At 34.9% G+C, this 72,089-nt stretch overlaps 1 protein-coding gene and 1 pseudogene across 1 annotated transcript; one reads left to right on the top strand and one right to left on the bottom strand.

Moving 5' to 3' along the window:
- Nucleotides 1–20,446: 20,446 nt before the first annotated feature.
- On the bottom strand, nucleotides 20,447–23,062 carry LOC131050521 (protein JINGUBANG). The gene is made up of 2 exons (XM_057984722.2): nucleotides 22,221–23,062; nucleotides 20,447–21,338 (listed from the first exon to the last, which is right to left on the bottom strand). Exons 1-2 carry the CDS (start codon nucleotides 22,846–22,848, stop codon nucleotides 20,659–20,661), a joined length of 1,308 nt encoding a protein of 435 aa, XP_057840705.1. The 5' UTR covers nucleotides 22,849–23,062; the 3' UTR covers nucleotides 20,447–20,658.
- A 1,061-nt stretch (nucleotides 23,063–24,123) lies between these two features.
- Nucleotides 24,124–25,247, top strand: LOC131050519 (ribulose bisphosphate carboxylase large chain-like; annotated as a pseudogene).
- Nucleotides 25,248–72,089: the final 46,842 nt, after the last annotated feature.

Genomic DNA, 72,089 nt, shown 5'->3' with positions numbered 1-72,089 from the left:
TAATATTTCTTAGCAAAAAAGAAAGAATATTCACAAGGTTATGATTTCCATAACATCTATTTAATCAAAGCTCCCTAAAATTTACCTTTACAATATAACTATAGAGATTAATATCCATATTTACTACTAGAAGGAAACAATATATTACTATAATAATACATAGTTAGATAATTTGCACATCTATATCATCCAAGTTTATAATATAAATTAAGGTCCAAAGTATATATTTATCATCATAGGAATCATACAAAAATAAAACATTCAACTCAAATTTTATTATAGAAGGAAAGACATCTTAATTTATTGATAATAAAAGTGTTATTACATAATACATCACTCTTCTGGTGGAGTCATGGGAGTATATCCTTCGGACTCACTAGAACTCAATGGGGTATAACCTTCAGACTCATCATCACTGAGTGGGGTATATCCCTTAGATTCATCATCACTGAGTGAAGAATATTCCTCTGACTCACCAAAGCTAATCACAATTGGCCTAATGGGAGAATATTCTAACTCAGGCTCCTCTTCCTCTATAGGGATAATCTTTTCATGGAGGGATTCAGTAGGGACTACTCCTATCTCAACATTTTCTTTTTCTTTTGTTTCATCAGTAACTTGTTTCTCTACGGAAGGACCATTTTCCTCCTCACTGATCCATCCTCCACTTGGATGGTTATCCATAATAGGCATGACAGGAGATATTGGATCCTTCTTGACCCTTAGATAGTGAGCATACCCTGCTACTGACTTATGAGTTGTCTGTTTTATTCGCACCATCTCTGTAAGTTTCAACACAAAACTACTATTCTCAATACTCAACTTGCAAAGTGACTCATAGGTCCTAGTGTTATACAACCTAAGAGCTCTGATACCAAAATGTAAAGACGTAAATTACTCTATATGACATAATATACTCTTTATTAATAAATAAACTCATAAATCAGTTAATAAGTCTATTTCATACATAATATAAACCAAGTTTAATAAATTGCTATAAAAATCATAGATATCAAGGAGTTAAATAAAATTTTCATATACAATGGAAGGTACAAATTTCTCATTACATATCATTATACCATACTTAGGCTTTATAATGCCTTAAGTTTTAATCAAACATAAATAAAGTGAGATACATTCATCGATCTCCAATCTAAGTCGCTTTCTTTCAGTCCATCGAATGAAGACGAGAACAAGATTCAGGCACTTTTTCCGCCCAACCTTGAAGCTTATGCTTCCTCGAAATTCTCGGTCAATCAAGAATACCTGACCCTGCATGAATTGGTTTAGCAAAAGAATTCGAAAGACAAGATGGAATCTAGTGCGTGCCTAGATGATACAAGCATTTTCATTTTTCTAATTCTTTTAAGAAACAAGCAATATCAATCAAGGATATGGTAGAGAGCATAAATAAAAGAATTTCATCTATTTCAATGGTTAATTTAATTCATTACTCAACCCAGTATAATGCCATGCATAGAAAAAATAGATAGTTTGGAAAAAACAACTATTCTCTCTAGGATTCCATATTCGGCACCCGTCTTGGAAGGTAACTTTCCATACACAAGCTTATCTAGCTTGGTTCTCATAAAACAAGAATACATTTCCATAAAGAATACAATCTTTTGACTAAAAGGATTAACATCTTTCCTAATACTTTTATAAATAAAGCACTATTTCATTACTTTCACCTATTTGAAAACAATCTTTCGCAGAATAACAATTTCACAATTTTGATAAGCAAACATATTTCATCAAATAAATCAACTAAGTACAAAAATAAGAAGAAGGTGTAATGCAAGTATGATTCTTTTCATATAAATGAGTTAAATTTGAGTACACATTCTTTAAATGAATATCTATCCTAACCCATTAGTATTATTTACCATTCTTAAACAATATAAATGCATTTCTTAGCTATTTCATTCCATATACCACCTAATGTTTTCCCTCTATGACCATTTAAAGAATAATAAAAAACAAATTCAATATAAACATGGAATATCATAAAATAAATCTTATGCTACAACCATAGCACTATTTCATGATCATTTTTTAATGCAAATTAACCAAAATGAAATGAAGATCCTACATCCTTACGCTTTGATACTGGCTTGGAGTGAACTCTTGCGTGCCTCCTCTAGATCAACCTACTTCTTTTTGATTGATGGTTCAAAATTTCTCTATCGGATCTTCCTCTAATCACCTCTCTATTTTTCCTTCTATCTCTACTCTAGATGGATCTCTCTCTATTTCTCTCTGCTCCAACTTCCTATCTTTCTCTATATCTTTTCTGCACTTTCTCTATTGAGCATGTGCCTCTATGTATAGTATTTTTCTCCTACGTAATCTGCTATATCTATGGCTCAGTTATTGTTATGATTTTGTCATCTTGGATGCATTATAGGTAGGTCTAATACTTAACTACTCCACGTCTTCTCCTTCCCAAGGTATTTCTAGTCTATCTGTCTCTCTTATCGACACGTTTTGGAGTGGTGGGAGGCCAAGTGATGTTTCCTAAAGTGATCGGCCTTGGATTGTGGAAGAGGTGGTTGGTCTTCTCCACCAACATCGTGGAGACTGTAGTCTTCCAACTGCCTCCATGGTTAATGGAGAGATTTGGAATTTCTTAACGCCATGGTAGTACGTGCCAATTTACTCCCTCCCCCATCGGTCACGAGCCATTAAGATATGGTCATTCTACAGTTCGGTGGAGTGATCTGCAACTCATGGGGAGTAATTGCCATTTGGTGGGGAAGTGTTGACTTCTACTAGTCGACCTATAAACCGCCACCGCCACCTTTGGTGAAACAAACATTAATGTTAACTTAACATAAACGATAACATATTTATAATTAACACTTGCATTTTAATCATTAAAAGTTAAATAGAATTAAATTCTAATTTGATCTTCTATGATATTAATAAACTAATAATATATATATATATATATATATATATATATATATTGATCGATTTCATTAAATTAAATATGAAATTTATACTCATAAACTATTACTTAAATCGACGAGACCATTATTCTCATTTTCAAACAAAAAATAACTTATAAAACAATAATCAACTTCATATGATTGCAATCACGTCAACATAAAATTTCCATTCTAAATCATATTTAATAGGAATGTTAAGTCACTAATTTATTAACTCTAATTTTTCAACTAATAGTCATTTTTATATATGAAATCAACGTAATGACTACTTTTTACTCAAATCATTTCAATTTAAAATAACGCATCGATGAAGTCATAATACAAAAAAAATTTCTATTATGGTGTGTGAGATTCCTCTAGTCTACTGAAGTCATAAGCTAAAAACAACTCTACCTGAGTCATGTTCTCGCTTTCATCTTCGTTCACCTGTCCCTGCTTCACTTGCACTCAATAGTTCATCAGTAATGACGATCCCCAATTAAGATAGTAATAGCTATCTAATTTCATATTGCATGAGTAAAATGCATACATCATATCTTATTATTTGCATACAAACTGCATTATCATCAAAATGAATGTTCATATTTGTTTCAATTTCAATTCATAAAATAAAAACCTACATTATTTCTCCTAATAACTCATTATCAAAAATACGGTTCATGACAATTCATCATGTTAGGTTAATGCATTCGCCCTATCAGTTTAACACATTTGGCCAGTCATCATTACACAATCGTTTAGATATCATTATACATTCGGTCTGTTAGGATCACACATTCATTTAATAGGTAGTTTGGTTTTCTTTTTTTTTTTTTTGTTTTCTAGTTACTGATTCCCTGTTTGCAGCGTGTGGTGAAATTACAAAGAAGGCTTGATCATCCCAGATTATTTTGGAAACCACTAACAATTTCATTGCAGGATCCTTTAGGGTTAAATCACTTTTGGATTTTGGGTTTAAAATTGACATGCACGATCTCACACTTCAACTTGGTGCTTAAAATTGATCTTGGGATTAAATTGATATGCATGATCTCACACTTTAGCTTGGTGCTTAGAATTAATCTTGGATTAAAATATACATGCATGATATCACACTTTAGCTTGGTGCTTAAAATTGATCTTGGGATTAAAATTGACATGCATGATCTCACACTTCACTTTGGTGTTTAAAATAGACATGCACATGCATATCTCACACCTCAGTTTGGGCTTTGAAATTTACGCGAATTTGGCTTATGAATAGAATAAATCACACATTATGATATTTAAGGGAAAAACAACTTCTTTTTTTGTCTTGGGTGGACCTATTGTTGCATTATGTACCTTCCCACCCGCCTTCAGGGTCTCGGGAGAGAGGGAAAGGTGATAACGACACCCACTTTTGATTTTTAGTAGTGAGGGGTATCTTTGACTTTGGATTTCATCACCCCATAGAGGTATTTCAAATTGGGATGCGTTGGGGATATCATCTCTCCCAGCGTACTCTCGAGCGGGTTTTTTGAGCCGCTATATAAACATACTGGTTAGGTGGCTAGAGTGTTGAGTGAATTCGATGTATGTGGGGGCCTTCCCTGCACCGATAAGCTTAACTAAAGCCTTTAGTGGATTGCTATAAGAATTCATCATTGGATCATGATTCCTTGAAACTTACAATAAGAACCAACTTAGTAGCCCAAATCCCACATTCATTGATTACGGGAGTGTGGATCGTACCCCATAGATACCCTTCATGCACCTTGCATTATGAGACAAAAATCCCTTGGTGATAAGATCTTCGGATCTTCGGGGTAAGGGAGACTGGCATGCCTGAGAAGTGTGTGCCATGGAGTGGAGCCAATGTTGCCAGACTCTCTAGCTATTCATCTTGTTTCGGTATTTTATTGTAAGGGCCTCTTTGAATGTTTTCCACTTTCTAGCCTAAGATTGTCTTCTATGTTTTTATGTGTATTGTCATGCTAGACTAGTATTGAGTCAGTATTTTTGGGCTATTTAGGCCCTACCTTGCATATGTCTGAATTCTCAGAGTTTGTCAGAACACACTTCATCTAGCTATACTTATCTTCAGATAGTGTTCTCAGAATTGAAAAGTAGACTTGTCCTAGAAACAAAGTTATTTGAAACAATGTCTATCTTGAAACATCAAACGATCCAACAAAGTCCAAATTTTACATACTTGTGACAATAGGTTTTCTTAGTCCTTAGGGTTTGCATAAGTCCTTGCATCTTCTTCATTATCATCCTCATTATAGTCCTCATTTACGTCCTTACTTTGCATCAATCCTTGCATTATAGTCCTTACATAGTCCTCATTATCATCCTCATTTATGTCCTTACTTTGCATATAGTCCTTGTACAATTGGCGTAATCTTCACATAACTCCTTGCATAGTCATCATAATATTCACATAACTCCTTGCATAGTCATCATAATCTTTGTATAAGTCCTTGCACAATCTTCATAATCCCTGTTTTAGTCCTTGCATAGTCTTCATCCTCATAAGACATAGGGTCAAATCATTATCTCCCTTTTGCATTATCTTCAAAATTAGGGTGTTCCCTAGTCCAAGTCCAAATTTGCATTGTCATTCTTTAGGATTTCATCTTGTCATTCCTTGATCCAATTTGTCAAAAAATTTCAAAAACATAGGTTGCATTTGTAATCCTTAGTTGCATTTGTCTATATTCAAAGTTTTCAAAATCCAAAAAAAAATAGGGTTGCACTTTCATCCTTTAGTTGCATTGCATTTCATTCATAAACTTAAAAAATCCAAAAAAAATGGCATATAGTACAATGGTTGAAACAAGCTCTTAAACTTCTACGAGAAAACATTACCCTTATCAAACTTCCAACTTTCATGGGACCATGTCATTGCAACCAAACAATCAATTATCTCAATCCACCATATACATGTCCCAAAATGTGCATCAAACTTATCAGGACAAACAAATGTCATACCTACTTCTCCATCACTTGAAGAGAAACTAGCTCGAGAAATAGATATCTTGGAACAAAAGGTTAAAAAAAGTGAAAAGAGTAGATCCCAAATGTTCAAACTATTTCAAAAATTTGGATATCCCAATACAAACTTAGAGCCAGTTGATGTGCGAGCTCTTATTATGCAATCAGACATACTAGCTATTCTCACACAAATAAACATGAGAAACCAATATCAACAACAAACACATCCAACAATGCAAGTACAAAAACCAATACAACAAATGACACAACTCTCAACACCACAAATTGTGCAAACAAGTCAACCACTACCAAGGTCACACAAAATTACACAATCAATTTTGCCTTCAGTCACATCACATGTCTATGAATATCTTCCTGTGTCTTCAAATACACCACCAAGGGTGTCCCAAATGAATGCAAGTATATTTATAGACATGTCACCCTTTGGACATCAATCAAACATGGTCAATGTGTCATGTATCATGCAACAAGGTCATTTGCCCATGTTTAGCATTGGCTCTTCCCATCAAGACTTTGCACCTCAAGTAGCCTCCATATCTTCCACCATTTCCTCATACCCCAAAGTCACACAACAAAAGTCCACACCATCTCTATCCAATAACACAACCTCCTAAGGACTATAGACAATAAGTTTCCAAGCTAATACAATTCATGATGCTAGTCCCTTCCATACATTAGAAATTCAAGACCAAATCACATCATATACTCCTATTATAGAGAGTCCCATTCAAAATCCTTTCTCATCAGGCCTAAGTGTTGAAATCTTCTAAGATTCTCCCATGCATATCCAAACTCTTACCCTGTGTCAAGAGGATGATCCAAAATCAGAAGAAATGAGTCCTAAAACAAATAAAGATCAAGAACAAACCCTTCCATCCTACCCAATTTTTGATCAAGATCCCACCAACCAAGAATCTTATGATGATCCCCTCGCTCTTTTTTATTCCATTCATAATGATACCCTTTTATCTTAAGAACAAAGTTTCCTTTCAAGTACCATCCAACATCCACCTCCTAAGCATGATCAATACACCCCTTCCATCCTTCCTAATAATCTCTTTCCAAGTCAAGATCAAATTATTCCTTCACCTTCATGTCCTAAGCAAGATCCCATTATTTCTCCAAATCCTAATTAAGATCCCTCCATCCCTTCATCTCCAGGTCATAATCCTCCATGTTCCTCACTAGATTCCCTCTCAAATGAACTTACCATTTCTCCTAGTCCCCCTCATGATCCCAGTCCCTCTACACAAGTTTTTTGTGAACTCCTTATCAATGAAATCACCAATCTTGATCATACCACAGAGAACAATTTATTAATGATTGTATGTATGCCATTTTCACATGCCAATATGGCGACAGAAACAAGCATGGCAATGGCTAATGAAATCAACACCCAAATTATTCCATCAAGCACAAGCATAACACCAACTAATGAGATCAACACCTGGTTGGCTTCATCATCCTCTTCAAGTGCATCAATAGAAACAGGAATAGCACTTGCTCATGTCACAACTTCAGAACCATAATTTATTTGCCTCATACACCCAAAATTGATAGATTGGGGGCAATATGATCTACCACCATTGGATTGCTTTGAAAATGATAAGTCTATAGCTGAATTCATGGGTGCCAGAGCTGGATTTCCCTCTAATGATCTACAAAATCCAAAAACTAAGGAAATCAACATTGGAGATGTCGAACATGTACACTCAGTTGAGTCCTTATATCCTATTGGAAAAGACATCTTTATTTGACTCTTCAAACAAAGACTAATGAACTACCTACACAAAACTTCCTGACCCTATGAACAACATGCACCTTAAAAGATACTATATCTAAGGGTAGGGTTAGTTTATGTTTTACTTTTCTCATTGCATCTCATTTTATTAAAAAGCATTACATCGCATATAGTTTCTTTTCAAATGCATCGCATTCATAAAATTTTTGCATTAACATATAGCAACATCACTAAAACAAGGCAACTGTCCAAGTATACCATCCATTTGCATTCAAGAGAAACAAGGGCCAACTCCTTTCTTAGATATTTGGACATGAAGTCTTTGAGATCCTAAGGTCATTCATTCTCAACATTACCCTGTGACGACGATTTACTTATGGTTGGGTAGTGATTTCATTATTTGAGACTTGTTAACACAAAATCTATCAATTGCTATATCTCAAACACATTAACAAAATCTCTAATTCATTCTAGGCACCTAGTTGATCATATGACTAGTGAAAAATCCAATATTCTACTTTAGTGCTGCTATAATTGTCACACCCATGTAGGTTTCATTACTTACAAGTTAAGGCAAGAAAATAAAAAAGAAAAAGTGCTATGCCAAATATCCATCTCAAGGCAAAAGAGCAATGATATATAACTAAAATATCACGCATGCAGATGCGACAAAAAGATTAACTATGAGAACATGCGAGTAAATCCATCAGGGCTATGGATGCCTATTGGCAATGGAGCAATATTTGAGAGATTACAGTCTATAACCTTGTCAGAGCTCTAAAAGCTTGCTGGTAGCAAGGCTCTATTTGAGATGCTTTTGAAGTTATAATAATCTACATAGCTAGTCATATAGGATGCTAAGGATCTTTAGTGAACCCAAGAGCAAGAATTAATTCATTTGCACATACATGGGCAAAAAAAGATCAAAGTTTCAAGAACCAATGGGGAAGTTTTCCATGTCTCCTTTTGTAAATCCTAGTCACTAAGTGTGTTAAATTGGATGTTCCAAGGGACCTTAAGGATCAATTGACTGCTTATCTATGAAATGTTTTGCACCTTCAATTCAATTGGTGTATTATAAAATCCTAAACAAACACAATCATCCTTGTTCGAATAGGAAATGCATGTCTTCATCATGCATATTGCATTAACATAAGTCATATAAAAAATTCATTGTCTCCACATGCATTATGTAGATCATCGTGTCATATAGGTCTGCATACTAGGGGCATAACTGAAAAAATCTTTAAAATCATATAAAGTCCTACAAAAATACCAAAAACATTGAAAAACACAAAATTCAAAAACACTAAAAAGTATAAAATCCCTAAGAAATCCTATAAAGTCCTGCAAAAATACCAAAAACATTAAAAAAAAAAAATCAACCAAAAAAATCATATAAAGTCTTGAAAAAATCAATAAAAAACATTCAAATATCAATACACAAAATCGAAAAACAATCAAAATCAATCAAAAAACTTGCAATAAAATGCCTCGCAAGAACCAAACACCCTAGGAGATATCCAACAAACACTTTGCACAAAGTTAACAAAGGATACAACTATCCAGTCAAACATTTGTAATTAATTGATCAAACTGTCTTATCAATCGTATCAATATCCATATCAAGTGATCATTATATTTTCTTAAATAGAGATGGATATACTTGAAATTAGACAGATTAGTCTTAAATGGGGTCCAAACTTAATGAGATTAGACATTATCAACCATCACATCAAGCAACTGAGAATGAAGGCACAAATAAATATAGCTGGTGGCAAATCATGTTCCTATGCTACTCAAGGATGTCCACAAGTGACTAGAGGAGCCTTGATGGGCATGATCCTTTTCTTTGTTTGTTGTTTGTGGTGTGGACCAGTTAAGTTCTAGGGAAATAGTTCTAGTGGGTGTTTGTGATTGGCACGTTCATTCAACAAGTATCCCATGAAGGATAACTATGCTTGTGACTACCCCACATACCTCGACCCCTACCATTATTCCTAGAATGGGGGGTTCACTCCTTGTCTGTTATGTGTGTTTCTTCAATGAGGTAACTTTACATCTTGGTTCCTTATACCTTGATGTGAAAAGCTCCATTGTTACATAATAAGGCTAAGTGATGAACATATATTGCGCTATGAATAAAATCACAAAATTTCGTGTATCTATCATCAATCTTTCCATTTCATTTTTTTATCTCATCATGTCCATTCTGTCTCAAGATCATTCTCTCATCAAAAATATTTTCTCAATTCAATTTCGTCATTCAATCATCTAACATGTTATTTCATCAATTCTCTCTAGTCTTTCATTCTCATATTTACTAGCATTTCTTCAACTTACTAGCATTTCAAGAATGGTGGAACATTCAAGTTGAGGGTACTGCCATGTATAGAGTTGTGAAGAAACTTAAAATCATAAAAGTCAACATAAGGACCTGGAATAAATCCAGCTTTGGGAATGTTTTTGAGGCCAAAGGAAAAATTCAAGAAGACCTTAACAAAATTCAGGTCCAAATCCAAAAGGATGGATTCTCTACTGTGACCATTGTAGAAGAAAATGAGATCCTCAAAAGATACCATGATATCATTGCTAAAGAAGAAGCATTTTGGAAGCAAATATCTAGATGTATTTGGCTAAAGGAAGGGGATAAGAATACCTGATTCTTCCATATGTCGACTATCAAATACAAAGTAGCTAATAGGATCAAAAAACTGATGGTGGACAATGTGGAGCTGGTCAAGGAGGAGGAGATAAGAAATGAGGCCAAAAGTTTCTTCTTAGATTCTTCTTTGTAGGGATCAAAGCTTGGATGATGATGTTCAAAATTCCTTCCTTCAAAACATTCCTTGCCTTATTAATGAGCAGAAGAATTCTTTCTTAACTTCCATCCCTTCGGACTTGGAGATCAAAAATGTTGTCTTTTCTTTTGAAGGCAACAAAGCCCTTGGACCTGATGGCTTCCCTATGTTCTTCTTCCAAGAGTTCTGGGATATAGCTAGGAAAGATGTCTCCAATGGGGTTAAAGAATTTTTTGGGGCAAGAAAACTTTTGAAAGAAATTAATGGAACCTTCATTGCTTTGATCCCCAAAATTCAAGGAGCTGACTCCATGGACAAATTCAGGCCAATCAGTTTATGCAACTTTTTTTATAAGATAATTTCCAAGGTCCTAACCTCCAGACTCTTGAATGTCCTTCCCTCTTTGATCAGTCATTAGCAGAATGGTTTTGTGCCAGGAAGGCAAATTCTTGATTCCATCATTATTGTCCATGAGAATAGCCATTCCCTTGTAATGGCCAAGAAGTAGGGTTTTATTCTTAAGCTTGATCTCTCTAAGGCTTATGACCGGGTCGATTGGTCTTTCCTCATGAAGGTTCTTTTGGATTTTGGATTCTCTAATAGATGTGTGGACCTCTTCAAGTAGCTTATCGCCTTTGCCTCCTTTTTTGTTCTTGTTAACGGATCTCCCTCCTCCTTCTTTAAAGCCTCCAGAGGCTTGAGGCAAGGGGATCCCATCTCCCCTATTCTCTTCATCATTATGGTTGAATGTTTTGGTAGGTTCATGGAAAGCATGGTGACTAGAGGTATTTTTAAAGGTCTCCAACCCTCCCCTGCAGATCATACTTGCTCCCACCAACAATTTGTGGATGACACCATCATTATGGGGGATTCAAGCATTTCAGAAGCCAGAATCCTGAATGACACCCTATGCAAGTTTGCGTCTGCTTCTGGCCAGCTTATCAACTGGGTTAAAAGTGAAGTGTTTTTCATCAACACTCTTGAGAGAAGACAACATAGAATTAGCAGAATTCTAGAATGTCGGATTGTTAATCTCCCTGCTACCTACCTTGGCCTCCCCCTGGGCATTGCTCCCCCTAATTCCTTTTGGAGCTCTTTGGTGGATAAATTTCAAAGAAAGCTTGTTGGTTGGAAAGGTGTTGTATTAAGTCAGGCTAGAAAGCTACAACTTCTTAAAAAATCCCTTCAAAGCATTCCTATTTATGCCCTCAGTCTCTTTAGAGTCCTAATTAAGTTTGTTGATGCTATTGAAAAAATTCAAAAAAAAATTCTTTGGTCTGGGGTTGAGGAAAATAAAAGAATGGCTTTAGTGGCTTGGGACAAGGTTTGTAGATCAAAAAGAAAGGGTGGTCTAGGTCTGAGGAGAATCAGGACCCTCAATGAAGCTCTTTTGTCTAAATAGGTATGGAGATTGTTCCACTTTGACGGGGAGTGGTGTGAAATTTGGAGAAGTAAGTATCCTCTTCTATCTTCATCTCTTCTCTTTTATCAATTTTGATTTCAGTAGCAATGGGTCTCACAATTGGAATCATGCTTGTAAGTGTAAAGACAACATCGCCAAAGGGGTGAAATGGAGAGTTGGTAATGGTAGGAAAGTTACATTTTGGGAAGATCCATGGTTGCTTTATAAGCCTTTGCTGGAAATCCCTGATTGGGCCCCTTTTGCTGCCCCTTGTAAAAGAGTTTTTGGTTCCTTGGTTAAGGGCTATTGGATAGGTGATAAATGGCAGAACATTTAAGGTATTCACCCTGACCTCATCAATCCCAAGAGAAACTTGTCTTCTGCTTGGTTGAACAATGAAGAAGATATTCTTATTTGGAAATTTGATCCCAAAGGAAACATTATTGTTTCTTCCATGTATGGAGTGTTGACTCTAGCCCCCTCAGAGAACCCCTTCTAGTCTAGAGCCTGGATAAAGGGTCTTATTCCAAAGATCAATATCTTCTACTGGACCATCCTCCAAAACAAAATTTTGACTCTAGACAACCTGAAGGTTAGAGGTTTTATCTTCCCTAATGGGTGTGCTTTTATGTCTTGAGGAGGAAGATTCTGTGGGCCACTTGGCTATCCACTGTTCTTTCACTGTCTCAATTTGGGAAAGCTTTCTTAAGAATTTTTGTATGGAATGGTTGTTTCCTAACTCTATTCAAGATTTGTTCCATTCTTAGAGTTATCATTGGTCTAATCCCTCTTTGAGATCTTTGTGGAAGCTCTCTCCCCCTCACATCTAGTGGGGGATTTGGAAATAAAGAAACAAACGCATCTTCAGGGATACTTCTCTCACCCAGGCTGTTGCTTTTCAGAAAATTCAAAGGGCAATTGTGGAGAACCTCAAGATCATTGGAGAACCATGCAATCCTGTCAATTGCCTGGAAGCTCACATCCTCAACTCTTGGAACTTGAAGAGTGTTGTTAGTATTGATTCTAAAAAAAGTAAGAGACTTTAAGATAAATGGAACTCTCCCCCTCATGGATGGCTCAAAATCAACTTTGACGATGCTGCCAAAGGCAATCCTGGACTAGCAGGATGTGGTGCAATTCTCAGAGATGAAAATGGCATTTGTAAGGAAATGGTAGTTGTTCCTATAGGTTGCCAAACTAACCACATGGCAGAAGCTATCGATGCTCTCCAAGGAATCCTCCTGGCTAAAAGGTGGAACTGTCCCTACCTATGGATCGAGGGGGATTCTAATAATATCATTAAATGCCTTAAAGGAATTTCTAAGCCCTCATGGACTATCAACAATATTATAAAGGCTGCTAGGGATCTCATTAATGCTTTTAATAAATGTTTTATTTCCCACATTTATCGTGAATCGAATGGCCTTGCTAACTGGGCAACTAACGTGGCAGTCACTCATGACAACATGGTTACCTGGAAGGGTGAAGAGAATCTCCTCAATGACGCCAGATTGATCATTTTCAGGGATCGATATAACTACACCTCAAAGATATTATATGGATTATATAATGATTAATAGAATGACTTGGAGGGCTATTACTAATTATCATTGTGTCAGTACCATTAATGACAAGACGAATGCCACCTTCTCCCATGCTTTCTAGGTCTTTGGGGTCGCTTCGAGAAATTTATTTTCTATAGCTATTTTTGCAACTCTTGGTTTTTTGGTTTGACCTGTGAAACTATGGGAGGTAACATGCATTGCTATGAGCCTAGTAATTGTAAGGAGTGGAAACAAAAGGAGGAAATTTGGAATATCTTGCAGAAGGGTGGGCTAATGAAGTATAAGGAAAGACTCCATGGGAGGGATGCTAAAATCACTAATTTTTTCAGCAAAAATTGGAGGAAGGGCACCCTGAAGATGGGAGATCAAACCATCTCCATTGATGAAGACCTCATTGCACAAGTGACGGGTCTCAATAGGGAGGGAAGTAATTTCTACAGGGACATAAAGCTTAGCAAGGAGGCCATCGAGAGATACTTTGAAACTACTAAGGAGAAGAAGTGCCTGGTTAAGCTTAGCAAGACCTACTACCCTCCCAGATCTTTTGCTAAGCTTTGGAGGGAGGTTCTGTTTGCTATTATGCGCTATATGACCTTGGATGGTAGATTCACCAAAGTTTATGGCTACCATTTTGTGCTGCTCAACCATTTCAGGTATGAAGACAAAGTTAACATACCCTATTTCCTAATTTGTTCAATGAATGCTACCATCAAAAGCCATAGAGAGAACCCTAAGGGAGACACTACCATGCACCAAGGTCTTATGGTTTTAATCTATGACCATATAAAAGCTAATCAAATTGCCCGCCCCCAACTTTCTATCTCTGATTCTGAGTAGGAAGGGTCAGGCTCTGATTTTTCTATGGGTGATGATTCTGAAAGTGATTCGAAAAGTGAGACTGAGGAGAGTCTGGAGGACTTTGAAGCTGAACTTGGTAAGAAAAGAAAACAGGTGAGCATTAAGTCGTCCTCTTCTAAGGGCAAGAAAAAAAGTAAAGAGAAGGTCTTCCAGATTCACTCCTCTTCCTTGGAGGTCTCTGAGGACTCTGAAATAGATGACTCTCTGTCCCCTCAGAAGAAGAAATCTAAATCTTCCACTCAAAAAAGGAAAAAGTAGAAAAGGCAGGGCAATTCTGAGTTGGAGTCGCAGGACAAAGTGTAGAGTAAGGATCCTGATGTGGACCAAAAATTTGAGGAGGAGATTACATGGGATGGTTTCAACCAGAGTGTTGGTGTAAATGTCAAACATATTACTGGTGGAGATGTTCCCAATACTGAACAGGCCAAGGTTGGTGAAAAAATCCCCCCTTCAAACCCTCCTATCAAGGGTTTAAAGGGGTTTGTGGACACCTTCGACTCGCTCATAAATAGTCACAAGAAAGTTGTGGAGGAAAACAAGAAGTTGAGCCACAGGGTTCAAATCATGGAGACAATCAGCATTGGTGAAGGTAAATCCATGGCTGAGTATGTTGATGATTTGGGAAAAACTGTTGCCAGAGCTGAAGAGATTAGGGATGCCTTCAACCCAAGGTTTGAGCAAGTGGAGAAGGCCCTGGAAGAGATAAAAACCAATGACAATGCTACGGACCAGAGAATGATGGACACTGACAACAAACTCAACAAAATTGAAACCTATCTCAGAAGCATTGTTGAATAAAGCCATAACATTCTAAAGGCCTCAGCTGACAACACCAAAGTCCTGATCAGTAAGCTGGAGAATGAGAAGGAATCCCTGGAGCAGGAACCTGACATGGAAGGCATGAGAGATGTGCAAGGACCAAGAACGAGGACTAGAGGCAAGAAGAAGGAGAAAAAGCCAAACAAGGAAATCGAAGAGCTCAAAGTTGCTTCGGCAAATTATGACTTGTTGGTCATTAAGGTGACTGATCTTCTTAAGTCTCTGTATTTGTTGTTAGCTGTCTAGGCCTTTTATTTGGTTTTATTCGCTTTGTTGTTCCTTTCTCTTGCTGTCCATTTGGTTTACTGGCCTTCTTGCCAGTCTTTTGTATGCTATTTCATTGCTGGTCTTGTTGTTCTTTGCTGAACTATCTTTTGCTCTTATGTTAAAGGTTTCAGGTCCTTAAAACGTGTTTTTCATATTAATTAGAACATTATCGTTAAATTGGTCTCTGAAATTTCATAATTTTTTGACCACTTTTCCGAGGGGACATATTTACACCCTAAGCGTCATAAGGGCATACATGTCGGGCCATACTAGGGCATGATTTTTTTAAATTTTTTTGAAACAACATCATTCCGACATTGTCTCAAAGAGGGGAAAATGTAGACACCTAAAAATATCTCATTGATCATGTACTAACTATTCCTCTAATTGATTAAATAATTATTTAATTAATTTAATTAAACTTATTCTTCTATTTTTTTTGTATTGATAATAGAGAGTAAACTGTGGTGCAATAGAGATATTAGAGCTTTACCAGTAGGTCATGGTATACCTCCAGATATGGAGATACATCAGAGAAAATGTACATAATAGGTCAAATTACCTCCCTATCCAAGAAGGTACTTGTTAATACAAAATATACCCTTACACTTATTCTTCTAAATTCATATTTCTTCATCATCTTACTAATTATTCTATTTCTATTTCTAATCAATTAACCATTCAACCCTTTTCTAAATATTAATTAAATATTAACTATTTAATTAATTATGATTTTAATCCTTTAATTTAAATAATCTTTATTATTTAATTAAATTCAGTTTCTAAATAATTAAATAGTTTCTTTTAATTATTTAATTATCTAATTAACTCTTCTAATTTCATTTAATTCCAAATCCCCAAATTTTAATTTCTTCTAATTTCATTAATTCTCCAAATTCAAATTCAAATTCAAATTCTTCTAATTTCTTCCAATTTCTAATACATGTGCATGATTTCAAAAATCAAAGTCAAGTTCTAAATATATTCAAATAACAAATTGAATTAAAAAATAAGTTCAATAATTTAATTAAATCTCATGCAAAGATTAAATTGAAAATCAAAACCAAAGTTCAAGCACATGCTAAATTAATTAATTCAATTAATTAATTAATTAAATCAATTATTTTTCCAGTCTCTATTTCTATCTTCCACTTTGCTTTTTTCCAAAAAGCTATTAATCAATTAACTATTCCATCTATTTTAATTGATTATTTCAATTAATTGATTAATTGCATCATTCTTTAATTATCCTCCAATTATTCACTTCCATCTTTCAATCAACTTTTTTCTCAATCAGTTAACTCATTTATCTATTCCTTCTATTTTAGTTCCACCTCCAAATCATCAATTCAACTATCAATCAACAGTTGAGATCACCTGAGTTCCACCTCTTGATCATTTTATTCCACCTCTCAATCAATCCTCTCTAAAAATCTATAAATTGACCATTCAATCTCCATTTTCAATAATCACAAACTTCAAATCTTTGTGTCAATTGCAGGTTGCCAGCGTAATATCTAAGAGCCATCATACCGTGAAGAAGAGAAGAACAATGAAAGCCACATGCAGTCATGGGATAGGGAGTCTTAATTGATATTTTACATCCTTATTGCTTTGATTGTGTTATTCTATTGATTTTGTTTGAATTCTTTAGCTAGAATATGAATGCATGGTTTTCCTTATTATTTCTAGTTAAGCAATGATGATTTTAAGCATGCGACAATTAGTTAAAGAGGATTCATTTTGATTGATGGAGAGAAAGGTTCTCTTCTTGTGTATATGGTTGAAATTATGATGTCAATTTGAGGATGTTAGAAGAAGGTTGATTGGGCAGATTTCCTTCTTTGGGAATATTTACTTTGAGTTTGATCTTCTTGGTTAGAGAGGCTTGTACATACATGATTGGTTACATGATACTTATGCCGCTTTTGATCTATGAGATTGAATGAGTCAGGTGTTGTTGTAGATTTTTTCTTGGGGTGTTGTGGAGGAGATAATTCTTGACACAGTTATGTATTTAGAGGTGTATGTAGAAGGAGATTCTATAGGTGTTGATTTGTAGTGTTTCTCTCTTTGGTCTTGGATATCTTCCTAGATCTTTGGTCTCACATTACATTGGTTTGAGGTTTGGGTGGAACTATGGTGATCACTAGTTTGTGGTCATGTGTGTTCACTTGTGCTTTGGGTGATGACATGGAGGTTTGTTTATCTCTTTCCTTTGTAGAGTGTGGAACATGGGAGAGATTTGGAGACTTGTAGTGAGAGTTGTATTTACAATTTATTATTTTACAGGTTTTGCATACCATTGTGGATGTTCCTTTGTACTACATGGTTACATTTTCTATGCAATGCTACTAGTAGACTTGGTATGCCTTGATCATTTTCAGATTTGAGTTCTTGGATGTGTATGTTACTCTTTGACACGTTTGTACATGGAGCTTATGGTTACAATTTATGGGTTCTATATGTGTATGGCATGAGTTTACTATTTTTTGTATATCTTGGAGGTATGGATATTTGGATGCATTACCACTTGTTGTGGGTGTTATTTTAGCAATGGTTAGTGTATCTTGACAACTACTGGTGCATATTGATACTTTTGAATTGAATGTTTGTGTTTGGGATATTGGTTGAGGTAGGACTTAGGTTTCGTTGTAATAGTTTATGTGGCTTCTTATATTTGTGTAGTGGCAGTGGCATGATGGAGGATGAGAGCATTCATGTTTGGGATAGTGGTCAACTTGTTTCTTGTTGCAGATATCTTGATGGAGCACATGGAGCACATGGAGCACTTTGATTCCTTAATGGTATATGTGGCTAGAGGGATTGTTTCCTTGTTCATTTTTTAGGTTACTTGTTACCCCTTATGCAATGCATACAAAAAGTGGGAGAATGTTACGAATTATGCATTGTACACCTTGCATAATGTTTATAATGTTAATTTATTATTATGTGTGGTGCACCAAGAGGAACCTACATGGATGTGCATCACTAGAAGACATTCTTGTGGCCACTTTATGTGTTGTATTGTAACATTGGGAATATGTTTAATGTGAGTCTCACATTGGAGAAATGTATTTAACTTAATATTGAAGAAATATTGATAAAGTGAAATCTCAGTACCCAATATTAGATGTGGGGTTAATGGTTTTGCAATCTCATGGTTTGAGTCACATGTTTTAATGTAATACCACTTGGTGGTTTTGTTTGCTTGCTTGTTTCTATAAAAGAAAACACAAGGGTAGTTGTCAAAGGTTGGCTAGTTGGGGTTTTGAGTCTTCTTTTGAATAGTGTATATTTGAAGCATGGCATGTGATGTGTGGTGACATGCTTGAATACATTGGAGAGGCTTAATGTTTCAAAGATGTTCATGAAGGGTCAAAAGATGTATTGTAATGTTAATTGTTGAATAATACATTGAGCATGGATGCTTTTGGAGGTTGGTTTTTCCCTCATGAGGGTTTTCCTAGGGTATATCTCATGTCATCTTTTAATGGCTATGTTGTCTATTCTCTTGCATTTGGATTTCAAGTACTTGTTCGCATAGATTTCTCTTTTGGGTCATGTGAAAAGTGTCATTATGTGGCTACAAGTTTCCTTTCAATATGAGTGGAAACATAAGTGGAAATGAAATACTAGACCTACACATAATTCACATTATTGTCTATGGTTAATGTAATAACAATAGAGAATGTAAAAGGTAGGAAAATGATCCTAGCAATGGGCACATGTATGTTCTTATTGATACAAATTATTTCACATAGCGGGTCAAGGTCATTCCTACATAGATGACTACTTTAGAGGTTGTGTGTGATTCCTTGAAGGAAAATGATCCATCGAAAACACATAGAGAAATGGTTGTAGTAGCACATACTTTTAATCCTTAATGGGAGTAGGGCCATGCTAAACAATAATGAGGATTTTATAAGACAAGTGAGACTAAAGATTTCTCTAAATGCATGAACGTAGATATCTACATGTTGAACATTGACAATAGAGGAGGAAAACGTTAGACATAGATTTCTAAGGTTTTAAAATTGCAACCATGGTCTCATTTATGGTGATCTCATTTTTATTGCATGATTGCATTAACGTGGTTGTTTAAAGCTAGTTCTTAGTCAATTTTTATGACCACTTAATCCTTAATGGGAGTAGGCTATGTTAAAGAACAATGGAGATTTAACAGGACATTTGTGACTTAAACTTTTTCTAAATGCATGAGTATAGATACCTATAAGCTTAGCATTGCAAATAGATTAACATGGATTCCAAAGATAAGGTGGTCATCTAATCAAAATTAGTTAGTGTTTTGGATTAAAAAAAAATGACTATTTTTTTTGATACTGGTTGAGGTTGTCTTTGTAATTTTCTAGTATGCCAATTTAAAAGGTAGAAATATTAAATAAAAAGTATAATTTTTTGACATAGGGTAGAGCTTGGCTTGCATAATTTACCATCTCCCTAATGCAAAATAAATTTTAGTAAATACTATATCGCTCCAAAGACAACAAATAAAAGCACAATTAAGTGTTAAAAACTCTAATTATATTAAGATGATATTATATTATTATGATTGCAATCTCTTTTCTCTCGACACATTTACCAAATGATAATTATATACTATTATTATTATTGTAATGTTCTTTCACTTGATACATTATTCAAGTGATATAATATTCTATTATTGCAATTTCCTTTCTCTTGGTATATTAATTTGCAATAGGTGAGAGCGTGTATGAAAATATGTGCCTATCAAAATGATAATTAGAGATAATGAGAATGAGAGGTCCAAATCCAATCATTTGAAATAGAAAGAATGATAAAAAGTAGTTAAGAGATAATTGATAACTTAGATAAGATACTTTGAAGTACTTTATCTATGATCCTAATAATAATTATTAGATTAGATAAATAGCACTCAATTTTTTATAGAATATTACCAACATAATTATTAAAGCATCACTCATGAATTTTTTTTAATATTAAAGTATCTTACTTAAGCATCAACAACTTTACTCTTATCATAATAAAAGAATGCCTACCAAATGTCAAAGGACTTTACATGATTTACAATCTATCATAAAGTTTATTGCTCCTGAATCTTACAAAGCAGCGCAATCAGAGGTAAAAATATATATTTTTCTTTCTTTAACTTCCCAAGGAATGTTTCTGTCTCCAAACCAGGGCCATTGAGTAAACCCCAAAGAATTTAAAGTAATACCAAAAAAAAAAAGAATGAAGGAATAAAAGAATATTCTGTTGAAGAAATTCAAATCTAAGCTGAATAAACATGAGAAATCGAACCCTTCTCGTCGTCCTCCTTGTCGTTAGAAACCCACCATACTTTGACGCTGCCGTCCACACTGCCTGCATAAACAAGAAACCCGGCGGCCACGTCAGTAGATCCGGCAATGCACTTGACGGGGCCCTGTTGCCCTTTCAGAACCGCAACCTGGGAATGCTCAAAGCTCCCGTGGGGAAACCCTTCCCTTCTCCATACCCGCACGGTCTTATCAGCAGAACCGCTGCACAGAAATTCCCCCACAGTGCACAGGCAAAGAATGGGCCCACCATGCTGGCCCCTCATTTCGCAAGCCATAGCAAAGGGGGAAGCACCGATTTCCGTCTGCCAAGCCACGATGGTCCGGTCGGAACCCCCGGAGTAAATCACGGTCCTGTCGGCGGCTAAAGCGAGAGCATTGACAGAGGCTTGGTGCCCCTCCAGCGTGGCCACCAAACGGTGTGATTTGGAGCCACGTGGCTTACACCAGACTTTCACTTTACAGTCAGCAGAGGCTGTGAAGAGGTGGCCAGTGGGGCCCACAGCGAGGGCGTTGATGGCGTCATTGTGTGCTCGCGTGGAATCTAGGCACTTGAAGTCGGAGAGCCTCCACAATTTAAAGGTCCGGTCCCATGACCCTGAGTAGAGAACATCATAGGCTTTGCCTTTGCTTTCTACTCAAACATCAAACCATTCAATAGTCAAACAGTCAATAGCAATTTTACATCTCAAAAAATATGAATTCTACTTAAATTTCAACAAAATATCATGTCACTTAAATGAAAATTCACCTATCATCTACATTACAAAAATGATGAATAGTTGTCCCAATTTGATATGGACCAACTAGGACTCAAATCGAAGTCACATTTGGAGATCATTTAAGACTCAAATTCAAGACACATTTGATATGGACCAGCTAGGACTTGAATCTAAGACCTTCTATTTGCCATTGGTGTTCTATACCAACCAAGCTAGCCCCTTAGACTCAAATCTAAGACGCATTTGAAATGGACCAACTAGGACTCAAATCTAAGACCTTCCATTTGCTATTGGTGTTCTTTACCAATTGAGCTAGCCCCTTTTTGACCAATTCATTATCATCGAGTGTGGCTTATTTCCAACACACCCCTTGGGATACATCACAAGTGGTTGGGCTCCTAGCTTGACTTTGATACCACATGTTGAGCTACAACTCATATGGACCAATTAAGTCTAGATCCTAAAAACTTCCATTCAATGATGACTTTGATACCGGATGTTGAGCTACAACTCATATGGACCAATTAGGGCACCAGATGTTGAGCTACAACTCATATGGACCAATTAGGGCTCAAACCTAAAAACTTCCATCCAATAAAAAACTTACACACAATCGAAACCAGAAACAAAAATTCAGCAACTTCCATCCAATTGAACTATTGCTCTGGCCAACCCATCATTGACTCATCATTGACTCAAATGTAACTCATTCCAACAATATTATGTTCATCAAAACAACTCTTGTAACTAATATAAGATGTAGATTCTTTATAAAATCTAAATGTAAAATCTACCTTTAACTATTGAACCATTTGACGTCCTCTTTATTCCCCGCCTAGGCTTTCCCACGGCCACGCCAACGGCCAGACAACTAATGGTGTCCACGTGTTCCATCCACAGCCGTCGGTGGTGCCGCCGTGTCTGCACATAGTTGCTCTGCCTCACCGCACTAATCAAGCACTCCTTCACCGTTGGCATTGCCGTTACCAATTTATATTTACCGTTGCTTCGCTTCCAAACGCGTATCTTCTGATCCTGGTGCGCAGTAACGACTCTGTCACCAAGGGCAACGATGGCTTTGACGGCACCATCACCGGCACCGAAGCGCGCACAGTGGTGGAGGTCGGGGTGGCGCCACACTCTAACGTCGTGTGCTTGGGAGGCGCTTAGCAGGAGGTCGCCGGACGTCGTTACACACGACACAATGCCCACGTGGCCCGACAGCGTAGCCACGCAACGATTGAATCTCTTTTTCTCGCCTTCCAACACAACGGATTCGTTGCTCACTTCGGACAGAGTAACGCTACCGCAACTGCTACTGCTTCTGGAGTGACCGGTGCTCGAGTCTGTAAAGTCCGTTACTCCTTCCCCATCACTTTCAGTCAAGATCTCTGTTTCAGGGAGCTTCGATAGAGCAGCCATGGTAGCACCGATTTGCAATACTGTAACAACTCTTTCCTACTGGGCTGAATATATATATATGTATGTATGATTGTATTCTTCCTTCTACATGGCGCGCGCGCAGAGAAAAGAGTAGAATAACTAGACGGTGGCAACCTACAATCTGCAGCGTTGGAAGGCAGTTTATGCTTGCATTGAGCCGTTTGAGAGATTTCTTGTTTTTTCAGTTTAGGGAAAGTTGGGGACCCACATTGGGGCTTTCAAGTCGACACAGAGCCGTTTGAACATTGATGTTAAAGGGGATCTGCAACCGACCTAGCGTGATCTTACAACTGTAAAGTCAAACTCATAAAGTTGACTTTTAACGGCTAGTTTTATTTTTTATTGAATGTTGAACATAGCTTTTTGTTGCTTTTGTAATGTTTTACGAGGAGCGGACCTCGGAATCAGAGTGTAGCTGACAGTAAAGTGAAAGTTTGTGCCTTTCTTCTCTGGTACTCAAACGAATATAAAAATACCAAACCTTTTATGACAGTCGAGCTTCTAGATGCAAGAAAACAGAGAGGAAATTCTTAGTGGGTATGTTCAAGGATTGTTCCACACAATCTTTAAGAAGGAAAAGCAGCGCGCAAAAGTATGATAACTTTGTTTATACTTCACCTTAAGTAAAAGGTTTTCGTGGTTGACAAGGAAACTTTACTACGGGAAAAGGATTAATAGATAGTGTAATTCTTAAAAAATTGTAATATTATTTTTAATGTTGATTAAAAAAGACGTATAAGAAATAGTGGTTTTTTAAATGTAATTGATTTTATTAGCCTATAGGCTATTTAACGTGGGCATAGCCCATCGGAAGTGTCTCACGCTTTTTGGAAAACGTTTGATGTCGACCATGTTTTTTTTTTAAGTTTCGTAATTAGCCGGCACAATAACGTTTGTCGAGGCCAATACATTTATGCGCTCATACAGAGGGAAACTTGTCACGTGGAGTTACTATAAAAACATTGAGTTTTTTCTTTTGGGAAACCGTACACGACTGCTCAACAACAGAGAAAAAAAAAGTCTCACGCTATGCAAAACATTTTAAACGGTTGCCTTCATGGATACATTCCGCTGCGGAGAAAGTCTCACGTGAAACCCGTTGTGACAATATCACTTGAAAGAAAAGCCTTTTTGACAATAAAAGCTACAAATTTTTTTGTAATACAAAAGTGATTCTTTACGTTCGACACAGGTCAAGTAGACCTCGTTCTTGTAAGAGCTATTAACCAATAAATCATAGGGAGGGACTTATTTATGTCACCAAAAACAGAGACTAAAGCAAATGTCAGATTCAAAGCTGGTGTTAAAGATTACAGATTAACTTATTATACTCCGGAATATCAGACCAAAGATACTGATACCTTAGCAGCATTCCGAGTCACTCCTCAACCTGGAGTACCCCCCGAAGAAGCGGGAGCAGCAGTAGCCACCGAATCTTCCACTGGTACGTGGACGACTGTTTGGACCGATGGACTTCCCAGTCTTGATCGTTACAAGGGGCGATGCTATGATATTGAACCCGTTCCTGGAGAGGAAAATCAATTTATTACCTATGTAGCTTACCCTTTAGATCTTTTTGAAGAAGGTTCTGTTACTAACCTGTTCACTTCTATTGTAGGTAATGTATTTGGATTCAAAGCCTTACGGGCTCTACGTCTGGAAGATTTACGAATTCCTCCCGCTTATTCAAAAACTTTCCAAGGCCCACCACATGGTAGTCAAGTAGAAAGAGATAAATTAAACAAATATGGTCATCCTTTGTTGGGATGTACTATAAAACCAAAATTGGGTCTATCTACCAAGAATTATGGTAGAGCGGTTTATGAATGTCTCCGTGGTGGACTTGATTTATCAAGAATGATGAAAACACGAATTCCCAACCATTTATGCGTTGGACAGATCGTTTCTGCTTTTGTGCAGAAGCAATTTATAAAGATCAGGCTGAGACGGGTGAGATTAAGGGACATTACTTGAATGCTACTGCAGGTACATGTGAAGAAATGATGAAAAGAGCAGTATTCGCTAGAGAATTGGGAGTTCCTATAGTCATGCATGACTATCTGACTGGAGGTTTTACCACAAATACTTCGTTGGCTCATTATTGCCGCGATAACAACCTACTTCTTCACATTCACTGCGCAATGCATGCAGTTATTGACAGACAAAGAAATCATGGTATGCACTTCCGTGTACTGGCTAAAGCACTACGTATGTTTGGTGGAGATCATATTCACTCTGGTACTGTATTGCTATTTCATATAATTACTGCATTGTTTACACATTTTATTGATTGTCTGTACGAGGGAAGGTGGAAAGACAACTTATATAAAAAATATTGTATAAATCTTACAGTTGTCATTTTGCGCTCAATGCCATAGACGCAAAAAGTTCTACCTTTCACATAAGTAAAAATCAAATATTCTAAGAGCTTTAGAAATTTATAACTCTGGTTGTGACAGTAATACTATTTATTTCACCTGTGGTTATGCAAATGGGAAATATGCAATTTAATTTTGAGGCTCAAAGAACGAGTCATTTTATTGTGTGGTTTAAGGAAACATTTGTTTTTGACTTATGTGTCTTTGGAAATGGTACAAATATTTTGTGCCCTAGACATTAATCTCGATGTTTAAACTTTTCAAAAAAATAAAATGCTATTATTAACAATAGTAGGTAACGAAAATATTAGGTGATAAAAAAGTCTTACATAGACATAGATATAAAGTGTGTAGATGTTTAACTTAAAAAAAATATAAAGTTTAGAATAATTTTAAAATTAGTAATAGCTAACAAAAAAGGCTTATTAAGACGCAGATATAAAAATTAAATATATCAATCGAACATTAGGTAATCAAAAGGGCTTATGTAGATGCAAATGTATATGCACCCCTTATTAAAACTAGCATATATATACATTAAAATTTAATTTAATCTATATACAATAGGTTGAGAGATATTAAACAAAGAAATTGAACTTGTGCCAAATTCTCTGCCAGTTAAATTTACTTGGAGTTGCGGCTATTGGTTGTAAAAGAAATGACGATTTCTATTGATTGTCACTGGCAAACATAAAAAGAAAAAAAAAGCACTGATGCAGCCAAAATAAGAGAATTTCTAGGTTCAATGTTGAGGAAAAGGATGTTTTTAAATTTTAGGTAAAAATTTAAGATTTTTGATGAAATCATGTTGTGTATTTTTTATGAAAAAATTGGGTTGTGGTTAGTTTTTATTAAAAAATAAATTGTTTTTTTGTGTCTTTAAAATAGTTATACGTTTAGAGGAACAGATAATATTGTGGTCATTGTATGCCGGAAATGTGGTATCAACCTGCAAGAGGAGAAAACAATTCAAACATACACATGAAACATTGCATTAGAGGTTAGAAATCCAAACAAAGCAAGTTAAATAAATCTAAACTCTTTAAAATCGTTCCATGTTCCTCTATCTCCAAGGATCTTCAAGATTCAAGGTGGCTCTCAACTTGGAAGAGCACTTGATTCTTTAAGATGACAACCTAAAGAATGAGATTTTAAATGATTCTAAGATCTAAATGGAATGCAACCAAGATCCTAGTGATGAATTAGATATGAAACTAGATGATGATAGGATGCAAGATATTGATATGAAGCTTGAACTAGTATGAAAATGATACTAAGATGAAGCTAACATGATATATCTAAGATTATAATGCTATCAAAATGATCTAAAATTCTATACTATCAAAGAGAGATAATATGCTTAATGTTATGAGACTATAATTTTGATGCACAAAGACTTGATTGTTTTGAAGAAGGAATGGCTCTATTTATAGGGAACATAGGGCAATGGATGGTCAAGATTGGATAATCTTATCAAGGGCCAGGATTGAAAGTTAATCAATCCATGTTTACAATTCTCACTAATGAAATGGTGACAATTATCAACAAGAGACTAATTGAGAGGAGATGTAAGAAACATTAAATGCTTTAGAGGACATGAAGGTTAACTTAGGAGGTAAGGGTTAAGGTTAGGCTAGGGTCATCCATTGGATAAAGCTTTTATCCAAGGGGTAAACTCTTGTGCAAAGGTTAAAGGAATAACCAAGGGTAAAGTCATGAGTGCCTGATGAGACCTCTGGGTTAGATGAAGGTTGAGTTAGGCAAAAAGTCTCTAACCATGCCACAAGGGTCAGTTAACCATTAATGGTTTGGAAGACTTTGGGGATAAATTTGTAAGAGTGCTTCCAAATTTGGGGGAACTCAACAAGTTAGCTTGTTGAAGACAAGGCTTTATTGCTTTTGGAAGACTTTCCTCCAAATTTGAGTAGTGACATCCTCAAATTTAGGGAAAAGGAATGATTGAAGGGTTTAGGCTAATTGATTAGGATTAGATAGGTTCTAGAAGAATTTAGGAAGGGGATTTAGGAGGCAAGTGGGAGATGTAGGAAAATACAAGTGGGTGGGGAAAATAGAATTTAATTAAAATAAAAATAATTTATTTCAATTGTGGTTGCAGCTTGCATTTGTAGGATTTTGCAAGTGGGGGGATTTAATTAAATGTAAATTTAATTAAATGGGCTAGAAGGGGGATTTAATTAAATGTAAATTTAATTAAATGGCTTAGATAGAAGAAGGGTATATTAATTAAATCTTAATTTAATTAATAGATGATTAGAAGAGTAGGGATATTAATTAATAAGAAGAATTAAGAATAACTAAATGAATAAAATTCACTTAATTCATTGTGCAACTTTAAGGTGTCTACATTTTGCCCCTCTTTGAGTTAACGTGTGACCACATGTTGATTCAAAGAAAATCTTGCTGGATATGATGCTTGTGTCGAAATGTCAATATGCTGCCCTAGATTTGATGAACGAAATTGATGATGCCCCCTCGGGAGTTGAATCAAGGATTTTGAAAAATTTGTTGATTTGATAAGCATTTTTTAATTGATTGTAATATGATAATATTGACTGCGTTGAATGCATATTGTTTGATTCATCTCCCGATAATGATTTTGATAGAAATGATGAAGACTAATGTGGGCATAGCACGTACATGTCCCACATGTCCACCAAGGATTTGAAGAAATGAGAAAGGCTGATGTGGGCATAGCGTGTACATGTCCCACACGTCCACCCAGATTGTGTTGGTATGAATCCCGATTGTCGATATGGTTCAAGTGTTGATATGGGTCCTGATTTGATATGGGTCCTGATTCAGTATGGGTCCTGATTTTATGCTTGCGATATGGATCTTGATGTTGCTTGATTTCTCGATATGGATCTTGATATTGCTTTCGATATGAGTCTTTGATTTGATTGATTTTGATATTGATTATTGATTTGATTGATTTCGATATGGGACTTGATATTGCTTTTGATATGGGTCTTTGATTTGATTGATTTCGATATGGGACTTGATATTGCTTTCGATATGGGTCTTTGACTTGATTTCGATATGGATCTTTGATTTGATTGATTTTGATATGGGACTTGGATTGATTGATTTCTTGATATGGGTTTGGATTGATTTTTGATATGATATCCAGGGACGTTGGACATTTATTTGTTCCGTCTGATGATTGGTTCTGATTGATTTCCTTTGGATCAACATGTTGTCACACATGTGCATGATGATATGAAACGGATGCAGCGATTTTGATTTTGATGAGCTATATGATATGCTTTTACTCTATGACTTTAGCAGATGATGATGTAGATGATGGTTGAATTTGATGAATGTAGATGTTTCTAACATGTTGTCGATATGATATGCTCATGTATGGGGATAATGATATGATTGATCATATGGATTAGAATGATAAGATTGATTGGAATTGATAAGATTGAGATCAAGTCTAGGTTCAGGTATGACACCTCCTATATAAGACATGGATGATTGAGCGTCTGGTTTCAGGAATGATACCGCCTGTATAAGACAAAGATGATCAAAGCGTTTGGTTTCAGGAATGATACCACCTATATAAGACATGGATGATCGAGCGTCTGGTTTCAGGAATGATATATCCTGTATAAGAGCTGATGAAAAAGTCTGGTTTCAGGAATGATATATCTTGTATAGGAGCTGATCAAAACATCTGGTTTCAGGAAAGATACATCCTGTATAAGACATGATAGAAGATAGTTTGGAAGAATGATGAAGATATGAAAGTGAAGAAATATTCCATGATGATACGATAGATATATATGTGATGGATGCAATGATGAATGATATGAATTATGTTTTGATATGAGATTCTATGAGGATGATTTGATGCTTAGATAATAATGCTCTTGATTTTGATTATGATGTGAATGTATGATTTATGATTTTGATAAGCAAAATGTGATGATGCATTTCTTTGATTTATGAGATGTGAGATGTATGATAATGATAAGGATGTGTAACTAAATGCAAGATTAAAAATGATGTGCAACCTAATGCAAGATTAAGATGATAATGATGTGCAGCTAATGCAAAGCTTAATATGCATTCTCGTTCTCAATGTTTCCATCTATTGTGATCAAAGTGCTAGTGCTTCCTTTGTTTTCATCATCGAGCCTTGATTTGTTGAAAGTTGATACAAGTATCATGGTATAATTGAACTATAATGACCTGAGTATAACTTACATGGATTTTGATATTGCAAGATGACACAAGAGTCGAGGTATAATTGAACCAAGATGACCTAAGTGTTGCTCACGTAAACAGACAAGAGTTAACCTTTGTCCCATACAAATCCAAAATGTCTTCAGTGATATGTTACCTGATCACATCATAAGACAAATTTGCATAATAGAAGGCCTCACTCCCAAATAGCAGACAAAGAAAACATCACATTCCTTCCTTGCTTCTCTAGTCGTTGAGACATCCTCGAGTTACTTAGGAGATATGATAAGCAAAAATTAACAACCATAAGTAGGAATGCATTCTATTTGGAATCTACTCTTGTCAAATAAAACATCTTTCAAATAGATCTTTGTTCAGTTGAAATCAATTGAAGTCTGTGATGTCTAGCCTTCTTGCATTGTCGTTTGTCATTTGTTCGTTGTTCTGATCCTTGTTGTCTTGCTACATGTTTGGTTTGATGTTGAAAATATTGAAGGTGAAATGTCCCCTGCGAGGTCAGAATTTTGCCCCTTGATGTTGATACTACTTCGATATGCATATTTACACTGATCACCAAGCCATGGTGGGATATGATTTGGATAACTGATTCAGATAGACCAAGGATAGTGACTACGCTAAGTATGTCTAGGATTGACAAGCATTTGTGAATTTTTGGTGATGTCTCAGATGGGTGGATATGATATGTACAATATGGCTTGTGAAACATGTACTTCCATCAATTGATAAAGATAAGGCTAACTAGAACAAAATCTAGCAGTCATACTGATCTATGTCATTGTTTTGATTTATTCGATGATTGATAAGAATGGCTGGTTTCAAAGAGTGAGTATCCTGTATAAGACCGATCTATCTGGTTTCGAGTGTACCTATCTCTATATAAGACTGTTGATGTTGATGTTGACGTTGATGTTGATTTTGATAGATGGATTGATTATCAAGACTCGATGATTGATAGCAATGTCTGGTTTCAAATAGTGAGTACCCCGTATAAGACCGATCTGTCTGGTTTCAAGTGTACCTATCCCTGTATAAGACATGATTGATGTTGATGGATTTCGAGTGATAAATTGATTAACAAAGCATGTGATCAGTTTGATTGCATACTTTGAGAGTTTTTCTGCAGTTGAATTAATTTGATGGATGGTCCATGCGTTCATGCTTTTATTTTCAATTTTATTTGATTTTTTCGATTTTCTGATTTTTAGTTTTTGGATATTTTGATTTTTTGAGTTTTTGGATTAGAAGAAAGATGTATTTGGTTGCCCCAATGTATATAAAGACAAGGAATATTATGAATGGATGACTGAACCATTGAGGTGGAAATGGATTTTTTGTCCATAGTTTTGATCAAGATCAAGGATGGAAAAGGGGATATGTATAGAGATAGGATATGGATAGCACTGGATGATGAAAGCAAATGAATAGATAGGATAAGGGATATTGATTAGAGGATATGGATGAGGTGAAGCAAGATCGTAGATAAAATTGGATGATAGAAGCAATGAATACATAAGATAAGGGATATGGATTAGAGGATATGGATGAGGTGAAGCAAGATCGTAGATAACACTTGATGATAGAAGCTATGAATAGATAGGATAGATGGTATGGATAAAGCAAAGCAAGATCATAGATAGCACTAGATGATAGAAGCAATGAATAGATAAGATAAGGGATATGGATTAGAGGATATGGATGAGGTGAAGCCAGATCATAGATAATGATGAAGTTAGATAGGGTAATGGATATTGGAGGAAGGATAATGGGAGATACGATAGGAAGAATAGAGTGGATGAAATTTTCCCCCAAGCATAGAGGTTTCCATTTGCAAAGAGGTGATATGTAAGATTGTCAGAGCATTTAGCACCATTTGAATAAGTGTTCCTGAACTTTTCAAAGATAGAGACCCAATCCACACTTAGAACCTCTGGAAAATTCAACTGAACATTTCTAGCAACTGGGAAGTAGAGTCAAAAGGGAAGAAGAATCCCAAACTGGATCAAGGTACTTAGTCTTTGATTACCCATGTGTGTGCAAGTGGGTTCATTCCAACTCATATGATCATTGTAATCTTCAGAATCTAGCATGGCTAGCTACATGAATTACCTTGACTTCAAAAGCATCTTGGATAGAGCCTCGCAACCAGCGAGCGTCCATAGCCCTAATGAGGTTATCATTGTAATCTCACAAATATTTCTCCATTGCCAGCAAGGCATCTATAGCCCCGAAGGAGTTATTTGCATGTTCCCATAGCCAAGCATTTTGATATTGCATTTCATTGAATTTTTATTTATTTTTTATATTTCTTTTCTTGCTCATGCTTTTGATCTTTTGATATTTGTTTTTGCTCTTTATTTTTCTTGCATTGGCTTGTAAGTGATGAAACTTACATGGGTCTGATAATTACAGTGGCGCTGAAGCAAGATTTTAGATTTTTCACTAGCCATGTCTTCAACTAAGTGATCAAAATGATTTAGAGAAATTGATTAAGCATATGAGATATAATAATCAAAAGATGTCAGTACCAAGATACGATAAGTGGTTCTTTTTTGGATTGAGTGTGTATCCCAACCAAAAGAAAATGTTAAAGAGGAACAAGCTCGAATTTTGAAGCATTTCATGAATAGATATCTAGGAAAAGGACTGAACATTAGATTCGAGCATGGGCAAGTATGTGACAAAATGACACAAATGCCTATTTCACAGATGACAGATTTATGAAAAGGATTGAATGATAGGGATTGGAGGATAGAAAAGAGGTGTTGGATAATAGATAGAATGTTTGAAGATTTGTGTGAGGATAGATGGAAATGTATTCAAAATGAGTGTTGGTACACAACTTGAGAAGTGATGAAGAGATGGAGGAAAATCAAATTTTGGGACATAAGGATCCAAAATAGATAGAGGAAATGATGGAAGAATAGTTTTGCAAAGATATTTAGATAGAGGGTTGAAATAAGTTCAAAGATGTGCTCCTTTGTTGATCTTTCTTATGGATCATTTGAGGTGATGGATTGGTGAATGGATGAAAGTAAGGACCCAATATGGATGGAAGGGATGAAGAGTTTGACTTTGGAATGAAAGGACCTAAGATAGATTTAGAAGAAGAAGAGTTTGAATTTGGAATGAAAGGACCTAAGACAGATTTGGAGGATGAAAAGTTTGACTTTGGATTGAAGGACCTAAGATAGATTTGGAGGATGAAGACTTTGACTTTGGAATGAAAGGACCTAAGATAGATTTTGAGGATGAAAGGATTCCTTGATCTTGATCTTGACTTGGAGTAGGATCATTTGAGTTTGTGCTTTCCTCTTGATTTGAAATTAGATTAGTGGAGGAGATGGAAGGGATATCATGCTCTTTCTTAGGAGATGGATGTTGAATGGGACTCTGCTCTTGAGATGAAAGGGGATCATCGTGGATGGAATACCAAAATATTAGGGGATCATCATAAGATTATTGATAGGTGAGATCTTGATAAAAGATGGGATTAGATTGGAGAGCCATAATATCTTGATCTTGATTTAGGTTAGGACTCATTTCCTTTGAATGAGTTTCCTTTTTCTCGGTTTGATGATGAATGGTCATACGAATGATCAAAGTTGATGTTTTTGATAGGTTGATATAGATAAATTTACTCCTTTTGGTAAGTGCCTTAGAACTAGGTTGTCTCTTCTTCAACTTCATCTTGTGATGAAGATTTGTTCTTCTCAAAATATGAGGAGTGGTCATACACAAATGATCAATATTGATGTTGATGTTGGATTTGGATACTTTGTTTGAATACTCAAGTTTAATTTATCAAGTAGATGTTTAGTTCGATTCACCTCCACGACAAAGTGTGTCAAATGATATGGATAAAGTCTCCCTATATGGAAACTTGATTTGAAAACTTAAAGATTAAACTAGGTATGTGTTTCTGATACAATCTGTTGGATGGTGGAACCTTTGATCACTGTTTTGATACTCTTTAATTTTGTTGGATGAAGTCTAATCTTAAACTAGTTGATGATTCAAAAAACTTGTTCTAAGAACGCCTTGTTGATTTGGAATCGTTTTCTCTAATAATTGGATTCAGATTTTGACTGTTGAGTTTGATAGAAGATCTAAAAGGGTACTCAAGACTGTTGATGAAAATTTCCTTAAAGACCCGATTTGCTCTCTTTTTATCTTGGTTTTTACCATGTGCTAAAATAGAGATTGGATGTGCTAACAAATGTTCCAGATGGGCCACAGAAGGCTCTCTATGCACTAAGCTGCCTCTCTGATGCATTGACTTAGATTGTTTGAAAATGACTGCTTTTGATGGGTTAAGTGCTAATATGTTCTTATTACGCGCTATTGTTTGGACTGATATGTCTCGAATGTGCTACACTGATGTCTAAATGTGCTAGACTGATGCTGACAAGCGCTACCTAAAATTTTACCAGTATGATATTGATTGTGCGCTAAGTTGAGTGATGAAAGCGCTAGGTTTTAGTGCAAATGCACTATTGAATGTTTGCTAAGCACTAGGTTGTTGCTCCTATGCACTAACTATCCCGATTTCTTCATTTATGTTGTTTTTGAATTTTAACACTTGTGATTTTGATGGATGATTTTGTTTTGGATACTCAAGCTTACTAAGTCGATAAGATAAACTCTTGATCACTTGGTTTGATACTCCCCTAATCTTTTTGGATGAAAGTCTTTCCTAAAGATAGTTGAAATGTTAATAACCACCTCAAAATATGCTTTGTTGGATTTGGAAATTATTTTCTCTCTAAGGTTTCTCTTTGCTCTTTGTTTTGAATTGATTGTTGTATGAGGTTGATTTGCAAGATATTTTAACATTTGTGACAAGAATACATAACACACATGAAAACAATGATCATCCCTATGCTAAACATTGAGTGTATGTTTTTTTGAGGATGTGTTCAAATCCTCGATGTTATCATTGGTTTGATTTATAGCAAAAGACACATCAAATAGACTCTTTATTCAAAGGTCATTGACAATATCATAGCCCACTAGTCTCGATACTTCGTCAGCTCAAACAACCTTGTCACCCCCTAGAGGCACCCATTTTTTTGCCTTTTGCCAGAAATTAACCCAAAGTGAATTGCTTCACAATTGAGTAGTTATCTTGGGAGATATATGGTGAGTGATCTTGGGGGCGGATTCTTCCCCACCCTTGCACTATGATATTGCCAATGTTTGGCAATTGAATTAGATCAAATTTTCTAATGCTAAGGTTCGTAATTAGGCTTCCATTCGATTTTCAGTGATAAACTCCCTCAGGAGGCTTCCCAACCTTTAGAACAAAGGCTTTATGTATCTTAAAGATACTGGGGAAGGCTAATCACTGAGAAAAACCATTGAAGGGGACTTTCGTCAGCCTCCACATTTGATTATAGTGGGTTGGAACACTTGGAAATAAAGTCATTTCCCACTTAGGTTGTTCCCCTCTCACCAGCCATTAATGGCGCTCTAAGAGCAACTCGGGAGGGCAAGCCTACTAAAGGATTTAAATTCTTGAAATGAAGAAAGCATAAGAGTGGTTTGGCATTTTGGTCACCCAATTAAGGGGAGAGCATATACCTTCCACTTTCGAGACAAGGCAAACAAGATTCTTTTTACCCTTCAAGACAATGATTTTCTAACTTCTATTTGAATATGTTCCTCCAACAAGCATGGTGTTCTTTTTAATCTTTCATAGCAAAGTGTGTATTTCAGAAACCTTTGAAAAACAAGCCTGGTCAACAAAGTAAATTGTGATGTTGGTCAACAAAAGGAAAATCATGAAGTCAATCCTTAATGAAAACTCTTTTTGCTTTGCACAAAACAATGAAAGTGAGATTCTTTTTATTCTTTTGCAAAAATGAAGTGAGTTTGTTTTATGCACCAAAGGAATAATGGAGTTCTTTTTAACTAGCACCAAAGGAAAAATGAGATTCTTTTTAACCTTTTCAAAACTTGAAAGTGAGTTTGTATTTCTTTTTAACTTTTGCAAGAAAATTGAAAATTTGTTGTCCTTTTTATAGCCCAAAATAAAGTGTTTTCCCCTAATCTTGCAAGAAAGTAAAGTGTTTTATTTGTTGTGCTTTTTATCCATGCAATAAAGAAAAGATTGATTTTTGTTTTAAGTACCAAAAGGAAAGCATGAAGTTCATTTTATGCATCCAAAATAAATCACGAGGTTCATTTTAAGCTTTTGCAAAAAAAGAAAGGTGAGTTCTTTTTACTCACTTTGAAAGAAAGCAAAGAAAACTAAACTAATTCCTTCTATTTCTGCATAAAATTGTTAGAACCTACACACAATTAGTTAGCAAAAAAAATAAAAATAAAATCATGATGGTGGGGTTCACAAGCCTAAATTCTGATCTTGGTTACAAATTTTTCACTCCTAATCTTGAAATGCCCTGAAATTTGACTAAGTCTGAAATTTGGAGGATCTTCCAAAAATTAGATTTTGCATTATAACTCCTAGAGGTCCGAAACCCCTCTCAAACATCTTGAAAATATATATGGAATATAACTTAAAGTATAAATATATATTGTCCTTCCACAAGCCTAATTTTTGACTCTGTTGCAAATTTTTGCCACTGTCAGATCTATGCGCTAAAGTATAGAACAAATGCGCTAAGAAATGATGTCTATGTGCTAGAAAAACAACTGGATGTGCTACTTTGAGGCCTAGATGCGCTAAAATAGTGATCCTATGCGTTTGACTAGAAGAAAAGGGTATGCGCTAAAAAGAAGATCAGATGCACTGAAACATGGTTTTTATGCGCTAATATGTGCCACGGATGTGCTAAAGTTTAGCACAGATGCGTTACAGAAAGTTCTGGATGCGCTATTCCTGTACTTTGGCATGATTGTTGTTTACTACCTGCATGAAAAAAAAATAAAAATTTGGTGACGTACCCCACGGTGGGCGCCAATTAATGTATGCCAAAAATGTGGTATCAACCTGCAAGAGGAGAAAACAATTCAAACATACACATGAAACATTGCATTAGAGGTTAGAAATCCAAACAAATCAAGTTAAATGAATCTAAACTCTTTAAAATCATTCCATGTTCCTCTATCTCCAAGAATCTTCAAGATTCGAGGTGGCTCTTAGCTTGGAAGAGCACTTGATTCTTTAAGATGACAACCTAAAGAACAAGATTTTAAATGATTCTAAGATCTAAATGGAATGCAACCAAGATCCCAGTGATGAATTAGATATGAAACTAGATGATGATAAGATGCAAGATATTGATATGAAGCTTGAACTAGTATGAAAATGATACTAAGATGAAGCTAACATGATGTGAGATTAACATGATATATCTAAGATTATAATGCTATAAAATGATCTAAAATTCTATTCTATCAAAGAGAGATAATATGCTTAATGTTATGAGACTTTAAGTTTGATGCACAAAGACTTGATTGTTTTGAAGAAGGAATGGGCTTTATTTATAGGGAAAATAGGGCAATGGATGGTCAAGATTGGATAATCTTATCAAGGGCTAGGATTGAAAGTTAATCAATCCATGTTTACAATTCTCACTAATGAAATGGTGACAATTGTCAACAAGAGACTGCTTGAGAGGAGATGTAAGAAGCATCAAATGCTTTAGAGGACATGAAGGTTAACTTAGGAGGTAAGGGTTAAGGTTAGGCTGGGGTCATCCATTGGATAAAGCTTTTACCCAAGGGGTAAACTCTTGTGCAAAGGTTAAAGGAATAACCAAGGGTAAAGTCATGAGTGCCTGATGAGACCCCTGGGTTAGATGAAGGTTGAGTTAGGTAAAAAGTCTGTAACCATGCCACAAGGGTGATTAACCATTAATGGTTCGGAAGACTTTGGGGATAAATTTGTAAGATTCCTTCCAAATTTGGGGGAACTCAACAAGTTAGCTTGTTGAAGACATAAAGGCTTTATTGCTTTTGGAAGACTTTCCTCCAAATTTGAGTAGTGACATCCTCAAATTTAGGGAAAATGAATGATTGAAGGGTTATGGCTAATTGATTAGGATTGGATAGGTTCTAGAAGAATTTAGGAAGGGGATTTAGGAGGCAAGTGGGAGATGTAGGAAAATGCAAGTGGGTGGGGAAAATATAATTTAATTAAAATAAAATTAATTTATTTCAATTGTGGTTGCAGCTTGCATTTGTAAGATTTTGCAAGTTGGGGGATTTAATTAAATGGCTTAGATAGAAGAAGGGTATATTAATTAAATCTTAATTTAATTAATAGATGCTTAGAAGAGTAGAGATATTAATTAATAGGAAGAATTAAGAATAATTAAATGAATAAAATTCACTTAATTCATTGTGCAACTTTTAGGTGTCTACATTCATATTTCTAATTTTTGATTGGATACAATTTTTGTTTATTCATAAATTTTAGAGGAGTAAATAAGATTGTGGTCATATTTCTAAAATATTAATTGGATAGAATTTTTGATTGCTTATAGTTTATTTAGAGTATTTTAATAAATAGTTTGTAATCCAATACATAAAATGGATTAACTATCATTATATACTAATATTTTAATAGATTTTGACATTCTTTATTGAATCAATATGATTATAAACAAAATTATAAGTAGGCTCAAATCTACTATTTTAGATTAATTGAAATTTAATAATTTTGATATAATAAATAAATAAATAATTTAAACTAAAATAAAATAAGCCTTATAGTAAATATCATATATAAAATAAAATAAAATACATGATTATTCAATAAATATAATAAATTTAAAACAAACAAAATAATAAGAACTAAATAATTATTAATTAAATTATTGTATAAAATAATCTTCAACTAAATTAAAACTATTGAAAAAATTACCTTTTTACATCTACTATACCAACTTTGTAAGGAATTGAGAATAACTTTCTCAAAAATGCACTTTCCTCTCAACCCTTTTCTCAAGTTTCAAATATATCTTGCTTTTGCACTCATAGAATTAACCCTAAATCTATCTTAACCTAAGTGTTCTCTTACACTAACTATAATTGTAAATTTATTTTATTTAAAGTAAATTATGAAAAATAAATCAAAACCTTAGATTTTAAAAATATTATTTTATTTTTTATTTGCAAGTTGTGGAATTTAAAACAATGTTAATCCTAAATCTAATCCTAGTACACTGAGACATAATTGTTAATTATTATTATTGTAAATTTATATTAAATTTGGGCAAAATTAAATTATAATTTTGACATTAATAAAATTTATGATAAAGGTTTATACAAAAGTAACTAAAATACAAGCTAACCCATAAATGATTGTGTGATTACAAGTATGTAGTTGCAAACAAAAACTCCTCTTACTTGTTTTAGCATATGTCTAACTTGCAAGTAAAAAATCATCTATATATTCAAGATTGTTAAACTTTGACCATATATTACTATCGGTGTTACCATTGCACCTATGTTTGGTGCAAGCGCTAGTTATATTTTGTTGATCAATATGGTAAATGATATATTGATAAAATTAATATAATAGAAATTTAGTCTAATAATGTCCATGATTAGGTCAATAATATTAGTGTATTAATAAAGAAACAAACATAATAATTGTAACTATACAAGCACTATATTTATGTAGATAAAGTCTTACAAGAAAATAACCTACCAAAAGACTCAAACTTGTATTAATTTCAACAAACAATATACACCAATGCAACCACTTATTCCTTTGATAGTAAATCGATATTATAAGAGTATTGTATAGTGAAGTTGGGAACTAGAAGTCACCAAGTTGTATCTAAAACTATGAGTCAGAGAAAAAATCTAATGCCCCATAGTCATGGTCAAGCAACTTAGAATAGTAAGTAAATTAACCGGTGAACAACTGAGATGGGGGGGAGGGGGGGGGGGGGTGAATAAGTTGTTAACAGATTATGAAAATTTAAGCACACAAAACCTTTTACCGGAATGCATAAACCAAATACCAAAATAACAGATATATCAATGAAGCACAAACATAAATCATAAACCAAATACCATGCATCCACAACACATAACACCAAGATTTGTACGTGGAAAACCCGGTAAAGGGAAAAACTAAAATGGGAAGCCTACCCATAGTTAGATGATACTTTTGGAATAAGTATGTGATTACAATAAGGGGCTTGCACATGCAAGAAGGCCAACAGCCTAGAGCGCACTGGTCATCACAAAGGAGCCTCAATGACTACAAAAGATCTCTAGACTACAATCCAGAAATAAGAATGAACTGCAAGAATAGCATATCCTATGCCTAAGTACAACTCCAGTTAAGCTCAATGTTGGAGGTCTTAAACCTCTTATACAAACCCAATTTCATCACCTATGATCGACCAAAACCTTTGCATATGATTACAACTTTATTTGCACACAAATAATCCCATAACCACGATCACTATCTACAAAAGAGATCTTACATCATATTTATATCAACCCGAGACCTAAACAATTAGGTCGGCCACCTAAAAGATAATACAATAAATACATTACATATACCCACAAACCAATAATAACACAAGTCGGCCTAAGACCGAAATAACATTAACCAAACAATATATCCAACTGGTAACACATCGGGAGCATCCACCAACACGTTACATAAATCGGTCCATAATCGAACATAATAGCATTAGGTCTGGTGCTAAATGCAACACCATCGATCAACTGGAACATGAACATGATAACTATCAGCATCTTGAGAACCTTCTAGAAGCCACACCACCACCACTTATCGAATCCATCAAAATATCTTCAACAAAGCTCTATCAGTAAAACCCTTACCGGTAACCAAAAGGCTTACTAGAACACATGATAGGTTCCGGATCACCAAATCTAGAACCAAATGAATGTGGCACGCATCTGAATAACATGAATGACCAAATCAAACTAATTCCACCAATCAAAACATACTGGAGATAAATCTCCTGATCATCATCAAAGTCCAACCACTCTACCAGAACCTGATATACAACCAAACAAGCTAGTGTTGACATCAATGACAAACATAAATGCAACACATAATCAATTCCTCCAAATTGCCAACAATAAATTCCATCATGTAACAATCAAATCAACCATTTTCCTATATTTGGGCAATCCATGAGGACATTCAATATTTGTGTCATAACCACCAAATTGGGAAGATTCTCTATAACTCCTAGGTTTCACCTTTTTAATGTAAACATCATATTCAATGCCTTCTTACTCCTATACATCTTTTATTTCTTTTTTCTTTTGTTTCTCCATCTTCTCCCTCACTCCCTTCCTCCCTTGCTTCCTATCTCCCTCTCTATCCCTCCCCCCCTCCTTACCCCCTCTCTCTAGGTTTCTCTTTCCCTCCATCTCCACCTCTCCTCCTTTCCCAAGTCTCTCACTTTGTCCTTGTCTACCTCTCCCCCAATCCCTTCTTACTCCTCTCATTTTTATTCTTCTATCCTTCTTCTTCTCCCACACCCCCCCCTTGTCTCTCTCTCTCTCTCCTATTCTCTCTATCTCTTTGTTCCTTTCTCTCCTCTTCTCCTTCCTGCCTCTATCTAGTTTGTTACCTCTCCCTCCCCTTTACATGGTTCAAGGTGTAGGGTAAATAGTTTATATGGTTTAGGGTTTGAGGTATAAAGTTTATCTTATTGGTTAGGGGTATAAGATATAGGGTTGAGGGTTTTGCATATAGGGTTATAGGGTCAAGGGTATTGGGATAGGGTTTATGGTTTAAGTTTTACGGCTAAGGGTATAGAGTATAGGGTATAAGGTATAGGGCATCTATAGAATATAGAGTATAAGGTTAAGGGTGTTGATTACAAGGTTTAGATTACTTGAACTATAGTTGAGGATATAGGTTGAGGATGTAGGATTTATGGTATTTAGTTTACAACTACAAGTATAAATATAGACTTTCTAAGGGTTTTTGATTGAGGGTAAAAGTTTTATGGGTGAGGGTCTCCGTGTCTATCAATTTCTCTCACTATTCACTTTCCTTCTATCTTTCTCTTTTTCTCTCATCCATCTCTCTCTTCTTTCCCAATTTATTAAAGGTTGTAAAATCCCAATTAAGTTTATTTGGCTAGCACCTAATTTGGTGCTAGCCAAATAACCTACACTAAAAATGGTAAAAAAGGGCTTCTGACCCATGATCCAGGTCCGCATTCTCTATTTTTGTCTACTTTCTATGCATCATCTAGCAAATAATTTTTTTTTCATGTTGTTGACATTTTGCACAAACATATTTTGCATGCTCCATCACCTTTCTATTACCTTTCCACCAACTTTTTGTTCATTTGAAATTGTAGATGAGGAAGATTCAAAGTTTTAAGATCAAATTTGGTTATATAAGGTAATTTTTTCATGTTTCTAGAATTCAAATGTTTATTAAGAGTTTTTTGTTTAAATTTTAGAATATAGACCCATTATTTTTATAATTTTTACTAATCCTATTATATTTACATAGGATTCAACATTGAATTTGAAGGAAGTTGCTTAAAAAGTTCAATTTTTGAGTAGTTTTGAAGCGAAAACCAAAAGAACAATTTATGATATCAATTCTCAAATTTTAACGTGCGTTCTATTTTTTTTTTGTGTATTTTGTGCTTAACACCTTGTCACTTAGTTCAATTATAATCCTTTTTCACTTGATTTTGTTCTTTTTGTATTTGTTTAAGTTTGAATTTATGATTATGGTAGCATGTTCCTAGTTAATATGTCATACAAATCAAAGATTAACAACAATACAAATCAAGGATTACCAATTTGAATGATAATGAAATGGACAACCAACCTTACTTAAATTGGATCATCCTTTCTTAAATTGTTAATGTGGTAAGTGCATGGTAATAAGTACTCAAAATTGGATTCAATATTATGCTCTACTCCCTTTTCTATTCAATATATTTTTCATTGTTAGTGTAGTATTTTTATCATTCGTAACGAATCTATGACTGTCCTACATTCATTAGGATAGGCCTAATGAAGTTATGATAGTCCCAATTAATCTATGATTGTCCTACATTCATTAGGATTGTCATAAATTTATTAAGTCTATCCTAACTTTATTAGGATTATGTTAACTTCATTAAGCTTGTCCTAACTTCATTAGGGAAGCCATGATGAATGTAGGACAACCATAGATTCATTGGGACAACCTATCTTACTCCTCTTGAGCTCTCTTTATGAAATAATTTCATTGTCTTGTTTGTGCATGCATATGTAAAAATCATCATCATACTAAAGAAACGACCAAAGAATCTAACAATGAAAGAGAGTGAAGCTAAGAATGTGAAGAAAAGAGAAGGAATGAGGTGACTTTGTGAAGCAAGGAAATTGAGCACCATACAAGAAGGCATGCCAATTCAAGAGGAATACGAAATATCCACCCAATCTAAGAGAGATAGAATTGGCCACATAAAGGCAATAGATGCAAAACCTTCAATGCAACTAGATAATTGAATCTTGAGGTTGATAGCATGTCATCTATCACATTTCAAGTTGAAGGCACTATTGGATTGGTTGAAGGGACTAGAATACTGAGAGGGGGGGGTGGGGGTGAATCAGTATTCCCAAATATACTAAAATTTCTACCAAACTTAAACCTTTTGCTGAAATATCAAACAAACCAATTATTCTTAACACACATGAAACAACAAATGTAGAATGAACATAAAAATCACAGCCACAAAAGGAACACCATATTTTGCACGTGGAAAACCCAAATGGGAAAAACCACAGAGAGTGTTAACTCTCAAGAGAATATAACTAGTTATATGGTGTTTTACAAGAGGGTGGTTCACTACCAAATTACAAAAATGACTCACTGCCGGACTGCTCACTGCAAAGATACAAAAGATGGCTAACTGTCAGAATGCTCATTGCAACATGAAAGATTGAACTGAAGAAGATTGCATCTCCAAATGCATAAGATCAATTCTAAGATTAAGATCAAATTACAATTCTCAACCTCTATAGCAGATCCCTTGAAAGATCTTTGTACAATTGTCCTTCAAGACTTGCAGCAGGTTTGGTAAAGGACTATTGCAGTACTACAATACTCTCTGCACTTTGATTCTGCATCGACTACCTTTGTTGTCTGCAACTCACACTTCATGCACTACTTCTCTGTTATCTTCATTGTTATATCTCTTCCGCTACTCAATACTCACACACACACCTCATACACTTCCTTGCTACTACACACACCACATGCTTCTACATGTATATATATGTGTGTGTGTGTGTACCAAAGGACACATACATTGGGATAATGTGTTGGCCTATCTGAGAACGTTATCCAATAAAACCTTGACCAAGTCGACCTCCGTAAGATCTCTACATGCTTCCTTTTCCATAATTCATATGCCTTAATTATCAAAATGGGATACGGTCATCTGGACCCATAGATATAGACCATTTATCACAAAATACATACCAAGGATACCAAAACACAAGACATGAAGAGATACACCAAAATATATGAGACCGGAGCACGTAACTGATACTGGGATCAGTGAAAGCACAACACAAAAGTTTGGAGATAGGGATCTTCCAGAAATCATTTCATTATATCAACTCCATCTACTACATCACTCCTCATAGCAATACCAAATATTCATACCACCTACTCATAGCAAAAACTACACATACCGACTACATACAACATCTCGATGACACCTGATAATAGGATTGACAACAATGAACTGCATAAACCATTCAAACCAAACCAAATAACTAAATTTTCCTCATTATACTACATATGTTATCCAATCCATACCAGATAACTGGTTTGACAACAATATTCACACGTCTAACAGGGACACCATCTCTCACATCTCAAGTTGAGGGCACACCATTTATGACCTCATGTTTAATGCACACCTTCCATGAAATCTCACATGTTGCAAGTGCATCACCATTGATATCAAATGTTGGAGTTACACCATCTTCTATATCTCAATTTCAAGGTATGTCATCATTTTCATCTTTGGTTGAAGGCATGCCATCTATCCCTAATGTTAATATCATTCATAATGTTGAGGCAACTCAAAATTTGAGAACACCTCTGAGAGTTTTGCATGGAGCTTATGTATTTGATTGATATTGATGGTAATTTTTGGAAACCAATAGTTGATAAGATTCCAAAGCGTACTTGTCAAAGATATGCTAACCAGATATGGAGATTATTTTTTAAGGATTTAAATCAAACCGAAAGACATCAACTATTTGTTGAAATGATTTGAAATTTGAAATTTAGGCCCACCATGAATATTTCTGGGATAAGAACATTAGATGAATCAAGTGAGAAACATATTGTAAAGAATCTATGAGTTCATATGACAATGTGGGTTCTACCTCATACACAAAAGATAGTAATGCCACGCAATGCGTCATTACATCAACAATTGTAAGCAATCAAAACATGAAATCTCACCTTATTAGAATGACAAGTAAACAAATAAGTAGATAAATTCTAATGAGAGCCATGGGAAGGCGTCAAAGAGTGGAGGTTCCAAATAATAATAAATTATGGGTATTCTTTGGTAAAATACCACAAAAAGATAAAGCAATTGTCAAAGCCTTGAGATCCTTAAATTAAGATTTCTAGAAGAATAACACAAGTTTCTCTCCTAATAAAAGAGATGTTGTAAGAAGGAGGTTTGGTTGCCAAATCTGTGATCCACATCCAAAGCATTTTTTGGATATGATCCACAATTTTTTTTTAAAGTTTACAGATATGTATCCATAAATTAAAATGTCAAAGATTTTGAAATGGTAAATTTTTTTTTGTCAAAATAAATCACACAAGTACAACTTGTTGTTGTAGAGTACATATTGAATTTTCTAACCATTATGATGTTTCTTGACATATATGTGTAGCTCTACATAATAGAAATATTTTGTAGGAATGTAACATAAGGGCTCCACCTATATCTTCAAGGGATTTCATATCTAGCATCTTATGTGAAAGAGTGGATGGTCAATTATATTACAAAAATTCCTACATGGATGACACATGTCCACTGTGATGGCTTGCAACATTTGCCAATTTGTGAACATATCGAGAGTACACATGTAGTTGGAAAAAAATTAGTGGAATTCAGACAATATAAGACAATGACGTACATTATAAAAGATGGAAAATAAGAAAAAAGGTGTTAATTGTTTAGTGAAAAGATTCTAGTGTATCAATTTATGGGAATTTTTTGTGATAATATAGTGTATGATTATGCAAGGCATACTCATAGAGGTCAATGATTGGACTCATAATTCAAGTTATGCAAGGATACATTTCCACTTTATACAATCATTTCACTTGTTGACTTTGCAGAGAACTACACACTACAACCATAGAACGAGGTGCAATCACAATATTACAACTCCACATAAGTTGCTATATTTGTGCATATACCATGTATTCATCTAGGTGATAGTATAGAGGAGGATAGGAAGATAATGAGGGATTATTATTTTTACATTAATGATGATCGTGTACATTCTATAGATTTTGTGCAAGGTTGTTTTTGGATGTTCTACCATGATTTGGCTACAGGGGGCATATCATATGGTCTAATTGTGCAAATCACAATTCAAGAACTCTCAAATATTTTATTGGCTGAGCAAGATGCATAAGATCATATGTCTTCAACATATGTGGAATTTATCTAAGGTTGGGCATGGAAAGGGGGAGCATGATGGTGCAAGAGCATGTATTAAAAGAGCTTTAGCGCAAGAAGAGTTAAAGTGAAAAGACAAATCAAAGTTGAAAAATGCAAAAACAATTATTGAGTGGTGTAATGCTAGAATGGGTCAAGGTAATGAAATTAAATCTTCAATTAAAATTTTTTTGATTAGTAGATGATACTAATATTGCAAAATTTGAGGATTGTTGTACATTGACAAGATCGAGTGAACTACACTCTTTTAGAGTCTCTAATGCAAGTTCATGGAGTATCCATATGCAATGGATGGTGTGATTTTGTTCTTCATGTAGAAATTAAGCTTGGAACAAGTGTGAGTCAGAGGAGTGGGTGGATGATTGGTGTGCAAGGCCTTTGAGCCCGCTTGAGAATGTATTGATTCCCAAAAACACTACAACTCATAGAGATGGAAGTGTCAATGACTTTGACCACATGTTAGATCTATTCCAACTTGGTAAATTACCCACATGTAAATTATATGTAAATTTATTTTACATGCCTACATAAACAATTCACACACTTGAATAAGATGAAGACCAATACATGATGGACATTAGGAAATCATTTTAAATAATCATTTAAAAGAGGGAAATGACACATTCCAAATAAGAAAAGTTGCAAGGTAGCCTAATTTTCATGTTGTCCATTATGGGGTCAAACCATCAATGCCAACTTGTTTGAGCGGGTAGATTTATGGTAGGAATTCTTCTATTTCACTCACTTGAATATTCGAGCCATACCTATTGATGCTCTATTGTAAGTGCCCTAAGTGCAAAAAAATGTTGAACTTTGGTTGGTTGTATCTTAAAATCAATGGAACATAGGAACAATTTGTTTGAACCTATGTGTTCATGTAGGCCCTGCCAACAATAACCTCTCTTAGATTTTGAAGACTCCCATCCAACTGATTGTGGAGATAAGTTTTCAAATGTAGCAAAAAACATCATATGCATGCAATGATAAATTGTAATATTGCATAACTTTCATTTTGCTTGTTGTGGGGTCAAACTGTCAGGATCAACTTGTTTAGGTCGGTGGGTTTATACTAAACATGCTTCTATTTTTCTCCCCATAGCGACTGGACGACGTTCTGGGCCATACCCTACCCATACATTCTCTTAAGTGCCTTAACTGCAAAAAATTGCCAAACTTTGACTAGTTGTATCTCAGAGTCGATGACACATAAGAGAACTTTCTATGAACCTACAAGTCATGTAGGTCCCCTCTATAATAACCTCTCTCTAATTTTGAAGAATCCAATGCAGTTGATTGTGGCAACAAGTTTTCAAATGTTACAAAAATCATTAGATGCATGCAATGAAAAGCTGCAATATTGCATACCTTTCATTCTATTCATCATGGGGTTGAAATCTCAATGCTAACACATCTGTACAAATGAGTTTATATTAGGCATACTCCTATTTTTCTCTCTAGCTTGCTGTAATATTTTGGGCCATACCCTATTGTCGCTTTCTCTCAAGTGCCCTAACTACAAAAAACTATCAAACTTTATGTCCATTGCATCATAAATATATGGACGAGTCTAAACTAATGTCACCAAGTAAAAATAAGATAATGTTATTTTACATAAACCTACCATACATTATTTACAAACATAATTATGAAAAATAGTTAAGCTTACCTTGATGAGAGTTATTCAACCACTCCTAATGAAAAGTGCTAATAAAAAAGGACCAAAATACATATGTTTAGATCATCAATATGAATTTTAAGATCACATGTCATATAAGGTAAAAATATTTACATGTATTATATTTATTATTTTTTACTAATTACATTTGAAATCAACATGGTCACATTATTAGGACTTGAAGGGTCACTACATGTAGAGAAAACACTATTACCCTAAAATTTCATTACAATCAATTTAGATTAATTATCAATTATCATAGATGAATATAGTTAATCTCACATTTCAAAAGGAAATAAATAAAGTGTATCAATCCTTATTCAAATTTACATATCAATCATACAAAATATTGTATCCAATAGGCCATCCGTGAAAACCAGTTCATCCAATATGGATGTGTCCTACTATTAGTCTAATGCATTTTGATATTCTTAGATCCATAATCACAAATCGAACCATTTTTTTGACAAAGGTGATGTAAATTTTGATAGATGGGAGCCTTGCACTCATCACCTTGTGCTAAAGGCCTAGTGTGTTGTAACAAGGTCAACGTGAGGGAGATAATGGAGTTTAGGGTCTCCATCTCAACACTCTCCTTCACAATGGAAGGGGTCATGAGAATCAATTTTTGGCATAGGAAGGGGTCTGTGTGCCTAGTCTTGGGCATAATGTAACCCCTATTTATTTTGTGTGAAGCCCCCACCTCTACCCTAGAACTCATGAATGCCAAAATATTATGGGATCTCATTTAGGATAAAATCTTAATAGAGTTTCCTTAAAAATTCTGTGAAACCTTATTATGTTTGCATGGTTGGTAATTTTTTCCACCACCTATCCTAAAATTATCCCTTGTTATTTGGTATTGGAATCAATGGATACGAAACCTCCTTCAAACACCATGTAGGGATGTATTAGTTCATTGATTGATGAATAATACACACAAATACAATTTTAATATTTTCTTTACTTTTACTTGTTGGTATACAATTTGGTGGCATAATATTGTCACACTTCATTCCTATTGTTTCATCACATATTAATTTAGTTGTCTCATAAAATCGATGTGAGATATATCTAATAGATTCCAATGAAGTAGTGAAGAAAGGTCGATGGGAACTAGTTCTACTTCGATTTTTATTTATTCTAGTCAATGTTTGAAGTTTTTTCTTATTCTCAATTTTCCTAGGAGGTTTTCTTGTGTCTTGTGAGGATGTTAAAGGATTGTTGAAGGAGTTTGCTTAATATTTCTCTCTAACAAGTTTTCCATGAATTAGTGAATTAGGGTATTTATGAATTGGTGGGGGATTTTCAAATCTTAAAAATTAAAAAACATTGAATCAAAAAATTCCTAAATTTCTATTTAATTCAACTTTTACATTTTAAAACTAATAAATCCTACCTCCTTGACCTCACAAATTCTGTGGCGGCATTTTGATGATGACTTGATTTACTCCACAACATATGGATACTTTTTCTCACTTGCATTTTTTTTTTGGAAATGTGAGAAGTTGAGTTTAAATTAGGTCAACCTCTTTCCAAGTTTCTCTTTATTTCAGTTATAACATTAGTGTGTTATGACTTAGTAGTTATTGACCTAGGTTTAGTCACTATAAATCCATAACATAGGTATATTATAATGCACTCACATCATGTCTTTTATGGACCAAAATGTGGTTGTGTCTACTTTTTGGTCCCCCATCTTTTTTGTGCATGCCCATCTATTCTACTCCTTGACCTTTATCTACTAGAAGTTTGCTTTACAATTGAATTTGGACAAAAAAATTTTGTTAGCAACTCTTCCTATCAAATCTGAATTGAATGAAATTGGATAATTGAAAGGAAGGATGATATCATTTAGATGTTCGTAGTTGGTACAAAACACTTTATTTCCTCTTTCTCTTTCTAGTCTTTTGTTGACTAAGAATGATGAGAATGAAAAGGGGCTTTTACTTTTCCTTATAAATATTTCTATAATCAATTCATCAAGATGTTCATCCATTTCCTTTACCTATATTGCAATCAACAAATAGGCTAGTTTATACGAAATTATCATTGACATTCTTTTGAATTTCTCTCTTCTTGATTTGCTAACCATAATTGTAGAGGGTTCATGCTACAACAATTTCTTATCTCATAAAAATAGATATTTTTCAAAAATATATTTTTAAAATAATCTTGTATTTCTTATATCCATTCGGTATCTTTTCCTTTTTTAATATCCTTCTTATTTTATCATATTTATGTCTCAAAGACATGGGTTTTACTTAAGAAAAGGGTTTATACTTTGTTACAAAATAAAGGCCCAAGAAGAACTGTTGGAATCAAGGAACACTGGGGGAGGGGGGTGAATCGGTGTTCCACAATCTTTAATTTTATTAATTTGAGCTCTCAAACACTTAATGCATATGAGGGAAATAAAGATGAAAGAACATAAACCAAATAGCCAGAAAACCATAACAGCAAGGTTTTTATACATGGAAACCCTGTTAAGGAAAAAACCATGGTGGGGATGAACCCACAATATAAATATACTTTGCAGAATTATAGAAATATTACAATGGGGAATGCACATGCATTCAACCACACTTCCTAGAGCTCACTACTCAAAAGTTAGGCTCACTTCCTTTAGAACAATTGCAAAAGATTATAGAAGTACTTGAACTAAAAAGTAGCATCTACAAAAGCCTGATTATAGTTTTGGTTAAGCACAATAATCAAACTTTCCACACTTATCTCACTCTTCCATGTTCTACTGTTCTATCATGAATTTGGAGCATAGATCTCTGACCTGTGCACGTGAAACTGCGCACACTCGATCACACAACCTTTTTCATACCACCGGATATCCAAAATGATCATAACAATTGATCTTATATATCCGCAACATGAAATCATATTGGCTACATGTCGGTTCAAGAACTTTTATCATTTTCACCAAAAGTGTATGAATTGGCGGCTAAATTCAATCTCAAATACTAATGCAAACCAAAAGTAACTATCCACACTCTTCCCAAATATCGACAAAACAACCTCGAACATAATAAAAATCATCAAAAGTTCTCCATCAAATCCGCACAACAATCAATTCCACAAGTCGACCATATTACATTGTTCAACCTAAAAACATGTACACCGGATCTCCTAACTTGCACATCAATTATCATCGGAGGCTAAAATTATGTGATAAGGTACTATAAACATCTATCAAGCTTCCCTTAGATCCACAACACAAAATATCCAACTAGAGTGAAATATCAATCAAGATACTATACTCTACCGAATGTTCTGAACTAACTTACTAGACTTGACCAAATCTCCTCTTAGACTTCTGGTATAAGCAAATTATTCATTGCGAATGATTATGCTTACTTGAGTTGCCATCAATGACAACATCTAACTAGCTGTGTTGTGTCTCTTGCCAACAATCTCTCCCTTTGGCATTGATGGCAACACTTAGTGAAAAATGACTAAGTGTCAGAATCAGTACCACCATATGAATACACTGCAAAACTTAAAAACTCAAAATTCTAGAACACCCCCTGAGATGAATACAACATTTTTCACTTCCCTATAGCCCCCCTTTGACATAAATGGAAAAGGTAGGGATCCACATACCAAAAATTTCTAGAGTAGTATGTGTACACACATACCTCATTACATGAACTTAAATATGTCTGCAAAAGTGTTTTTCAATGAATTCAAGTGATTATCCAAACCTTTCTTAAGAAATTCCAAAATTGAGATTAGGCCACTGAAAAGATATGCTTGCATTTTTGCTCACTGAAGATCTGCAGGATCATTTGTGACTATAGCATCCCAAGCTTCCTTCAAATCACTCAACATGGTGTCTAACTTGGGATTAATTAGGATTCGTAGCTCACAAACTCTACTAATGATTTTCTCCTTATCATGACTCAGATTCTTGATTTTGTCAAGAAAACATATAACCTGAGTTTCCTGACTAGCCACAAAGACTGATAGAGGATCAAAAGACTGAGATATATCTACCTCATTCTCCTTTATCTTCTCCTCAAAATATGCAACAAACTTAGAAAATGATAAAAAATACTTGTAGACATTTCCACCTTCTAATAAGGCATCTTGGATACTTTTTACACATGTGTCTAACAAGCTTCTATCATTAGCAATCATCCTTTGCAACTCATTGAATCTCTTAGCATCAAACTCATTCTAGAACTTAATCTCTGTTGACTTCTCTAATAATTCAAAATGAGTACTTACAGAGTTAATTAAGTTCTTTAGCTGCTCAGGTGGAGAATTTGAAGTGTCCTTGACATATGTTGGCATTATCTTTTGTAGAACATCGGATGCAAGATTAAGCAGCCCACTTCCCGCAATGTGAGACTTAAGGATCTCCTCTCTAGCCTTAGCATGTGCCAATGATGCAAGCTTCAATTTCTGAATAGGAGAGATATTATCCAAGTTGATTGGCCCTTGAGACAGTGCTGAATCATCAAAAATTTGCTTATCCTTCTCAAGAAAATCTTTTACATCCTCCACAGTGTCTCTTGCATTAGAGACAACACTATTCTTTTTGTCCTCTGAGTCAATTTCTTCTTTAACCTCCTTAGGACCTTCAACTTTAGTTGGATCTCGAGTCTCCACAGATGGAATTGAGTCCATAGGCCGATCCAGAGGATTCCGAGTATCCTTACCCTCAATTCCTTTGCATGTATCCTCTTCACCCTTATTCAACTCTTCTCCCTTTTCTTTATCTACACCTTCCTTTTCTAGAATATAGGGAACATTTACATCAGCTTTATCATCTTTTGGTTTCTCTTTTTGCACTATCAAAATTCATGAAACAACATCATATTGATTCTATTCCAAAAATGGCTTTAAAATATTTTCAGTATCTTTAATTAATTCATCTATTTTCCCAATCATGAGCTTATTGATTCTTGTTTTTCTCCTAAAATTCTTTTGGGCTTCTTTAATTATTCTATTAACCTCTTCTACTTCTATTACCAGACATAGATTGACTATCACATATTCCTTTAACCTATTATCTTCTGCCTTTGCAATACCTCTTCTCAATTATGACAGATTATATGAACTTTGAACCACATAAACTCATCATGTATCCTTCTTAGAATATATCAGACCCATTCGGCTTCATTGAGTAGAGGGAATTTGAAAAAATGCACAAAACTCTTTTCTTCCTACACTTTGAATCCCGGTTTGAGCCTAAAATTGTCATCTATCAGCTGCTTGTTATAAACATTAAGCAAATAGGAACTTCCTAATTCCTCAAGATTGCAATGAGTGTAAACCCTAATATCTTTGATATGCAAAACACCATATGGAATTGATGAAAATTCACTTTCCGGGTCTACTTCAACAGATACAAATGGATGCTTCTTAAAATTGGGTTGGGCTCTTTCAGTAATATCGACAACTAGAGGGGTATCCATTTCCAGATTTCTTGATTTGAAAAGTTTTGCAGAAAATATTTTCTTACCCAGATTAGAGTTTTGCATGAGAAATCTCCTTCTCGCTTCGATCTCTCAAACAATCTTTTCACAAAGCACTCTCCTCTCCTTCTCTTGAATGCAAAGTAACAAATGAATAGGTTAAGTTACATTTTATCGCTTGCATATCTAACTTTTAGGGTGCATTAAATGTGTATTGCCCTAAACCTTCGTATTCTCTGCTTTCATAGACTACTCTAACAATTTCATTTGTGGATCTTCATCATTTCTCAAATTCTTCCAAAGATCACCCCAAATCATTTGAAATGCCTTAATACAACTTTTTGAACATGTTCGATTCAAGTATCATCTGCTACTAGGGGGTACATAGGATTTTGATAGAGACTCCCCCTAGGCAAGAGGCCTTAAATCAATTCCAGAGGAATTTCCAACACGGGATTCAGGTGTGGATCCATTCCTTAAATCATTATCACTCTTCTTAACCCATGTCTTCTTCATTTGATTTCTGATCTACTCCACTTTCTCTTTTCCTTTTTCATCTGCTTGCACATTCATATTCTTGTATGTTAGAGAATTCCTATTCACATTCTTGCTTCTGTAGAATCTTGCAATGTGACCAAATTTTTTGCAATTGTAGAAAAAAACATTCCCTTGTCTAGGCCTGAGATTCCCTTGATTTCTTCTTTATTTGCATTGGCTAGCAATGTGTCCAAACCTACCACGTGCATAGCATCTAATATTCCTTCTATTGAAAGAGTTATTCATCATACTTTTGCATTCATTTGACTTATGTCCATACTTATTGCATTTGAAACATTGACCAAAGAAAGATGCACCATTATGATTCATCCTAATTCTACATTGAATTTCTTTATGACCAAATTTATTGCAAACAAAACAATTGCCATTGAAATTTTGAGCATTAGGATGTCTTACTTGAGACCTTTTAGTTTTGTTCTTCTGATTTGTTGACTTAGGATTGCTTTGACCATATTCAGATGTTTCACCTTTCTTAAATCCAAGACCTCACTTGTCATCTTCACTCTTTTGGCTTCCAAGCATTTCATCAACCTTAACTAAGCTAATATTGAACTTCTCCTTGTATTCATTTGCAGTCACAAGTTCATCCCTAAGAATGATAATATGCCTTTCAAGTTCTTCCTCATTATTTTTAGATTGTTTCAGTTCAAGCTTCAATAGACCATTCTCACAATTAAGTCTGCAACATTCATCAGATCTATCTTTCAAGGACTGAGCAAGACTCTCTTCACTCTTCTTTCTTCCTTCAATTTCCTTTGTCAACCCCATCACAATAGATTCTATTTCATGCTTCAAGGCTGCATTTTCTTTTGCAAGTTTCACACATTCTTCTGATTTCTCCTTTAGGACTTGATTCTGGTGACCATCTTCCATGCATTTGCTTTCCTTCTCTTTTAGCTCATCACAAAGTTCCTTTCTCTTCTCTTTGGACTTGTTAAACTATTCTTTCAATGATTGAATGAAGTTCTCAACATCCCTAAGATTTCCTAGCAATTCCTAGACTTCAACTTTGGACTTATCAAAATCATCAAATGCAACTAGGAGCTGATGTTGAAGATCACCAAAATCCATTGAATCACCTTCTTGGATCTTCCTCAAGTTATTAAACGTCTTTCGAGGAACTAAGCTTTGATACCAATTGTTGGAATCAAGGAACACTGAGAGGGGGGGGGGGGGGTGAGTCAGTGTTCTGCAATCTTTAGCTTTATTAATTTGAGTTCTCAACCACTTAATGCATATGAGAAAAAGAAAGATGAAAGAACATAAACCAAATAGCCACAACACCATAACACCAAGGTTTTTATATTTGGAAACCTGGTTAAGGGAAAAACCACGATGGGGATGAACCCACATTATAAATATACTTTATAGAAGTATATAAATATTACAATGGGGAATGCATATGCATTCAAACACACTGCTTAGAGCTCACTGCTCAAAAGTCAGGCTCATTTCCTTTAGAACAATTACAAAAGATTACAAAAGTACTTGAACTAAAAATTAGCATCTACAAATGCCTGATAATAGTTTCGATTAAGCACAATAATCAAACTTTCCACACTTATCTCACTCTGCCCTGTTCAATTGTTCTATCATGAATCTGGAGCATAGATCTATGACCTCCGCATGTGAAACTGTGCACACTCGATCATGCAACCTTTTTCATACCACTAGATATCCAAAATGATCATAACAATCAATCTTATATATCTGCAACATGAAATCATATCGGTTACATGTCAGCTCAAGAATATTTATCATTTTCACCAAACGTGTATGAATTATCGGCTGAATTCAATCTCAAATACTAATGCAGATAAAAAAGAATTGTCCACATGCTTCCCAAATGTTAGCTAAATAACCTCAAACACAAAAACAATCATCAAAACTTCTCCATCAAATCTGCACAATGATCAATCACATAAGTCAACCATATTACATTGTTCAACCCAAAAACCTATACACCGGATCTCCTAACTTTCACATGAATTATCCTCGGAGGTTAAAATTATGGGATAAGATACTATGGACATCTATAAAGCTTCCCTTAACTCCGCAACACAAAATATTCAACTGGAATGAAATATCAATCAAGATACTATACTCTGTCGGATGCTCTGAACTAACTTACCAAACTTGACCAAATCTCCACTCAAACTTTCAATTTAAGCAAATCATTCACCGCGGATGAGTATGATGACTTGAGTTACCATCAATAATAACATCTAACTAGCTGTGTAGTGTCTCTTTCCAACAAGAACATCTTATCAATTTCATTGAATTCAACAAAATTTGTGATAATTTTTTCTATTAATATTGACATGAATATGAGTGTCCTTTTGGGATCTTAGGCCTTGGCTTCTAGTATTTATTAGGCATAGCTTTAGTTTTGGTTAGTGATCTTGATAATCCCAAATCTATTAATGACTTGTACTTGGGAAAAAATAAGCCTTATTCTTATATACACATAATTATTTATAGGTTAGATAGTTGAATCTTTTTCTTTATTCTACTCATCTCCATTAAAGAAAGAACAATTTGGTGACTACTTGTTTGTACTAAACATAATATCTTTTATTTCTCCTACTAACTAATTTAGTTGCTTTATTATTTTTCTAATGTAAAAAAATTATTTGTATACCATCGGTATCTTCAATGATTAGATCTAGCTTTTGAAAGAATGGTACCATTTCAGTACCACTAGAATGTTGTTCTCACCTTTCCTATTTTTTAATTTAATTTTTACTAAAAGATCTACTAGATGAAGGTATATTCTTTCTGTTGCCACGATGTTGGTTTATATCCCAAATTCTTCTTTGTGTTATCTTTTTTTTTATTTTCTTTTTGTATCTCCACTTTTTGTAGATATTTATTTCCTTGCTCACTTCTTTCTTAGTGTGTTGTTGCATCGTTATATGGGTCTTTGTTTTCTTCCCTTTCTATTTTCTTTGAAGATTCATTTAAATTTATTTTAAAGTAGTTTCAACAAAATATTCATCTTCTTATATTGAAGCTATATCAAGAAACTAATTAAATGCTCTTACAATTGAAGTCTCAAAAAAATTTCTCCTTCTTTCTTGAAGATTTATTAGATGAGATACTCTTGCTAGGAAATATTTTGGTGGGAAAATAGTATTCAACAATTTTTAAATACATTGACCACCTCTTATGCAATGTATTGATCTTAGCTAGACATCAACCCCTCTAGTTTGTACTTGTAGCATCCTAAATTATACTCCCTTACAATTTAGCCCATATTTTGGGCCCTCACCTTAGTTTACATCCCTCAATACCTAATTAAGGCTTGATTATGCCTTCTCCATACAAATTTGACCTTGCCTTTATTCAAAACACCACATAACCCCTTGTCCCAACCCCAAAATAGGGTAGGACCAGAGCGTGGTACTTTGGTCCTCATTGGGACCAAAGTGCCATGCTTTGGTCCTCATTGGGACCAAAGTGCCACGCTTTGGTCCTCACTGGGACCAAAGTGCCATGCTTTGGTCCCCCTTAATTGGGTCCTTTCTTGTCCCCCTCTTGCATCTTCAAAAATGAGCAGGAAATATCTCTCCATGTCGGCCTATGTCAAAAAATTAATACATTATTCAATGGACATGTATATAAGGGGGTTTTCTCCTCTCATTTCAATAACACAAAAATCATTAGAGAAGGGAAAAATTATAATCATCAAGCATTGGAGAATTCATCATCAAGTATCTCTAGAGGACTTCAAGGCTGCATTTCTTCATTCATCAGTTGTGGAGCAACATTACATCTTTCATTTGCAAGTATGTGTGTGATTAGGGTTTATTCATGTTCATGCCATTTCATACAAAATATGTGATTACATTTAAGAAATAAAGCATTATTATCAATCATTGTAGATCTAAGGTATATCTTTCCATTATTTATTTTAGTATTTGTAATATTTCAGTCAACGTTAATTCCTAAACCAGGGGTTGACTTAGGCAAGCCCCTATTCCCAATCTATTTCCCTTTCATTTTGTGTTTAGGAAACAAGTACAAATATATGATCTTTAGAATAGGCATTATTTGCAGAGATGAATCAACCCTTTTTTGTGTACAAAAAGTTAGGAGGACCGAAGCGACGGGAGCTTTGGTCCTGACATTTTTGGAGCTTTTTCAGGGAGCAAGTCCAAATATGCAAATACTACTTAGATCCAATTGTGTGCCTTAATTTGACGAATGTATCTCACTGTTTTCACATTTTTACCTTCATTTCTAGCACTTTCCCCTAATTTCAGTATTTTAGCTCACAAAAGAGGGTTGTAGCGTCCTAAAATTGCACCCCTTCCAATTTTGACTGCATTTGGAGCCCTCACCTTAGTGGTCTCATCCCCATGCTTGATTAGGACCTATTTGTGCCTCCCCCATGCAACCAAGCTTCATTATTTCATCTTGCACCTTGCATAGCCCCTTGTTCCTAACCCAATCGCCACACCCTGGTCCTCCCTAATTGGGGCCCATTTTGTCCCTTAGGCCCTATCTCAAATTTGAGTAGGAAAACAATTCCACATTGTCGGTCTATGTCAGAAAATTAGAATGTTTGACAAAAGACAAGTATATAAGGAGGCCTCCCTCTCTCATTTGGATATAGCATAAGAGAGAATCATAATAAGCATAAGGAGCATATAGGCAAGCAAGGTGGAGAAGGAAAGGAGACTACATCAAGCATTCTTCATCAAGAATTCTTCAAGGCTGCATATTATTCAATGGAGCAACATTACATCATTCATTTGCAAGCATGCGTATGTGTTAGGGTTTTGTCATGTTTATGTCTGACATACAACATATGTAATTACATTGAAGAAGCAAAGCATCATTATCAATGCTTGCAGATCTAAGGTATACCTTCCAATTATTTAATTCAATATTTGCAATATTTCATTCAAGGTTGATTCCTCAACTAGGTTTTGACTTAGGAAAACCCCTATTCCCAACACATTTCCCTTTCCTTCTGTGTGTAGGAAATAGATGTGCGACTATACTTCTAGAAATAAGCTTCAGACATAAAGATGAAAAAACCCTTTTCGACGATCAAAAATTTTGGAGGGCCAAGTGGGAGCGTCTTGGTCCGTGCTATTTTTGGTAGTTTTCGCAAGGCAGTTCTGAATCAGCTCATATTACTCAGATCTCAGTGCACGACAGAATCACGAACTTGTAGCTCACTATTTCCACATATTTTGTTTTCAATCTCATCATTCTACCCATTTTAACAATTCAACTTACAAAACAAGAAAACACAAATCAATCCAATCCACCCAATATTCAATCATTGCCTGATTTAGGGTTGGATCTAGTGGATTCCCATCCCTCTTTTGAATGTAAAGGTTTTCCAAGAGAAATTGATTTGGTGATTTCTCCCTCCTATGTTGCAAATTGCCAAATCAAATTTTTCCATTTACATTTTAGTGAACTCGACTCCTTACATTGGCATTAATTCTGATTTTTGTCTTCAAATCTAAGTGTATGCAATTTAAAATTCAAATTGTCATTTACAAGTTTGATTTCCTTGCAAATTTTAAAAATTTAGAGGTTAATTTCACTAAAACCCTAATTTTTAATTTCAAAAGAGCTTCTTGTGAATTGCTTAATTTGGGTTAATTATTTCATTTCTCAGTGCTCTTCAATTTTAAAATTTAAAATTTGATTTGCAAGACAAATTTTACAATTAATTCTTAAAATTAAGTGGTTGATTTCAAAAACCCTAATTTTTAAAGTTTTAAAAATTGAGCTTGTGGGTTGTTTAAATTCTGAATTTCACTCTTCAAATTTGGTTGCTAATTTCAATTCAAATTCAAAATTCCAATCTTAGATCAAATTTAAATTTTAAAATTAAGTGGCTAATTAAACAAGCCCTGATTTTAAATTTAAATTAATTTTGTGTATTTCCCAATTTCCAAATCTCAATCTTAGATCTCATTTCAATTCATATTTTAAAATTAAGAGGTTTTTTTTACAAGGCCCTAATTTTAAATTTAAATCTCTTATGGACAATTTCAAATTTATATTTTAAAATTAAGTGGTTGATTAAAAGAGCCCTATTTTTTTTTAATTTAGATCAATTCTCAAATTCCAACATTTCAATTTTCAGTTTTAAAATTAGAAGGTTATTTTCATAAGGTCCTAATTTTAAAATTCAATATCTTTTGGATCATTTTAATTTTAAATTAAGAGGTCAATTTTACATAATCCTAATTTTAAATTCAATTTCCTAGGAGGTTGCATTATTGCTCTTTATTTTTTTCAATCAATTTGTTCATTTAATTGAGTAATCATTTTTCCTACAATTTTGTATTATTAAATTATTTTGCAAATTTCAAATTTCCAATTCAAATTCCATTTTCCCTCCTTTATTCAATTTTCCATGCATGTATGGGGTGAACATTATTATGGTTAAATGACATATGAGTTTCTTGTTTGATCATAAGTACATATGGAGTTCTTATCTTATTTTGCTAATTCAATTTTTTGTTACATTAAAGATGTTCATGATGTTCCCTTTCATGCATATGATGCTAATTTAGTTATCCCTTTCATTCATAGTTATGATTTATCCTTTCCCAAAAGTGATCTCATTAATGAGCGAACATTGGTGCAAAAAGGGAATATGGACACTTATTCAAATATCTCCCTCCTAAAGATGAATCTTTGGAGAATTGTGTTCCTTCTTCTCCTAAAAAGTACCTCCCTCATAAGGATTATTTGGTATAAGAGGATGATATTATGGCTACTTATCCTAGCGATACCATACCTTCTTTTCATGATCTCCCCCCTAGAGATGAAGCATTCATTACATATGATAGTCCCTTTCCTAATGTCTATCTTAATCACAAAGATACCTTAGAGAAAGAGGATGATACTATTCCCCATCATTATAATTTTTCCAATTTTCTCTCTCCCAAAAATGAAGAGCCTAACAAAGATCAAATCAATACCATTCATATTGCTGAGAAACCAAAAATTGTTCCTGATTATCATGCGGTGCCTTACACATATAATAATGAGGTGTTTGATTTAGAAACTGATGAGAACATACATGAATTGAAACACAGTATGCTTTCTTAGTTCCTACAATCCTCTCTAAAATTCAAACAAATACACCATCTCCAACTAAATAAGTTCCTAAAGAAGAACTCTTAGAGGATGATCGGGGGTCCTTAGATTCCACACCTTCTTTTTTTAGAAAATCTAAGATGTCTGAATTTGATACTAAATTTTTTTTTCCTAACACATTTCTAGAAATTGATTGGGCCTCTTTAAAAGTCAATCCAATTCCACCTAAGAGTGAACCCTCTCTTGATCTTACACATGAATACAATGGAAAAGTGTCAGGATATGTGCAAAAAGGTCTAAAAAGTCATGATAAATGACACTTTTCTAATGAAAAGACAGGTTTCCAACCTCTTCCTTTGTCAATGTCTTCTCCTCCATTGTCTAGTGAATCCACACTTTCTCATTCCAATTTTGTGCTACAATAAGAAATTTTTTTGTCTAATCTTCTCCATTGCAATTTAATCTCTCTTCTTTGGCCTAAAAGAAGAAGGAAACATAGACAACATCTTGAAAATTCTTCTTTTTGCAAGTATCATCAAATTCATGTCCATTCTACTAATGGGTGTCAAGATTTAAAAATAAAAATACAACATTATATTGATTCAAGTGTCATAAAAATAACATCTGACAATGAATGGCATCTTTCTCATAATCATTTCAAATAACATTTAAGTACCTATTATGTTGCTCCTCACTATGTGATAGTGTTGGCCTACCTATTGGGGGATCATTGTCATTCATGGTGGTACAATTTCAAGTGCAATAATACTTAGTGAGAAACACCATAGTCTATTTATTCTTGTCTCTATGCTTGGGGGGTAAGAATATTATCTTTCCTCTTTCTAAGGTTTCACTATTTTCTTTATGGATTACATTATTCATAACTTGATGTCCTTTCTTTCATGGAATTATCTTCATGCAAGCACATGTTTGTTCCTTGGTTAGTGCCTATTCCTTGCTTGAAATGGTATGTCTTTTATGAATGATCAAGCTCCTTAAAGAAGTTTTGTGATCCTTCTTCTATCTGTCTCTTTCTCTTTTAAGATTGCCTCTTCTTTTATGTTGCATTATTCATAACTTTATGCCCTTTCTTGCATGGAATTATCCTTCATGCGAGCACATAATTGTTCCCTGGTTAGGACATATTCTTTGTTTGAAACGGTACATCTCTTATGAATAAAATCTCTTTAGAAGATGAGTAATTCTTCTCCTTGTCCTCTTTCTTGGGGGTAAGGATAGAATTTTCCTTCTCACTCTTTCTCTTTGAAGATTATCTCTTCTTTTGTGTGGCATTTTTCATAAAGTGATATCCTTTCTTGCATAGAGTTATCTTTCATGTGAGTACATGTGTGTCCCTTGTTAGGACCCATTATTTGTTTGAAATGGTCCTTATGCTTGGGGGGCAATGATTTCTCCTCCTCTCTTCTCTCTAAGGATCCACTTTTCTTTTGTTGAGTGGTGTTTTTTTTATGATTTGGTGTCATTCCTTGTGTGAGTTCTTGTTTTCTCAAGGACTCTTTCTTATACAAGGTGTGTAAGTTCTTAATTAAAATATCTTCTTCACTTGGAAATATACATCTATCATAAACATACCCCTCACATTGGGTCAAAAGTGAATCAAGAATCCCTTTCACCTAGCAATAGGAGGAAGGTATGAATTATTGTTCTCCTTCCTTTCTTTTGGTAGAAGATGTTATGTTTGTTCAAGATAGCTCCTCTTGGAGGTAGATGTCTTTTGAGAAAATATCTCTTCTCCTCCAAGTATCTCATTTACACTTGTTGCAAGATATCTCTTTTTGAAATATCTTATCCTTGTTTGAAGAGTATTCCCTCTCTAGCTTGGATTTATGCCATTGTTGCCTAAAGGATATCTCCTTGGTGTTGAAGGTTGGTATCCTTGTTTCTGTCTCCCTTAAGACATCAACATAGGACTATGTTGACATCTTAAGGGGTGGGGGGGGCACCCATATCACTCCCTTTGTACCATATTGTACTATACCTTTTTGCATGTCTTAAATGAGGTGTTCATTCTCGGAACTAGAGTAAAAAATATTTGAGCGAGAAGTTTCACACTCAAAATAGATGCAACATTTGATATATGTCTTAGACAGGGTTACACATCACCGAAAACAAAAAAATCTTAAGTGGAATATCCTCAAAACTAGGCATGTATCTTCACCACTTGTCATTAGCACACACATTTGCACACACAATCTCCCCTTGGAATTTGCATTTCCATTACATGTCTTAAACAGGTTAAAGAACACTTAAAAATAGAGCAAAGGCTCTTACATGAGGTGATGTACACTTGAAACCAGACATCACTTGCACACACGCACGAGGATGGGTGGAACTAGCTTAGAAAAACTAGACTATTCTTACTCTCCTCCCCACATGGATCACCTAGATAAAAATATCTGCGGGTGAGTTATTCATGTCCTTTCCCACCATGGATCACCTAGATAAAAATATCTATGGTGAGTAGTCCATGCCCTCTCTCATAATTCTTCTCATGGATCACCTGGATAAACACCTCTAGAGTGTATTCATGATCTCCCTTCTTACTCTCATGGACTCATAGTTTTTCTATTGATAGTTCATGGATGATTCTTGCTTTTCTCTTTCATGTGATTATGTGTGTTCATGAGATGGCATTTTTTTTTTCAAGAATGATATTAGTTGTTGAGACATTTTGATATCGAGGTATCTTCGACTAGATGACTTGAGGTCTTGTTTGTTTCTTAGCTTTTGTTGTGTGTCTTTTGCCTTTGTTCATCTTTTTGTCTTTGCTTGCCTTTTTTGTTTTTGTCTTGTTTTGTGTGCCATTGCATATGTTTTGAGTGAGATGAGATCCTAAGATTGGGGGCTTAGTTCCTCTAAATTAGTGATATCCTATACTCCTTGTGAATTTTCTCTCCAATACTCATCTTCTTCTACTTTACTGTGAGTATTTGTGTAAGCTCATACTCCCACTAAAGTGGGGGCTAAATGTAGTGTCCTGAAATGGCACCCTTGCAATTTTGACCGCATTTGGGGCTGTCACCTTAGCGGTCTCATCCTCATGCTTGATCAGGACCTATTTGTGCCTGCCCCATGTAACCAATCTTCATTCTTTCATCTTGTACCTTGCATAGCCCCCTGTTCCTAACCCAATATAGGATAGGACCAGGGCGCCATGCCTCGGTCGTCCCTAATTGGGGCCCATTTTGGCCCCTAGGCCCTATCTCAAATTTGAGCGAGAAAACAATTCATGTCGGCCTATGTCAAAAAATTAGAATGTTTGATGACAGGAAAGTATATAAGGAGGCCTCCCTCTCTCATTTAGATATAGCATAAGAGAGCATCATGATAAGCATAAGGAGCATATAGGTGAGCAAGGTGGAGAAGGCAAGGAGACTACATCAAGCATTCAAGAATTCTTCATCAAGCATTCTTCAAGGTTGCATATTCTTCATTGGAGCAACATTACATCATTCATTTGCAAGAATGTGTGTATTAGGGTTTTGTCATCTTCATGTCATTTCATACAATATATGTGATTACATTCAAGAAACAAAGAATCACTATCTATCATTGCAGATCTAAGGTATACCTTTCCATTATTTACTTTAGTATTTGTAATATTTCATTCAAGGTTGACTCCTCAACTGAGGTTTGACTTAAGCAAACCCCTATTCCCAACATATTTCCCTTTCCTTCCATGTGCAAGAAACATGTATGTGGATCTACTTTTAGAAATAAGCTTCAAACACAGAGACGGAAAAACCCTTTTTGACGATCGGAAATTTCAGAGGACCAAGAGGGGGGCGTCTTGGTCCCTGCACTCGATCACTGCTATTTTTGGCAGTTTTCACAAGGCAGTTCTGAATCAGCTCATATTACTCAGATCTAGGTGCACGATGAAATCTCAAACATGTAGCTCACTGTTTCCACACATTTTATCTTCAATTTCAGTATTCTACTCATTTTAACAATTCAACTTACAAGAGAGGAAAATACAAATCAATCCAATCCACTCAGTATTCAGTCCTTGGCTCATTTAGGATTGGATCTAGTGGATTCCTATCCCTCTTTTGAATGTAAAAGTTTTTCAAGCGAAATTGATTTGGTGATTTCTCCCTCCTATGTTGCAAATTGTCAAATCAAAATTTCCCCTTTACAAGGGAAAATCAAAATCAACCCCTTGAATCTAATAAGTAGTTCAATCCTCATCATTAATGATTTGTGACTAAATCTATTGGACTTTCCCCTCTTTTAAATGTAATGGTAAAATTAGTGGTTTTTACCCTTCTATGGTGGAAACCCTAATTTTGCACCCATTACATTTTGGTGAATCAGACTCCTTACACCCCCTATTTCTGATTTATGTTCTCAAAGCTGAGTGTTTATGCAATTTAAAATTTAAATTTACATTTGCAAGTTTGATTTCTAATTGAATTTAAAAAATTTAGAGGTTAATTTCACAAAAACCCTAATTTATTTAATTCTAAAATTGAGCTTGTGATTTGCTTAATTTGGATTAATTGTCTTAGATCTAATTTAGAAACATTTCAAAATTCAAATTCAAATTTATAGATCTCATTTTAATCAAATTATATAAATTTAGATGTTTAATTTATAAAAACCCTAATTTATTTTGGTTAAAGTGATTTGTGGATTGCTTCACCTTTTCAACATTCATTATGAAACTTAATAAATATGATTTATTCTCTATTTCACATATGATTACCTTTATTTTCACTTATATTCACCAAAATTATGTTTTGGATAATGTCTTCTTTCATTTCACAATGCTTCTTTTCATTCATAGCACTTTGGCATATTGTGTTGTTAGACTTTCAAAATTCCTTCCTTCCATTCAATTCGATCTTAAAAGTTTCATTTTTAGTGCATATTGTTCTATGGTGATGTTTTTGGGAAAATGCATTTCATATATAGATGACCTCAAAGGTTCTGTAGATCCCAATCCTAGACATGTTAATGGAAAACCTAATACTTGTACCTCTCGTAGGGTATCTAATGTGAAAGGAGAAAGAGATAATTCTCTTATAAATTATCTCTCTAATGGAGTTCAAGCATTGTTCAGAGAAACATGGCCCCATCTTATTCTCATACACATACCCTAGAGAAAGGTGGGTAAAATCAAAATAATGGTGTTTCCATCTCTTTAGATCCTCATTATTCTCCTAGAGCCTATCTTAAACATCAAAACATTTGTAGAGAAGATTATGTCATGCATTTTAATCATGATCTCTCTCCCCATATAACATTAAGTAAAGATGAGGCCTTAGATGATAAGGATCTTCCTTCCCAATCTACAAAAGAGGATATGAATGATGAAAGAAAGCAAAGTCTTCCTTCACAAGATATTCCTTCTTCATCTACTAATCCCTTTATTCCTTCCAAACATCCTTACAGTACAAACTTCAAAGAAATTTATTACAATGTTCCTCCACCTTATCAATTAAAAGATTCTTATAGGAGTGGCTTTAACATAATATCAAAACAAGGTTTTAGAGGATGAGGACTTGGAAAATTTGAATAGTGAATTAGAGTCCCTATAAACTCTCCTACACAAATTACCAAAAAAGGCCTAGGAAATGATAATAAATCTCCAATGGATGACCTCTTTAGGATTGAATACTTCAAAGACCATCTTGCAAGACAACAAGCTATTCGTTCACGTAAAAGTGATTCTTCTTCAAAAACTCTTTCTTCTTCTAATAATAACCCTTTTCTTGAATCTCAAAAGAATAAGCCTACACCTATTGATGATTGAGAAAAATTGGCTACTAGAATCTTCTGGAAATTGAAGTATGACAAGAATGTGGTTTTCCCTTTTGTGAAGTTTAGCACTACGAATAAAGAAGGTAGTGGAAATTTCCTTTTTCATCATAGTGGTTCTCATTCTCTTGGAAAGTGTAAAGCATTTAAATAATTTGTTCAAGAACAATACGATCGTGCTCGTATATGTCTTTCAACAGATCTTGCTCTCTTCCTTGGTGATGCCTTAGCACTCCTCTCACTCCCATGTTGCTCCACACCCTATGACACAAGTAGTTAACTTGATTGGTGGATTTTGTCATTAGAGGTACTTCTTTTTAAATTTCAAACATTTTGGGGTAGCAACATGGTTCTTTTCAACATCTATCCTATCTATTATTTTTTACATTTCACCATTTCCTTTCAGGATTGCATTCTTCATCACTTGATGTCCTTTCTTACATAGGGTCATCCTTCATGTGGATGCACTTGTGTCCCTTTCTAGGATCTATTCTTTGAAATGGTACGTCTTTTATGAATAATCTCTCCTAAGGAAATGTATGATTCTCCCCCCCTAATCTATCCATGTCCTCTTGCTTGGGGGGGAAATGATGGATTTTTCCCTTTCTCTATTTCTCTCTAGTGTATCACTATTCCCTTTAGGGGTTGCATTTTTCATATGTTGATATCCTTTCTTGCATGGAATGGTAAGTCTCTTATCACTAACCCTCCTTAGAGGAGTTTGTGATCCTTCTATCCTTCTCTCTCTTTCTTGGAAGATTACAACTTCTTTAGAGTTGCATTTTACTTACACTAATGCCTTTTCTTGCATTATTGATGTGAGTAAATTGTGCATTTGTTTATGTTTTATCTCTCCTTAGAGGTTGTGTAATTATTCTCATTGTCCTAACAGTTGGGGGGCAATGATTTCTCTCTTTATCTACTTTCTAAGGATCTACTTTTCCTTTGTTGCACGGTGTTTGCTTATAATTTGATGCCATTCCTTGTGTTTAAGTTGTTGTTTGCTCAAGGATTCTCTCTTATGCAAGAGGTGTATGGCCTTGGCTAAAATCTCTTTTTCACTTGGTGATGTAAACCTATCATAAAATTACCCCCTCACATTGGTTCAAAAGTGTGTCATCCTTCATCAAGAATCTCTTTCACCTAGCAATAGGGGGGAGGTATGAATTATGGTTCCCCTTCCTTTCTTTTGGTAGAAGATTTTATGTTTGTTCAAGAAACTCCTCTTGGAGGTAGATTTATTTTGAGAAAAGATCTCTTCTCCTCCAAGGATCTCCTTTACATTTTGTAGACACATAAATTTGACTAATTAATTGAATCAGATGAAATCTCCCAAGTTGCTTGTATTAGTTAAATAATTCCTTTATTCAATTAAAATCCAACACCCCTTTGGTAAAATTAATTTAATTAATAAGGCAACCTCCAATACTTGAATTAATTAATCCAATTAATTAATTGCCCCTTTCCATCCCTTGAATTAATTAATCAAATTAATTTATTCCACTTTTCCATCCCCTTATTTGAATTTTATTAATTCAAATATTCCTTTTAGGTCACATGTATCCTAACCTAAACTACTCTTCTAACCTAACCCGTTATCCTAACCCATGGGTTACAACCAACCCTATCCTCCCTAACCAGCCTTATCCTATCCTATCTTAACCTCTTCTCCCACATGTGTGCACATTCCTCCTATTTTACAAATATTAGAAAATATCCAATTTGGGTGGTTACCCCCGAGGTAGACATGTGTCCTTGAGGACACATGCCATTCCTGCCCAAGACATGTGTCCCCATTTTTGGACACTTGTCTTTCCCTCTTGAGTGAGGACAAGTGTGGAATCTTATTCCACATGACATCCTTAGGATTGTCACTCGTCGTGATGCATTTGCACAATCCCCTCCTCTCCTTCCAACTCCTATTTAATCCCCCCTCTCTTTTAATCAATCCAACCACATTTCATACAATACACCATTATAATACAACATTTCCTACACTTAACATAGCCAATACATCGTTATAATGCAACATTTCCTACACTTAGCATAGCCATATCACCATCATGCCAAAATTTCATCGTATCCTCTCATCCATCCTTTCATGTTTTTGAATCTCATCCTCAAATCACACATCATGGAGCAATATCGAGCATGCACTACGTCAATGAGAACACATCCTATCATGGGATAATCAAATTAGGGAGTTAAAATAAGTTTTACATTTTATTGTTTTATGTCAATTATGATTCTTTTGCTTTCATTCCAACATCCCGATCTTGAGGTGTTTGAGCTAATTGTGTTTGCTTGGTTGTCATTGTAGGTATTTCAATCTTTCATATTCGCGCACAATTTTTGCTCACACATTTTTTGGCATGCCCGATAGGACCCACTTCACGGGTCGACCTAATTATTTTTTGTTGTTTAGGGTGGTTCTGATTACACGTTTAATGCTTGAAGGTAAAAAAATGCATCCTTACAACTCTAGTTACAAAATTTTGTATGCATTGTTGTACTAGTAGTTTCTGATGCTCTGCAAAAAGGATTAGAATAGTAATGGAAACACAACAACACAAGAAAAAAGTTCAAACGTTAGTGTTAGAAACAAAATATTATCCTAAGCAAGCATATCAAGAGAGATATTAAATATGAAATGGAAAGCATGCAAATATAAAATACATAAACTACACTCCTCCAAATGCTAACCAAGATGCTCATAGCTGCTCCTCCCTTGTTCCTCTCCTCTCCAAGTTCCACTGAGTGTAGCTCTCAGCTTTGCACTACTATGGAAGTCTTATGGAAATTCAAGAGTGAAGATGAGTATGAAAATATGCAAATGCAAGCTAGCTAGGAATGAGAGAAAATGAGTTAATTAAGCTATTCTCAATTTTAACTAAAAGATAATGTGGATTATGATTTTACTCTAAAATGCTCTCTCAAATTCACTATAACTTAGATGCATACAAGATTTCTGGATCTAGATTATGAAGGAATGGACTATATTTATAGGAAAAATAGAGAAATGGATGGTTGAGATTGAGTAATATCAACAAGGGCCAGGATTGAAAGGTTTATGATCCATGTGAGGGTTTTCAATCCAATCCCAGGATGACAAATGTCATCATGAGATGGGTTGAGAAGAGAGGGAAGAAGCATTAAATGCTTGACATGACTTGAAGGTTAACTTGGGAGGTAAGGTTAGTGTTGAGTTGAATGGATAAAGCCATTATCCAATAGATAAACTCTTGTGCAAGATTTAGTGGGGATAACCATGGTCAAAGTAATAAATGCTTGAAGAGACCCATGAATCAAATGGAGGTTGAGTTAGAGGGAAAGTCTCTAACCATGTGGGCAAGTGGAATTAACCATAAATGGTTATGTAAGAGCCATTAGTGGTTTGGAAGACTTTAGGGGTTAACTTGTTGAATACATAAAGCATTAAATGCTTTTCAAAGACTTTGGAGGCTTTGATAAGTGACTCCAAGTTGCTTAGGAATGTGACAATATTTAGGAGATGGATTAGGGTAATTAGGAGTGGTTAGAGGAATTTAGAAAGGGATTAGAAGAGTCTAGAAGGGGATTTAGGATTGCAAGTGGGTTTGGTGGGTGAGGGAAAATAGGATTTTATTTAAAATAAAATTAATTTATTTCAATTGTGGTTGCAACTTGCATTTGTAGGAGAATGCAAGCGGGAGGTAGTTTAGGGATTTAAATAAAAATTTTAATTATTTATTTAAAAGAGGAAACGGGGGGTGAATTGAATAAATATGTTTTATTCATTTACTTGATTTTGAGTGTGGCTAAATGAATTAATTTAAATAAATTAAATAATTTATTTAATTAATAGGAGAAGGGTTTGAGGATGAATTAATTAAATATTAATTTAATTAATTAATTATTGATGATTAAATAATCAAATAAATAGTAAATATTTATTTAATTAAGTGTATAGATTTATGTGACTACATTTGCCCCTCTTTAAGATAGTGTGATTTATCGCGTCGTTTAAAAGAAAGAAAAAAAATACATGTGAAGAAATATGCCTCATAAATGTTAATTTAGTGGGGGGTATGCCCCCTTGAGAGATGGGCCGAAAAATTTCAAAAAATCGAGCGATCTCTTGAAAAAAGAACGAGAAGTGGAGGGGAGGTAGAATAGAAGAAATGAACAATAACTGTGAAAGAATGGAAGAAATCAGAGTTAAAACGGAGAAATGAGAGGCGTTGGAAGTTCACATGGACCATGACGGTGAGCGGGGTGAATTAGGGTTAGGGCTGGAGGGTATATATGGCGGTGAAGGGGTAAAAACAGTTTTATTTGCAGCCATATCCTTAGTAATTCAAAGCTCTGATAGTGACTTTTGGTGGAGTGAGCATCGATCATCATGCTAATACCTATAGCAGATCATCGGCTAGAGTGAATCGGTCGATTCCAGCGGCCAGATGACTACAGATCAGCGGTACGCAAACTTGAATTTTTGCTTTTTATTCTTTTTTTATATGTTTTTGCAAGTTTCCAAGTCCAATCAAGACAATAGCTCTAAAACTATGTTTTAGCGATTTTGTCGCCTAAAATAGCGCTATTGTGTCGCAATGGTGCTATTGGGTAGTAGTTTTAGCGCTGGTGATAGGTTTAGTGCGTTTTCTTAGCGGTAATAGCGCTATTGAATTTTTAGTGCTTTTGGGTCAATTTTGTAGCACTATTGTCATGTAATAGCGCGTTTGTGTGGTTGATTTAACACTTTTTTTGTTTTTAATGCTATTGTGTATAGGTTGTAGTGCGATTGTTAGCAGAATAGCGCTATTGTCTAAAAAAGATGCCCCGGTGTTAGGAAAAATATCTCTTCATGCCTGTGTTGGGTGGCTAGATGGATGAGTTGTTTTGAATCATAGCAACCCCGTTGAGACTAGGTCATTATGATAAATGTTTGTTGTATACTAGGTTTGTCATGATCGCTTACCTATTGAGACTCGAAGATACTTGATCAAAGTATTTGTTGATAGTCTAGGTTTAAACTTAAGAAAGTTTGAAACAAAACAACTGATGATGATGTTTGATGCGTGTGTGTAGGAGGATCTTCCTGTCTTATAGATGCGGGAACAACATCCTGCCACACAATAGTTGCAAGAGCAGTTGACCGAGGCAGAGAGAGATTGCATTGCAGCGACTGGTTTATATGATATGTTGTATCTTCCCATTATTCGGACGAATTGTGGACTGATGACAACACTAGCCGAGCGTTGGCATAGTGAGACATGTACCTTCCACCTAGCGATGGGAGAGATGATATTTACCTTAGAGGATGTGTGGAGGATACTACACATCCTGATCTAAGGGGAGCTAGTGACCTATGATCGAGCTTTGGGGACAATAGCTGTGCAACAAATGTTTGCAGAGGATGTGTATATTCATGATGGCTCGATAGCATGGGAGG

This window comes from Cryptomeria japonica, chromosome 11 (assembly GCF_030272615.1).
Source record: "Cryptomeria japonica chromosome 11, Sugi_1.0, whole genome shotgun sequence".
Taxonomy (NCBI): Eukaryota; Viridiplantae; Streptophyta; class Pinopsida; order Cupressales; family Cupressaceae; genus Cryptomeria; species Cryptomeria japonica.
The sequence above is the reverse complement of the archived record's forward strand: the minus strand, read 5'-3'. Positions and strand labels throughout refer to the sequence as shown.

What these genes read in the sequence shown, in the direction of transcription:
- LOC131050521 (XM_057984722.2), bottom strand. Translation starts at nt 22,848, where the DNA reads ATGGCTGCTCTATCGAAGCTCCCTGAAACAGAGATCTTGACTGAAAGT. An exon ending in AAATGGTTCAATAGTTAAAG is followed by an intron (nt 21,339 to 22,220) that starts GTAGATTTTACA and finishes ATGTTTGAGTAG; the next exon opens with AAAGCAAAGGCAAAGCCTAT.